General features: G+C 41.8%; 1 protein-coding gene and 3 long non-coding RNA genes across 6 annotated transcripts in view; 2 read left to right on the top strand and 2 right to left on the bottom strand.

Moving 5' to 3' along the window:
- Nucleotides 1-17,985: 17,985 nt before the first annotated feature.
- On the top strand, nucleotides 17,986-52,513 carry LOC145431020 (uncharacterized). Its single transcript, XR_013911396.1, has 4 exons — nucleotides 17,986-19,532; nucleotides 26,211-26,303; nucleotides 49,671-51,799; nucleotides 51,885-52,513. It is a non-coding gene; the product is annotated as an uncharacterized LOC145431020 (long non-coding RNA).
- Nucleotides 32,598-34,880, bottom strand: LOC113032575 (uncharacterized). Its single transcript, XR_013911178.1, has 3 exons — nucleotides 34,776-34,880; nucleotides 33,552-33,893; nucleotides 32,598-32,669 (listed from the first exon to the last, which is right to left on the bottom strand). It is a non-coding gene; the product is annotated as an uncharacterized LOC113032575 (long non-coding RNA).
- Nucleotides 52,514-54,877: 2,364 nt separating the features above from the next.
- On the bottom strand, nucleotides 54,878-62,536 carry LOC113028705 (uncharacterized). Of its 2 annotated transcripts, XM_080306292.1 has the most exons (3): nucleotides 62,074-62,536; nucleotides 57,050-58,991; nucleotides 54,878-56,686 (listed from the first exon to the last, which is right to left on the bottom strand). In XM_080306292.1, the coding sequence occupies exon 2, from the start codon at nucleotides 58,863-58,865 to the stop codon at nucleotides 57,051-57,053; it is 1,815 nt and encodes a 604-aa protein (XP_080162418.1). In that variant the 5' UTR covers nucleotides 58,866-58,991; nucleotides 62,074-62,536; the 3' UTR covers nucleotides 54,878-56,686; nucleotide 57,050. The 2 variants fall into 2 exon arrangements, with proteins under 2 accessions (XP_080162418.1, XP_080162419.1); XM_080306293.1 differs by lacking the exon at nucleotides 62,074-62,536 and having other exon boundaries at nucleotides 57,050-59,918.
- Nucleotides 62,537-66,182: 3,646 nt separating this feature from the next.
- The window catches only part of LOC145431016 (uncharacterized), a 17,856-nt gene continuing 11,949 nt past the window's right edge, over nucleotides 66,183-72,089 (top strand). For both annotated transcript variants that reach the window (XR_013911391.1, XR_013911390.1), the window contains exons 1-2: nucleotides 66,183-66,300; nucleotides 67,162-67,342. This is a non-coding gene — a long non-coding RNA (uncharacterized LOC145431016). The remainder of the gene's footprint in view (nucleotides 66,301-67,161; nucleotides 67,343-72,089) is intronic.

Here is a 72,089-nt window from a genome sequence, read left to right as displayed (position 1 = left end):
AAGTCATCCATGTCATATATCTCTAAAAATTCACATTTTAATGATAAACTGTTAACACTGGAAGATTCCCCCATCTCTTCTGAACAAAACAGTGTAAGAATGACCGCTCTAGCCCCTACGGTTAGGAAATTATGGTCATTTGTTTGAGGGGAGTCCTCACTATGAGAAATAGGCTGCAATAATCCTGTGCCTCTCTGTGCTGCTGCGTGTGTAAAAAGATGCACCTGTTTTGGCGGGAAAACGTAAACAGCCACTCTGATTGGTGGATTTAAATTTGGCAGCTCTCTCCCTCTGTGTGTGTGTGTGTGTGTGTGTGTGTGTGTGTGTGTGTGTGTGTGTGTGTGTGTGTGTGTGTTTAGTGGGAGAGAGAGGACCCTGCCCTTATTTGGCAGCATGTCATTGTAGGATTTAAATTGAATATAGTTAGACTGGTTGACTGGATTAGAGCCTGTGTTTGTGTGTCCCTCTGTGCATTTGTGTTTCAATATTATTTCTGGTACTTTTCGGTACTTGTGCTAAATACAGTATTTCTGCTAAATTATAGTATTTCTGCTTTTTATAGGATTTGTGCCTAACATAGTATTTCTGCTAAATTATAGTATTTCTGCTTTTTATAGGATTTGTGCTTAACATAGTATTTCTGCTAAATTATAGTATTTCTGCTTTTTATACTATTTGTTCTAAATTATAGTATTTCTGCTTTTTATAGTACTTTTGCTCAAACATAGTATTTCTACTAAATGTAGTGTTTATGCTTAATCATCCTATTTCTGCTTTTTATAGGATTTGTGCTTAATATAGTATTTCTGCTAAATTATAGTATTTCTGCTTTTTATAGTATTTGTGCTAAAACATAGTATTTCTACTAAATGTAGTATTTATGCTTAATCATAGTATTTCTATATATTTCTGCCAGGTCCCCAGGCAGCCAATCCTCTGTGAGGACTGAGAAATTCAAATTTTCAAATCAGGGCCTGCACGGCTTCCCAGCCAATCATATATGTGTCCTGAGGCATTCAAATTTGCATATTGGGGCCTTCATGGCTTCTAAGCCAGCCAATCATATCTGAGGGCTGAGGAATTCAAATCCACAAATCAGGGCCTGCACGGCTTCCCAGCCAGCCAATCATGTATGTGGGCTCCAGGTATTCAAATTTGCATATTGGGGAATTCGTGGCTTCTAAGTCAACAAGTCATCCATGTCATATATCTCTAAAAATTCATATTTTAATATTAAATTGTCAACACTTGAAGATTCCCCCATCTCTTCTGAACAAAACGGTGTAAGAATGACCGTTCTAGCCCCTACGGTTAGGAAATTACGGTCATTTGTTTGAGGGGAGTCGTCACTATGAGAAATAGACTGCAATAATCCTGTGCCTCTCTGTGCTGCTGTGTGTGTAAACAGATGCACCTGTTTTGGTGGGGAAAAGTGCACAGCCTCTCTGATTGGTGGATTCAAATTCACCAGCTCCCAGGCTGACCTAGAAACTTACTTCTCTCTCCCTGTGTGTGTGTGTGTGTGTGTGTGTGTGTGTGTGTGTGTGTGTGTGTGACAGAGAGAGAGAGAGAGAGAGAGAGAAAGGCTTTTAATGGGATGATCTCATTCTAAGATTTAAATTCAATATATTTAGACTGGTTGACTGAATTGGATCTTGTGTGTGGGTCTCTCTGTGCATGTGTGTTTCCTCATGTGTACATATTTGTGATTGTGTGGCTGTAATAAATTTTTTTGCAGATTTTTGTCATTTAACAAGTATATTTGAGGGACCCTCAGCATGTTCAGCATTTTTTCAGCTGTCCATTTTGCTTTTCCAATTTTTCTGTTTAACTTATTACTATTGTGCTAAATCATACTATTTCTGCTATTTTATAAGATTTGTGCTTAATATACTATTTCTGCTTTTATAGGATTTGTGCTTAATATAGTATTTCTGCTAAATGTAGTATTTATGCTTAATCATACTATTTCTGCTTTTCATAGTATTTGTGCTTAATATAGTATTTCTGCTAAATTTAGTATTTCTGATTAATTATAGTTTTTCTACTAAATCATAGTACAGTATTTCTGCTTTTTATGGGATTTGTGCTAAAACAAAGTATTTCTACTAAATGTAGTATTTGTGCTTAATCATACCATTTCTGCTTTTTATAGGATTTGTGCTTAATATAGTATTTCTGCTAAATTATAGTATTTCTGCCAAATTATAATATTTGTGCTAAAACATAGTCTCAATTTAAAATTACAATATTCATAGTTCATCACAGTGTCTCTGGTAAATCACAATATTTCTGCTCTGTTGTACTATTTTTCTAAATCATAGTGTTTCTGTAATGTTTAAGTATTTTTGGCTAAATATATTCTTTCTGTTATCTTATACTATTTCTCCTAAATTCTTGTATTTTTGAGAAGTTATCATGTTTCTGGTAAGTTACAATATTTCTGCTAAATTCTGCTATGCTATTGTATTTCTGCCAAGTATTATGTTTCCTCTAAGATATTGCAGTTCTGCTAAGTTATTCCATTTTAGCAAACTTCTTTTGCTTCTGCAAAGTTTTTACAATTTCTGCAACTTTTCAGCTTTTTCAGCTACTTTTTGCATACAGCTTCAGCTTTAAGCATCCACACTGCATTTTCGCAGGAAATGCAAATTTTTCTAGTTATTATTCTAGTTGCTTCCGTACACTTTTTGGCACTTAACTACTTCCACAATTTTCAGCCGATTTTCACCGTTCAAATTTTAAACTATTCTGCTATTTCTGCTAATGTGCGCTATGACTTTTGCTATTTTTAACTATTATACTTTTTAAAATATTAAGCTTTTTTCCTTTAATTTGTCCCATTGAAATGAATGGGAAACTTCAGCAATTCTGCTAAAATTTGCTTGTTTTTGAAACTTAACTACTTCCTCATATTTTCACCTAGAACAACCATTCAAACTTTAAAATGTTCACAAATTATTGGGCTATTCAGGTATGATTCAGCTTTTTCAAATCTTTTACTGTTTTGCTTTTATGCCTCTTAAAGTTTTGAGTTGCAAAATTGTGATTTTTCACAAAATACATGTGTTGTTATGGTTGCTATGCTCTTGGCTTCCAGTGTGCCACTGAAGGCTTTGCAATTTTCACTTCATGTCCGAACAACTTCCTGCTACTTGCTCAATTTTCACTCAACTTCCACAAATTATACATCAAAACGTAGGTATTTTTGCTGGCTTTCAGAAAATGTCACCATCATTGTTGTGGGATTTATAGAATTTTTGCAAATCTCCTCAGACTAACACAAGGTCAGAAAACTCTCCATATAAAGTGAATGGAGAGCTTGTTCAAAATCACCGCTGGATTTCTGTAATGAGAGGCATATTCGAATCGTCATATCTCCTTAACGAAGCAAAGTTAAGACATGAGGCTTGTCCCCGAATATCTTCAGACACCCCTGACGCTCACAATTCAAGAATTTCTTTCTCACCTATTACCGTTCTGAAATGAGTTGGACTTGTTTGAGGGTAGGAAATTCGTCCTTCGCTCAGATTTCTTCAGATTTCAAACTGTGGAAATGAACCACTTTTTTCTCTCGTCATAACTTTTTGTTGGATTTCCACAGAGACCTGAAAATTTCCATGATTGTTCACCAAAGCCTGCTGTCTCTTACGGTGAAAGAATGATATCGATACTCCAAATAGATTTCGAGTTAGAAAGCGTTGTTTGAGGGCAAGTCAAGGCAGTTTTTGCTTCGCTCTACTCAGTTATGGTGCATTACAAGTCAAATATCTTTAATAATTCATATTTTAATGATAAATTGTAAACACTGGAAGATTCCCCCATCTCTTCTGAACAAAACGGTGTAAGAATGACCGCTCTAGCCCCTACGGTTTGGAAATTATGGTCATTTGTTTGAGGGGAGTCCTCACTATGAGAAATAGGCTGCAATAATCCTGTGCCTCTCTGTGCTGCGTGTGTAAAAAGAGGCACATGTTTTGGCGGGAAAAAGTACACAGGCTCTCTGATTGGTGGATTCAAATTCAGCAGCTCCCAGGCTGACCTAGAAACTTACTTCTCTCTCCCTGTGCATTTTTTTGCTGATTTTTTCATTTAACAAGTATATTTGAGGGACCCTCAGCATGTTCAGCATTTTTTCAGCTGTCCATTTTGCTTTTCCAATTTTTCTGTTTAACTTATTACTATTGTGCTAAATAATACTATTTCTGCTATTTTATAAGATTTGTGCCTAATATAGTATTTCTGCTAAATTACAATATTTCTGCTTTTTATACTATTTGTGCTAAAACATAGTATTTCTACTAAATGTAGTATTTATGCTTAATCATACTATTTCTGCTTTTTATGGGATTTGTGCCTAATATAGTATTTCTGCTTTTTATAGGATTTTTGCTCAAACATAGCATTTCTGCTAAATGTAGTGTTTATGCTTAATCATCCTATTTCTGCTTTTTATAGGATTTATGCCTAATATAGTATTTCTGCTTTTTATAGGATTTGTGCCTAACATAGTATTTCTGCTAAATTATAGTATTTCTGCTTTTTATAGGATTTGTGCCTAACATAGTATTTCTGCTAAATTATAGTATTTCTGCTTTTTATACTATTTGTTCTAAATTATAGTATTTCTGCTTTTTATAGGATTTGTGCTTAATATAGTATTTCTGCTAAATTATAGTTTTTCTTCTTTTTATAGTATTTGTGCTAAAACATAGTATTTCTACTAAATGTAGTATTTATGCTTAATAATAGTATTTCTATATATTTCTGCCAGGTCCCCAGGCAGCCAATCCTCTGTGAGGACTGAGACATTCAAATTTTCAAATCAGGGCCTGCACAGTTTCCCAGCCAATCAAATAAGTGTCCTGAGGCATTCAAATTTGCATATTGGGGCCTTCGTGGCTTCTAAGCCAGCCAATCATATCTGAGGGCTGAGGAATTCAAATCCACAAATCAGGGCCTGCACGGCTTCCCAGCCAGCCAATCACATATGTGGTCTCAGGCATTCAAATTTGCATATTGGGGAATTCGTGGCTTCTAAGTCAACAAGTCATCCATGTCATATATCTCTAAAAATTCATATTTTAATATTAAATTGTCAACACTTGAAGATTCCCCCATCTCTTCTGAAGAAAACGGTGTAAGAATGACCGTTCTAGCCCCTACGGTTAGGAAATTACGGTTATTTGTTTGAGGGGAGTCGTCACTATGAGAAATAGACTGCAAAAATCCTGTGTCTCTCTGTGCTGCTGCGTGTGTAAACAGATGCACCTGGTTTGGTGGGGAAAAGTGCACAGCCTCTCTGATTGGTGGATTCAAATTCACCAGCTCCCAGGCTGACCTAGAAACTTACTTCTCTCTCCCTGTGTGTGTGTGTGTGTGTGTGTGTGTGTGTGTGTGTGTGTGTGTGTGTGTGTGTGTGTGTGTGACAGAGAGAGAGAGAGAGAGAGAGAAAGCCTTTTAATGGGATGATCCCATTGTAAGATTCAAATTCAATATATTTAGACTGGTTGACTGAATTGGATCTTGTGTGTGTGTCTCTCTGTGCATGTGTGTTTCCTCATGTGTACATATTTGTAATTGTGTGGCAGTCATAAATTGTTTTGCTGATTTTTGTCATTTAACAAGTATATTTGAGGGAACCTCAGCATGTTCAGCATTTTTTCAGCTGTCCATTTTGCTTTTCCAATTTTTCTGTTTAACTTATTACTATTGTGCTAAATCACACTATTTCTGCTATTTTATAAGATTTGTGCTTAATATACTATTTCTGCTTTTATAGGATTTGTGCTTAATATAGTATTTCTGCTTTTTATAAGATTTGTGCTTAATATACTATTTCTGCTAAATGTAGTATTTATGCTTAATCATACTATTTCTGCTTTTCATAGGATTTGTGCTTAATATAGTATTTCTGCTAAATTTAGTATTTCTGATTAATTATAGTCTTACTACTAAATCATAGTACAGTATTTCTGCTTTTTATGGGATTTGTGCTAAAACAAAGTATTTCTACTAAATGTAGTATTTATGCTTAATCATACCATTTCTGCTTTTTATAGGATTTGTGCTTAATATAGTATTTCTGCTAAATTATAGTATTTCTGCCAAATTATAATATTTGTGCTAAAACATAGTCTTAATTTAAAATTACAATATTCATAGTTCATCACAGTGTCTCTGGTAAATCACAATATTTCTGCTCTGTTGTACTATTTTTCTAAATCATAGTGTTTCTGTAATGTTTAAGTATTTTTGGCTAAATATATTCTTTCTGTTATCTTATACTATTTCTCCTAAATTCTTGTATTTTTGAGAAGTTATCATGTTTCTGGTAAGTTACAATATTTCTGCTAAATTCTGCTATGCTATTGTATTTCTGCCAAGTATTATGTTTCCTCTAAGATATTGCAGTTCTGCTAAGTTATTCCATTTTAGCAAAGTTCTTTTGCTTCTGCAAAGTTTTTACAATTTCTGCAACTTTTCAGCTTTTTCAGCTAGTTTTTGCATACAGCTTCAGCTTTAAGCATCCACACTGCATTTTCGCAGGAAATGCAAATTTTTCTAGTTCTAGTTGCTTCCGTACACTTTTTGGCACTTAACTACTTCCACAATTTTCAGCCGATTTTCACCGTTCAAATTTTAAACTATTCTGCTTCTTCTGCTAATGTGCGCTATGACTTTTGGTATTTTTAACTATTATACTTTTTAAAATATTAAGCTTTTTTCCTTTAATTTGTCCCATTGAAATGAATGGGAAACTTCAGCAATTCTGCTAAAATTTGCTTGTTTTTGAAACTTAACTACTTCCTCATATTTTCACCTAGAACAACCATTCAAATTTTAAAATGTTCACAAATTATTGGGCTATTCAGGTATGATTCAGCTTTTTCAAATCTTCTACTGTTTTACTTTTATGCCTCTTAAAGTTTTGAGTTGCAAAATTGTGATTTTTCACAAAATACATGCGTTGTTATGGTTGCTATGCTCTTGGCTTCCAGTGTGCCACTGAAGGTTTTGCAATTTTCACTTCATGTCCGAACAACTTCCTGCTACTTGCTCAATTTTCACTCAACTTCCACAAATTATACATCAAAACGTAGGTATTTTTGCTGGCTTTCAGAAAATGTCACCATCATTGTTGTGGGATTTATAGAATTTTTGCAAATCTCCTCAGACTAACACAAGGTCAGAAAACTCTCCATATAAAGTGAATGGAGAGCTTGTTCAAAATCACCGCTGGATTTCTGTAATGAGAGGCATATTCGAATCGTCATATCTCCTTAACGAAGCAAAGTTAAGACATGAGGCTTGTCCCCGAATATCTTCAGACACCCCTGACGCTCACAATTCAAGAATTTCTTTCTCACCTATTACCGTTCTGAAATGAGTTGGACTTGTTTGAGGGTAGGAAATTCGTCCTTCGCTCAGATTTCTTCAGATTTCAAACTGTGGAAATGAACCACTTTTTTCTCTCGTCATAACTTTTTGTTGGATTTCCACAGAGACCTGAAAATTTCCATGATTGTTCACCAAAGCCTGCTGTCTCTTACGGTGAAAGAATGATATCGATACTCCAAATAGATTTCAAGTCACAAAGCGTTGTTTGAGGGCAAGTCAAGGCAGTTTTTGCTTCGCTCTACTCAGTTATGGTGCATTAGAAGTCAAATATCTTTAATAATTCATATTTTAATGATAAATTGTAAACACTGGAAGATTCCCCCATCTCTTCTGAACAAAACGGTGTAAGAATGACCGCTCTAGCCCCTACGGTTTGGAAATTATGGTCATTTGTTTGAGGGGAGTCCTCACTATGAGAAATAGGCTGCAATAATCCTGTGCCTCTCTGTGCTGCGTGTGTAAAAAGAGGCACATGTTTTGGCGGGAAAAAGTACACAGGCTCTCTGATTGGTGGATTCAAATTCAGCAGCTCCCAGGCTGACCTAGAAACTTACTTCTCTCTCCCTGTGCATTTTTTTGCTGATTTTTTCATTTAACAAGTATATTTGAGGGACCCTCAGCATGTTCAGCATTTTTTCAGCTGTCCATTTTGCTTTTCCAATTTTTCTGTTTAAGTTATTACTATTGTGCTAAATCATACTATTTCTGCTATTTCATAAGATTTGTGCCTAATATAGTATTTCTGCTAAATTATAGTATTTCTGCTTTTTATAGTATTTGTGCTAAAACATAGTATTTCTACTAAATGTAGTATTTATGCTTAATCATACTATTTCTGCTTTTTATGGGATTTGTGCCTAATATAGTATTTATGCTTTTTATAGGATTTTTGCTCAAACATAATATTTCTACTAAATGTAGTGTTTATGCTTAATCATCCTATTTCTGCTTTTTATAGGATTTGTGCTTAATATAGTATTTCTGCTAAATTATAGTATTTCTGCTTTTTATAGTATTTGTGCTAAAACATAGTATTTCTACTAAATGTAGTATTTATGCTTAATAATAGTATTTCTATATATTTCTGCCAGGTCCCCAGGCAGCCAATCCTCTGTGAGGACTGAGACATTCAAATTTTCAAATCAGGGCCTGCACAGTTTCCCAGCCAATCAAATAAGTGTCCTGAGGCATTCAAATTTGCATATTGGGGCCTTCGTGGCTTCTAAGCCAGCCAATAATATCTGAGGGCTGAGGAATTCAAATCCACAAATCAGGGCCTGCACGGCTTCCCAGCCAGCCAATCACATATGTGGTCTCAGGCATTCAAATTTGCATATTGGGGAATTCGTGGCTTCTAAGTCAACAAGTCATCCATGTCATATATCTCTAAAAATTCATATTTTAATATTAAATTGTCAACACTTGAAGATTCCCCCATCTCTTCTGAACAAAACGGTGTAAGAATGACCGTTCTAGCCCCTACGGTTAGGAAATTACGGTCATTTGTTTGAGAGGAGTCGTCACTATGAGAAATAGACTGCAATAATCCTGTGTCTCTCTGTGCTGCTGCGTGTGTAAACAGATGCACCTGTTTTGGTGGGGAAAAGTGCACAGCCTCTCTGATTGGTGGATTCAAATTCACCAGCTCCCAGGCTGACCTAGAAACTTACTTCTCTCTCCCTGTGTGTGTGTGTATGTGTGTGTGTGTGTGTGTGTGTGTGTGTGTGTGTGTGTGTTTGTGTGTGTGTGTGACAGAGAGGGAGAGAGAGAGAGAGAAAGCCTTTTAATGGGATGATCCCATTGTAAGATTCAAATTCAATATATTTAGACTGGTTGACTGAATTGGATCTTGTGTGTGGGTCTCTCTGTGCATGTGTGTTTCCTCATGTGTACATATTTGTAATTGTGTGGCAGTCATAAATTTTTTTTGCTGATTTTTGTCATTTAACAAGTATATTTGAGGGACCCTCAGCATGTTCAGCATTTTTTCAGCTGTCCATTTTGCTTTTCCAATTTTTCTGTTTAAGTTATTACTATTGTGCTAAATCACACTATTTCTGCTATTTTATAAGATTTGTGCTTAATATACTATTTCTGCTTTTATAGGATTTGTGCTTAATATAGTATTTCTGCTTTTTATAAGATTTGTGCTTAATATAGTATTTCTGCTAAATGTAGTATTTATGCTTAATCATACTATTTCTGCTTTTCATAGGATTTGTGCTTAATATAGTATTTCTGCTAAATTTAGTATTTCTGATTAATTATAGTCTTTCTACTAAATCATAGTACAGTATTTCTGCTTTTTATGGGATTTGTGCTAAAACAAAGTATTTCTACTAAATGTAGTATTTATGCTTAATCATACCATTTCTGCTTTTTATAGGATTTGTGCTTAATATAGTATTTATGCTAAATTATAGTATTTCTGCTTTTTATAGTATTTGTGCTAAAACATAGTATTTCTACTAAATGTAGTATTTATGCTTAATCATAGTATTTCTATATATTTCTATATATTTCTGCCAGGTCCCCAGGCAGCCAATCCTCTGTGAGGACTGAGACATTCAAATTTTCAAATCAGGGCCTGCACGGTTTCCCAGCCAATCATATATGTGTCCTGAGGCATTCAAATTTGCATATTGGGGCCTTCATGGCTTCTAAGCCAGCCAATCATATCTGAGGGCTGAGGAATTCAAATCCACAAATCAGGGCCTGCACAGCTTCCCAGCCAGCCAATCATGTATGTGGGTTCCAGGTATTCAAATTTGCATATTGGGGAATTCGTGGCTTCTAAGTCAACAAGTCATCCATGTCATATATCTCTAAAAATTCATATTTTAATGATAAATTGTCAACACTTGAAGATTCCCCCATCTCTTCTGAACAAAACGGTGTAAGAATGACCGCTCTAGCCGCTATGGTTAGGAAATTATGGTCATTTGTTTGAGGGGAATCCTCACTATGTGAAATAAACTGAAAGAAGCAGGTCTATGTCTCTGTGCTGCGTGTGTAAAAAGATGCACCTGTTTTGGCGGGAAAACGTAAACAGCCTCTCTGATTGGTGGATTCAAATTCAGCAGTTCCCAGGCTGACCTAGAAACTTAGTCCTCTCTCCCTGTGTGTGTGTGTGTGTGTGTGTGTGTGTGTGTGTGTGTGTGTGTGTGTGTGTGTGTGTGTGTGTTTAGTGGGAGAGAGAGGACCCTGCCCTTATTTGGCAGCATGTCATTGTAGGATTTAAATTGAACATAGTTAGACTGGTTGACTGGATTAGAGCCTGTGTTTGTGTGTCCCTCTGTGCATTTGTGTTTCAATAAGTTATTACTATTCTGCTAAATCATAGTATTTCTGCTTTTCATAGGATTTATGCCTAATATAGTATTTCTGCTAAATTATAGTATTTCTGCTTTTTATAGGATTTGTGCCTAACATAGTATTTCTGCTAAATTATAGTATTTCTGCTTTTTATAGGATTTGTGCCTAACATAGTATTTCTGCTAAATTATAGTATTTCTGCTTTTTATACTATTTGTTCTAAATTATAGTATTTCTGCTTTTTATAGGATTTGTGCTTAATATAGTATTTCTGCTAAATTATAGTTTTTCTTCTTTTTATAGTATTTGTGCTAAAACATAGTATTTCTACTAAATGTAGTATTTATGCTTAATAATAGTATTTCTATATATTTCTGCCAGGTCCCCAGGCAGCCAATCCTCTGTGAGGACTGAGACATTCAAATTTTCAAATCAGGGCCTGCACAGTTTCCCAGCCAATCAAATAAGTGTCCTGAGGCATTCAAATTTGCATATTGGGGCCTTCGTGGCTTCTAAGCCAGCCAATCATATATGAGGGCTGAGGAATTCAAATCCACAAATCAGGGCCTGCACGGCTTCCCAGCCAGCCAATCACATATGTGGTCTCAGGCATTCAAATTTGCATATTGGGGAATTCGTGGCTTCTAAGTCAACAAGTCATCCATGTCATATATCTCTAAAAATTCATATTTTAATATTAAATTGTCAACACTTGAAGATTCCCCCACCTCTTCTGAACAAAACTGTGTAAGAATGACCGTTCTAGCCCCTACGGTTAGGAAATTACGGTCATTTGTTTGAGGGAGTCGTCACTATGAGAAATAGACTGCAAAAATCCTGTGTCTCTCTGTGCTGCTGCGTGTGTAAACAGATGCACCTGTTTTGGTGGGGAAAAGTGCACAGGCTCTCTGATTGGTGGATTCAAATTCAGCAGTTCCCAGGCTGACCTAGAAACTTAGTCCTCTCTCCCTGTGTGTGTGTGTGTGTGTGTGTGTGTGTGTGTGTGTGTCTGTGACAGAGAGAGAGAGAGAGAGAGAGAGAGAGAGAGAGAGAGAGGCTTTTAATGGGATGATCTCATTCTAAGATTTAAATTCAATATATTTAGACTGGTTGACTGAATTGGATCTTGTGTGTGGGTCTCTATGTGCATGTGTGTTTCCTCATGTGTACATATTTGTGATTGTGTGGCTGTAATAAATTTTTTTGCAGATTTTTGTCATTTAACAAGTATATTTGAGGGACCCTCAGCATGTTCAGCATTTTTTCAGCTGTCCATTTTGCTTTTCCAATTTTTCTGTTTAACTTATTACTATTGTGCTAAATCATAGCATTTCTGCTATTTTATAAGATTTGTGCTTAATATACTATTTCTGCTTTTCATAGTATTTGTGCTTAATATAGTATTTCTGCTAAATTTAGTATTTCTGATTAATTATAGTTTTTCTACTAAATCATAGTACAGTATTTCTGCTTTTTATGGGATTTGTGCTAAAACAAAGTATTTCTACTAAATGTAGTATTTGTGCTTAATCATGCCATTTCTGCTTTTTATAGGATTTGTGCTTAATATAGTATTTCTGCTAAATTATAGTATTTCTGCCAAATTATAATATTTGTGCTAAAACATAGTCTCAATTTAAAATTACAATATTCATAGTTCATCACAGTGTCTCTGGTAAATCACAATATTTCTGCTCTGTTGTACTATTTTTCTAAATCATAGTGTTTCTGTAATGTTTAAGTATTTTTGGCTAAATATATTCTTTCTGTTATCTTATACTATTTCTCCTAAATTCTTGTATTTTTGAGAAGTTATCATGTTTCTGGTAAGTTACAATATTTCTGCTAAATTCTGCTATGCTATTGTATTTCTGCCAAGTATTATGTTTCCTCTAAGATATTGCAGTTCTGCTAAGTTATTCCATTTTAGCAAACTTCTTTTGCTTCTGCAAAGTTTTTACAATTTCTGCAACTTTTCAGCTTTTTCAGCTACTTTTTGCATACAGCTTCAGCTTTAAGCATCCACACTGCATTTTCGCAGGAAATGCAAATTTTTCTAGTTATTATTATTATTATTATTCTTTTTCCGCCTGAAATTTTGGACCTTAACTCGCCCCACAGTTTTGAGACAAGGTTCACATATGATATATCATTGTGTGCGGCTGGAGCTGGAATGAGTTGCTATGACTTTTGGTGTTTATTACTTCTATAGTTTTTTAAATATGAATATTTTAATGCAAGTTTTTTCCCATTGAAATGAATGGAGAACAAGAGAACTTCATTTGTGGTGTGCTGGCTCACTCTAGTGGTATGTCGGGAGTAATGCGAGGCGGCCGCTGTGTCCCTGTGGACGCTTTTATTTTGTATAACTACCGGAAGTAGTTCCTGTGTACTGACGCTAGCTGGGTAGCTAGCGCCGCATCGCTTAAAAAGCAGCCGGGCTTGTCTTAAACTTAAGAGGCTGACACTCGCTAAACCACCCGATCGCTCGCCAAGCGACTGTTTCACACTGGACTTATTTTTCGTTTATATGGGCCGATGATGCTGGTCGATGAGGAAAAACTGAGTTGTTTGGTGGTGGCTAACGCGGAGCTAGCTAGCCACCGGTATGTGTCTCTTTCCCCTCATATGTGGGGAAAGAAACATGTGAGGCGGCCGCCGATCGACCGGTTTTCAGGTGAGAATGTAGGTGTGTAAACGTCAAATATCTGCTCGTTTTGTCAAAACATCCCATATTAGCAACAGATTTCTCACGATGTTGCTGCTAGCCGGCTAGCTAGTTTGGCCGGCCGGCTAGCTAGCTCGGCTAGCTAGCGCCGCTTCGCTCAAAAGCACCCAGGCTTGGCTTTCAGTGAGGCGTCTCTAACTCCTTTCACCCCCGATCGCTCTGCAAACAGTCTTTGTCTTAGCTGGACTTATTTTTCGTTTATATGGGCCGATGATGCTGGTCGATGTGGAAAAAATAACTGAGTTGTTCATATACCGGTGGCTAGCTAGCTCCGCGTTAGCCACCGGTATATGTCTCTTCCCCTCGTATGCGGGGAAAGAAACATGCGAGGCGGCCACCGATCGACCGGTGGTGGCTAACGCGGAGCTCAATCGTGGATAAGGGAAACCCAATGCAGGAGAAGCAGGCGGCTGGTGAACTGAATTTCAGGTAAGACGTTATTAACTGCACTCTATTTGGGTCAGATATAAACCGAGTTTAGGTGTAGTTTATTTTCGTTGTGCTGACAGTTACAATAACTGTACTGCGTGCTAGCTAGCACGACGGAGTTTCTAGACGGCTGTGCGTGCTAAGTTACTGATTTTGAACTTTATGACAGCCTCCCCTATTTTCAGGCGAGAATGTAGGGGTGTAAACTTCAAATATCTGCTCGTTTTATCAAGAAGTCCCATATTTTATCAAGAAGTCCCATATCTCTCACGATGTTACTGCTAGCGCCGCATGGCAGCTAGCTGGCTAGGGCGGCTTGGCTGACACCTAGGCCGGGCTGACTGATACCCAGGCCGGCTCACGCTCTCGTTTCGCCGCCGCATGGCGGCTAGCTGGCTAGCGCGGCTTGGCTGACACCCAGGTCGGGCTGGCTGACACCCAGGCTGGGCTGGCTGACACCCAGGCCCGCTCACGCTGTCGTGTCACCCCTAGTCTTTCGTGATGACTCTTGGTTGGCTGCTGGACTTATTTTTCATTTATATGGGCTGGTGATTCAGTATGAGTGTCTGGTGAACTGAATGTCAGGTAAGACGTTATGTATATGTAAGGTAGTGACTGGAATAAGTCACAAGGTGTCGCTGTTGAGCTGCATATATGTTGTAAATTTTAGCAATTTTGACCATTTGTCCTCTGCAGGACACCGTAGTTCAGATTTCTCGTTCGCGTGGGCGCCATCTTGGTTCAGTGTTTACTGTGATGTGCAAAGGTAAGCACTGTCAGTGGCGAACTGCATTGGTTTTGTTTAAAAATAAGTGTTCCACTGTGTAAAATAGCGGTTTGTCATTTAAGCCGAGCAAATATTTTGTTTGAGGGGTTCATGTATTGTCTGATGAGAGTATGAGACAAAGATATACTTTTTTTTTCTTACTCTCATATAAAATATTTAGCTTTTATTAAATAGTTATCTGAATCTTACAGCCAAAGTTTGTATAATAATACACAAGATTGGCTGTAGACCATTGTTAATCATTCAGAACACTGTGTAAAAATAACAAAAAACAAAAAGTGAATGAAAAGTGCATAAATATTTATTTTACGTGTTTGATGTGTGTGGCAGGGCGTGGTCTGCAGTGCCGCTGCAGGGGAGGTGGACCCACCTCAGCGGCATCTGCAATCACGCCTCTCAGGTGTAAAGTCTGTGCTCTCTCTGCTTTTTTTTTTTTTTTTTTTTTTTTGTGTATGTGTCGGGCTATGAGATGAAAAGCTACAGCCGGCTGTGTGGGTACAGCAACTATGTGTGAAAAGTGGTCCATAACGTAATGCTTCAAAGTGTGTTCATGCAAACATTGTCGGGTCTGCTTATGAACCTCTGCGCACAGCGTCTACAAATTGGGGCTGTACGAAGTCACCTCATCTTTACACAAAACTGTAAGCTGTCATCTGTGAGGCGCGAGCGGTGTTTGGTTTTACCATAGTTCATGGTGGAGAATGGCTGCTCCGGTGAGTTTTGCTCTCTGTAGCCGTTTGAATGGCAAACTATACTGATTAGCGGCGGCATAGGCACACTTAAAATTTCTTCAGAAATTTTCGCTTTCTAGTTATTATTATTCTTTTTCCGCCTGAAATTTTGGACCGTAACTCATCCCACAGTTTTGACACAAGCTTCATATATGTTATATCATTTTGTGCGGCTGGATCAGGAATGAGTTGCTATGCCTTTTGGTGTTTATTACTTCTATAGTTTTTTAAATATGAATATTTTAATGCAAGTTTTTGCCCATTGGAATGAATGGGAACGAACGAAAGTGAAACTTAACTTACTTTGTGGTGTGTTTGCTCACTCACTTAATTTGTGGTGTGTTGGCTCACTCTAGTGGTATGTCCCCGTATTTGGATTACCATAATGACGACAATATCAACGGCGCGCACAGCGTCGGTGCTTTCAGGAACCATTGGAATTCTTAAGGTTGCACGAAGCATTGAATAGTTACGGTAACGGCAAGGGTGTATGCTTGGTGGAAAACTGGATATCCCACAATTCAAAGCACGCCTCTACCAGTCAAACAATGGCGGCTGCCACTTGGTTTAATATATTCCTCTTATTTGTGTTTCTAGGTCACAAAGTAAACTTTTAAGATATTTTCAGGTGAGAATGTGGGTGTGTAAACGTCAAATATCTGCTCGTTTTGTCAAAACATCCCATATTGGCAACAGATTTTTCACGATGTTGCGCCGCTTCACTCAAAAGCACCCAGGCTTGGCTTTCAGTGAGGCGTCTCTAACTCCTTTCATCCCCGATAGCTCCGCAAACAGTCTTTGTCTTAGCTGGACTTATTTTTCGTTTATATGGGCCGATGATGCTGGTCGATGAGGAAAAACTAACTGAGTTGTTTGGTGGTGGCTAACGCGGAGCTAGCTAGCCACTGGTATGTGTCTCTTTCCCCTCATATGTGGGGAAAGAAACATGCGAGGCGACCGCCGATCGACCGGTTTTCAGGTGAGAATGTAGGTGTGTAAACGTCAAATATCTGCTCGTTTTGTCAAAACATCCCATATTAGCAACAGATTTCTCACGATGTTGCTGCTAGCCGGCTAGCTAGTTCGGCCGGCCAGCTAGCCGGCTAGCTAGCTCGGCTAGCTAGCGCCGCTTCGCTCAAAAGCACCCAGGCTTGGCTTTCAGTGAGGCGTCTCTAACTCCTTTCACCCCCGATCGCTCCGCAAACAGTCTTTGTATTAGCTGGACTTATTTTTCGTTTATATGGGCCGATGATGCTGGTCGATGTGGAAAAAATAACTGAGTTGTTCATATACCGGTGGCTAGCTAGCTCCGCGTTAGCCACCGGTATATGTCTCTTCCCCTCGTATGCGGGGAAAGAAACATGCGAGGCGGCCACCGATCGACCGGTGGTGGCTAACGCGGAGCTCAATCGTGGATAAGGGGAACCCAATGCAGGAGAAGCAGGCGGCTGGTGAACTGAATTTCAGGTAAGACGTTATTAACTGCACTCTATTTGGGTCAGATATAAACCGAGTTTAGGTGTAGTTTATTTTCGTTGTGCTGACAGTTACAATAACTGTACTGCGTGCTAGCTAGCACCACGGAGTTTCTATACAGCTGTGCGCGCTAAGTTACTGATGTTGAACTTTATGACAGCCTCCCCTATTTTCAGGCGATAATGTAGGGGTGTAAACTTCAAATATCTGCTCGTTTTATCAAGAAGTCCCATATTTTATCAAGAAGTCCCATATCTCTCACGATGTTACTGCTAGCGCCGCATGGCAGCTAGTCGGCTAGCTGGCTAGGGTGGCTTGGCTGACACCCAGGCCGGGCTGACTGATACCCAGGCCGGCTCACGCTCTCGTTTCACCGCCGCATGGCAGCTAGCCGGCTAGCTGGCTAGCGCGGCTTGGCTGCCACCCAGGTCGGGCTGGCTGACACCCAGGCTGGGCTGGCTGACACCCAGGCCCGCTCACGCTCTCGTGTCACCCCTAGTCTTTCGTGATGACTCTTGGTTGACTGCTGGACTTATTTTTCATTTATATGGGCTGGTGATTCGGTATGAGTGTCCGGTGAACTGAATGTCAGGTAAGACGTTATGTATATTTAAGGTAGTGACTGGAATAAGTCACAAGGTGTCGCTGTTGAGCTGCATATATGTTGTAAATTTTAGCAATTTTGACCATTTGTCCTCTGCAGGACACCGTAGTTCAGATTTCTCGTTCGCGTGGGCGCCATCTTGGTTCAGTGTTTACTGTGATGTGCAAAGGTAAGCACTGTCAGTGGCGAACTGCATTGGTTTTGTTTAAAAATAAGTGTTCCACTGTGTAAAATAGCGGTTTGTCATTTAAGCCGAGCATATATTTTGTTTATTGAGAGGTTCATCAGAATCAGAATCAGAATACTTTATTGATCCCTGGGGGAAATTATTTTTTGTTACAGTGCTCCATTTTAAACCAACATTAAGACAAGACAGACAATACGCTAACTAAGAATAGTACAATATATACATATATATACATACATACATACATAAGTCACTTATAAATAAATATTTGGAAAAGAAACATGTGTAGCTGTAGCAGCAAACAGTGTGTTAAGTGGATGCGTTGTACAGGCAGATGGCCACAGGCATGTATTGTCTGATGAGAGTATGAGACAAAGATATACTTTTCTTTCTTACTCTCATATAAAATATTTAGCTTTTATTAAATAGTTATCTGAATCTTACAACCAAAGTTTGTATAATAATACACAAGATTGGCTGTAGACCATTGTTAATCATTCAGAACACTGTGTAAAAATAACAAAAAACAAAAAGTGAATGAAAAGTGCATAAATATTTATTTTACGTGTTTGATGTGTGTGGCAGGGCGTGGTCTGCAGTGCCGCTGCAGGGGAGGTGGACCCACCTCAGCGATATCTGCAATCACGCCTCTCAGGTGTAAAGTCTGTGCTCTCTCTGCTTTTTTTTTTTTTTTTTTTGTATGTGTCGGGCTGTGAGATGAAAAGCTACAGCCGGCTGTGTGGGTACAGCAACTATGTGTGAAAAGTGGTCCATAACGTAATGCTTCAAAGTGTGTTCATGCAAACATTGTCGGGTCTGCTTATGAACCTCTGCGCACAGCGTCTACAAATTGGGGCTGTACGAAGTCACCTCATCTTTACACAAAACTGTAAGCTGTCATCTGTGAGGCGCGAGCGGTGTTTGGTTTTACCATAGTTCATGGTGGAGAATGGCTGCTCTGCTGAGTTTTGCTCTCTGTAGCCGTTTGAATGGCAAACTATACTGATTAGCGGCGGCATAGGCACACTTAAAATTTCTTCAGAAATTTTCGCTTTCTAGTTCTTATTATTATTTTCCTTTTTCCGCCTGAAATTTTACAGCGTAACTCATCCCACAGTTTTGACACAAGCTTCATATATGTTATATCATTTTGTGCGGCTGGATCAGGAATGGTGTGCTATGACTTTTGGTGTTTATTACTTCTATAGTTTTTTAAATATGAATATTTTAATGCAAGTTTTTTCCCATTGAAATGAATGGGACGGAAAGTGAAACTTATGCCAGCAGTAGTACGGCCTGTCTACCCTTATTTGGATTACCGTAATGACAACAATATCAACAGCGCACAACAGCGTCGCTGCTTTAAGGAGCCATTGGAATTTTTAAGGTTGCGCGAACCATTGAATAGTTACGGTAACCGCAAGGGTGTATGCTTGGTGGAAAACTCTATATCCCACAATTCCTAGCACGCCTCTATGGAGTCAAACAATGGCGGCCACTACTTCGATTTTATAGTGCTTTTATTCGTGTTTCTAGGTCACAAAATAAACTTTTAAGATATTTTCAGGCGAGAAAGTAGGTGTGTAAACTTCAAATATCTGCTCATTTTATCAAGAAGTCCCATATTAGTTCTCTCACGATGTTACTGCTAGCGCCGCATGGCAGCTAGCCAGCTAGCTGGATAGCGCGGCTTGCTAACGCGGAGCTACAACGGAGGGCAGCGGTGTATGACAGAAAGGAGATGGGGAAAAAGAGAGATGCGAGGCGGCCGCCAAGCGACTGGCCCTGGCTTACACCGAGAGCGGTTCTCTGTCTGGTTTCACCCCCCTCCCCCTCACGCCGCCGGTACGAGTGTCCAGTGAACTGAATGTCAGGTAAGACGTTATGTATATTTTCGTTGTGCTGACTTTTTACAATCAGTTACACTGGTCGTGTCCAAATTCATGGGCTGCATCCTCCTCAGAAGGTTGGGTAGGCTGGAAGTAAACGACTGGGGAAATTGGACGGTCTAGCCTTCAGATTAGCGTCGCCGCTGTCTCGGTGGAGTTTAATAAACTCAGCCGTCTGCTCCTTGCTATCTAAAATATAACAGGACACTGGCGTAAATTCTCGACTGTCTCATACTTATGTTTAATCAGGTTTCTGTTTGACGTTTAGTCAGCTGTGTAAAAACCAAGGAGGAGGGGGATTAATAAAGTTTTATTTTATCTAATCTAATCTAATAACTTTAATCTCAGCCAAACCGATTTACTCACGAACAAACAAAACACTGAAAAAAGCCCAACAATAACATTTGTAGGTTGACTAAGTGAATTATATATTACGTTTAACCCGAGTAGCGAAAGTCCGCGATGATCTGAAAATGATGTGCCGGGAGTTGTGCCGTTCTCGGCCGCATCAGTAACCCTCGAGCTCCCGGCTAGCTGTCGAGCTGGTGGGTAGCAGACGTCTCCGAAAACATCGAAGCACTTTGGCAAATATGCGATATCTTGATAAACCGAGCAGATATTTGATGTTTACACAGCTACTTTCTCGCATGAAAATATGTTAAAAGTTTATTTTGTGACCCAGAAAGATTAGTAAGAGTAATTTTAAAACTTAGTAGCGGCCGCCATTGCTGGAAACTGGAGTTTGGCTGGGCCGCGCCATGACGTAATCGGTCTACAAGTGCGGCCTCAGGAGGATGCAGCCCATGAATTTGGACACGACCAATAAGTCGTACAGCTGGGTGGGTGCTGATGGTGAACTTTATTGTATTCATAAGGTTAGTTATTGGGTTGCCAACCGCCCCGTGCAAACGAAATCATCCCGCATTCAGAGAAAATATTACGCGTTTCGTATTGAGCTGAAAAGGAACACAGTTTGTCCCGTACTTCAGGTAGAATGGAAGAAGACACAAAGCTGGATTTATTCTGTCGTTACTCAGGCTCCCCTGTCATTCTCTCGCCTGTTGCAACTTCAATCGTGAAACTGATCAATGATCGGCTTTTCTCTCTTGTTTGTTTATCGCGCTAAACAACAGCAGCAGTTTAAGCTTGATCAGCTGTTGTTAGAATTCATTTGATTTTAATTTCTAGTATCAGCTGATGTTTGATGGAGCCACAGCTGAAAAAAAAGGGCTGGTCCTAACCATGAGATGTCCTTACTGAGTCATCAGAGCTGAACTGGTGATGGAGAAACAGGTTTACCTTTTAGGTGACATGAATGAGTTGAAGGGAAGTTATGAACTGTTTCTGAGAGACAAATAACACCAAGCTCCTTTTTTATGTAGCTGACAGCTGGTAACTGTGCAGGGGCAGATCTAGCACAGCTTTTGCCAGGGGGCCAGGTAGAGCATTAACAGGGAGAGGGGGACACAAATATATACTTTTCTTTCTTACTCTCATATAAAATATTTAGCTTTTATTAAATAGTTATCTGAATCTTACAACCAAAGTTTGTATAATAATACACAAGATTGGCTGTAGACCATTGTTAATCATTCAGAACACTGTGTAAAAATAACAAAAAACAAAAAGTGAATGCAAAAGTGCATAAATATTTATTTTACGTGTTTGATGTGTGTGGCAGGGCGTGGTCTGCAGTGCCGCTGCAGGGGAGGTGGACCCACCTCAACGGCATCTGCAATCACGCCTCTCAGGTGTAAAGTCTGTGCTCTCTCGGCTGTTTCTTTTTTTTTTTTTTTTTGTATGTGTCGGGCTGTAAGATGAAAGCAAGTAGATTAGACAGCAACTATGTGTGAAAAGTGGTCCATAACGTAATGCTTCAAAGCGTGTTCATGCAAACATTGTCGGGTTTGCTTATGAACCTCTGCACACAGCGTCTACAAATCGGGGCTGTACGACGTCACTTCATCTTTACACAAAACTGTAAGCTGTCATCTGTGAGGCGCGAGCGGTGTTTGGTTTTACCATAGTTCATGGTGGAGAATGGCTGCTCTGCTGAGTTTTGCTCTCTGTAGCCGTTTGAATGGCAAACTACACTGATTAGCGGCGGCATAGGCACACTTAAAATTTCTTCAGAAATTTTCGCTTTCTAGTGAGATGTTCTTCTTCTTCCAGACGCACCAGCGCAGGGTCAGGACTTTGGTCTTCTCGGCGTTAACCTTGAGACCGTACAGTTTGGAGTGCCGGGCGATGTCATAGAGGATGTGAGTTGCCTCGGTGTCGTCTTCGGCAAAAATGGCGCTATCGTCAGCGAACATTAGATCGGTGATAAATTGATCGGTCGAGGCTTGGACTCTGCGGCGGCCCTCGAATGCTTTGCGCATTATCGCATCGATGACGATGTTGAACAACAGCGGTGACACCACATCGCCCTGCCGGACCCCTGTCATGATGGGGAATTCTTCGGACACTTCGTCATGAATACGTACCTGGCTGGTCGAGCCATCGTAGGCGGTTTGTAGTAGCTCGATGATCTTCACGGGTATGTGTTCGGCTGCCAAAGCCCTCCACAAGGCTGGCCGGTCGATGCAATCAAACGCAGACTTGAAATCAATGAAGATGATGACTGTTCGGCGTCCGCATCTGATCCGTTCCTCCATGAGTCGACGTAGGGTGAAGATCAGGTTGCTGCAGCCTCGTCCGGGTCAGAACCCGGCCTGTTCTTCCCGGCTGGTCATCTCACAGTGCTTTTGAAGGCGTGATTGAATTGTTTTCATAAGGACCTTGCCGACGATGGACAGTAAGCTGATGCCCCGGTAGTTTTTACATTCTCGGTTGTCGCATTTCTTTAGGATAGGAATGACAGCCGCCTTCTTCCAATTTGCTGGTATCACATTTGATGTCCAGATCAGTTTGAATAATGAGTGTAGACGTATGACGAAGACTTCTCCTCCAGCTTTGAGGGCTTCTGCTGCCACATGATCAGGGCCAGCGGCCTTGTTGTTCTTTAGCGAATGTATTGCGAGTTTGACTTCTTCTACCGTTGGTTCTGCATCAGACATCGGCACCGTAGGAGGGTCGATGATGGGCGGCGCTGCAGCCGGACCTTGGGGCGGATCGTGATTGTAGAGTTCATTGAAGTATTCTTTCCACCATTGCAGGCGCTCCGCAGTTGACTTTACAAACGAGCCATCCACCTTCCTGATGTTATCATTCATCATCTTGCACTTGCCACTGAGACTACGTATGGTCTGGTACAACACCCTGTAGTCTTGTCGTTCGGCTGTATTTTCAAGTTCCTCAGTGACTTTGTTCCAGTACGCCTCACGGTCTGCTTTCATCTGCAGCCGCACCTCACGGTTTAGCCGACGATACTTTTCAAAGTTGGTTAGCTTGGCCTTCTTGCGTTCAACGACCAAGTCGAGACACTCGTCCGAGATCCACGGTTGTGTGCGACGCTGGGCGGGTGGGCACAGCGGCTTGGCGCAGTCCAAGATGGCTTCCGATATTGTTTGCTCTTCTTTGTTGGCATCGTCGCTCAGGGGGAGTAGGGCGAAGCGGTTCGATAATGTGATCTGGAATTCTTGACGGCGGTCATTGTTGTTAAGGTGATGCTAGCCCAGCCTGGGCGGCTTGGGTGTCGGCCTCTTCGCTCGTTGGAGCTTCAGGCGCACTCTGGCATGGACAAGATAGTGATCAGAGCCGCAGTCGGGTCCGCGCATCGCCCGGACATCTTGCAAGGATGATCGGAACCGGGTGTTGATGAGCACATAGTCGAGTAGCGCTAAGTCGTTTCCTCTTGGGTTGCGCCATGTCAGACGGTGCTTGAGCGAGTGTTGGAATAGCGTGTTCCAGAGGACCAGTTTGTTGGTGGCGGCGAATGACAGCAATCGTAGCCCATTGTCGTTCATTTTTGCATGGCCGAACTTTCCCATCGTCGATTCCCAGCCAGTGCGGTCTTCTCCGACGTGGGCGTTCATGTCGCCGGCGATCATGATCATGCCGGTTTGAGGTAGGGAGTCCATGACGTCTTGCAGGCAATCATAGAAATCATCTTTTGTTGCGTCGGAGTTCATTTCGGTCGGTGCATAGACCGCGATGATATGTAGCTTGATTGTACCGTTGACAGTTAGAACAGCGATACGGTCAGATATAGGTTGGAAGGCCACGACGCTCGCAGAGAACCGATGGTGTACCATGAAGCCGACTCCGGCTTCTCTTTTGTCGCCGCCCGAGTAATACAACGTCATCTTTTTGTCCATGGCCGACACTTCGACGGAGACGGAGATAGGGCCGTTATCGAGATGTTGAGTTTTGAAAGTTCACGGGCGATGATCTCCTTCTGCCCAACATGGTGACCAGTTCTGACATTCCATGCTCCAATGTTGATCGGCGTCTTGGGCGTGAGACGATGGAATTGATGGCCCTGGGTCCCCAGCGCTGGCGCATCGGCTGCCCCGGATGCGGTAGCATTGGTTGATAAAGCTGATCGTTGAGATTCCATTGGTTTCGAGCCAAGTTTCCCCAATTAATCGGTTCTGGTCGCCTTGGCAGGGCGACCACCCTCCTCCTTTCACAGCCGGGCTTGGGACCGTCCATGGCGGAGTTAGTGTGAACCTTAAGGTGTGAAACAGCTGTGTACTGCCTTTTGTTCCTGGAGAAGGTATTTAACTGAGAGCCATGCTAGGCTCAGGGAGACTCTGCTGACCGTCTGTCCCGCGGTCATGCAGGGACTTCATCATGCTTGGTTGTCTGTTCTTTGTGTGTTTTGATTAAAGAATGTTAGCTACCGCTCACCACTCGTCTGCAGGCTTTATTTAAATGGAAAACTTCCACAACAGGCAAAAAAAAAAGCTTTTTGCTAAAAAAAAAGATTTAGAGCAGAAGTTTTTTGCACTGCATTTTAAAATGAAAACATATTGCATTTATTTAAAATTAAAGACACAGAGCAGAAAGTGTGTTACTGTTTTACATCCACAGACACACAAGAAAAGAAGCAGGCAACATGAGGTCAAGTAATGGCAATTTTATTTGTGTATTTCAGTACATGTATTTAGATTAGAGTTTTTAAAAAACAAACAAATGTCCCAAGAAGAAGGATGGGGTGAAAGAAAGGTGGAGAGAGGAGGAAGAAACTATTGATGTCCTCAAACTCGATGCTGCTGGGTCACTTCTTTCTCAGCAGTCTGCTCCAGAATTCCCTGCTGTCCTCTGCTTGCTTTTCTTTTTCTTTTGCCTTCAGTTCTTTTAAGGTTTTGTTGAGCTGCTCCACGGCATCTTTAAATTTTTCTTTCAACTGCTGTTTGGCCAGTTTCACTTTGTGTTTGAGGAACTCTTTAGCTTCCTTTTTGTGCTTGCGTATTTCTTTAAGTGCGTCTTTGCAGTCTTTCTTGGTCACCGCAGAGCCAGTCATGTCTTTCTTGAATGCCTTCACCTCAATTTTCTCTTCTGCAAGTTCTTCTTGCACTTTCATCAGTTCCTTCTTCATGTTTTGAGTGTAACACAACTTTTTTCTTGAGAACTGAGACCTGACAGTTTTTTTTTCTGATACCTGACAATTTTTTTCTTGAGACCTGACGATGTCCTAAAATGTACACCGTATGAATGAGGTCTTCTGCTGCTCTCCTCGGTGTCTGTTCACAGTTTATTGTGAACACGTTGAGAGAAGAGTGAGAGAGTGTTTGGAGAAAAACACCAACTAATCATTAGCTCAGCATGCTGGGAGAAGTTGGAGCAGAAAAGTCTTTTCACTGATAAAAGCTCATTGATCAATGACCATGAGTATCTTTCACGAACAGTTTGGGGAATGGCTGCAATCACAGCATTTGTCAAATAGCTGGTTGTTGATCAATGTTCATGAGAATTTGCATATAAATGATGAAGGAACTGACCTCCCAGCCCATTGTTCCTTCAGTGGTGCTAGTTTCAGTCATTATGTAAATGTAGTGTTTATAAGGTTGGAGTCAGCTGAGACTGAAGAAGTCACCTGGATGAGTGATGAACATTTCTCCCACTGAAAACGTCCAGATGAACAGAATCAAACTTTGGGGGATGGTGGAGTTTGGAGAGAGGCATCATGGGGGCTGGAGAGACTTGTGAAGTGGTGATCAGGTATGGGCCCCTGTTATTATGAATGGTGGGGGGCTGAAGGAGTTGAAAGTGTGGGGTGGGGGAGTAACAGGTCTGTCCCTGTTTGTGGAAACCACAGGAGGAGCTGTTCAGGCTGTTGCTGGGTGTGAATTGTTGATGGAGTCTTTAAACTTGTAGTTGCTGTTTTCCAGACTGAAGCAGAGTCGTTAGCTGAAAACTGGTTTTAGAGGTTCACTCAGGACACCTTCTCAGGCTCTTACAGCTTTACCTGTATCACAACAAAGTGTATAAACCCCAATCCACCTTTAACATGGTCCTTCTCCCAAACCTTCAAATAGGACATTCTGGCCCTGTCATAGTAAAGGGCTGCTTAGAATATTAGAGCCAATGTCACAAAGTTACTCCTGAAGTATAAGTGAGTGAGAGAGTTTCCTCACTTTGCAGCACAACACGTCTCACAAGATTTCTACAACCAATCAGAGTGAAATTTGTACTTTGTGTTGTCAGATGACCATATGAGACACTTTGACTCTTCGGTGCAGTGTGGAGGTAACAAAGATCTGTTTTGTGTCCCAGCTGATCAACAGGAGGAGAAGAGCAGAGGAACATTTTCAGCCATCTGGACTCAGCTGAGTCACTACAGAGGAAACAATGAGCTCAACACAGGAGGTGAGTGTTAGGTTTTGTATTGTTCATTGCCATTTATGCTTAGAAATATTTACTCATATATGCTTAGAAGTATATAATCATTTGTAGATTGAAAGAATGTCTCATCCTGTAACAAGTCTCTGTAGCATAAGATCACACACCTCCTAGGAGAGGTCGTATCTTCTCTTGCTGATATATGGTTTAGCAAACACACGTATATTTCTTTAAGTATAAGAGCCTTTTGTTCAGATGGAGCCCTAGACTCCTGGCACCAGCCTTTGGGGAGTCTTCACAGGGTCACATCTTGACCTCACACAAATCACACACACACACACACACACACACACACACACACACACACACACACACACACACACACACACACACACACACACACACACACACACACACACACACACACACACACGGGTCTATGTGGTATGGAGGGACTATCCTACGTCAATCCGCCCGGTGGTGGTTTAAGTGGACTACCCTTTTCAAAGGACTTAGAGCCAAGGGAGCGAGGTTAAAGTGTTCGAAAAAATCTGAAAAAAATTTGGGTCACTTCAGACCTCATACACTCCCTATAGAAGTCTAGATACACTGATATACATCAACCAGACTCTATTGTGTTTTCTGGAGACATTGTCCACTTGACAACAATGTGTTTTATGAGGTCCAAAAAAAGCAATATTGGGTCTTTAAAGGGACAATGATGTAATATTTAAATAGCTCATCATTACCATGAATACACATCTGACAGGACACAGGATTACTGGAACATCATTTTATTAGTGTTCTTGGATCTGAACATTAATTTTAACCATAAATAAAAAAAAGAAATCTATGGACAAAAATGCCCACGCTTCCCACAGAAATATAAAAATATAGAAAACAGAAAAATTAAAAACATTTAAAATGAATTTTAATAGTTTAAAGGTAAATATTAAGGGGAGAAAATATGCATTTATAATTTTTTATTTTAAATATAACCTGTCAAAAAAAAAACCTAAATAAATTAAATGTAAAAATTATGAAATACAAACTACTTCTGTAATTAACAAGAACTTTTTTTTTCTTTAAACAGAACATCAGTGTTAACAACAATTGGCAATCTGACCAAGATGTAAAACCACATCTGGCTAAACAGTTATTTTAGTTCATTTTTTTCCTGCCTTTTTGCAGTTAATCCTCTGTTTCTTAAGAAATCTCTTATGTTTTGAACTGTTCTTCCTGCCAACACCGGATCTTCTACCAATTTGCAATGACTGCATTCATTTTTGGTGGCTAGTTTCCCTTCGTTTATGTGGTCTTTAAAATGCCTCATCACTGCAGCAACCTCAGCCTTGGACCACATGTTTTTGGGAGCTCTTCGGGAATTGTGGGATTGAGCAGCATTTTTCTCTGGAAGATATATAAAGTAGTAGCAGTTAAAACAAACAAAAAACCAAACAAAAAAAACAAAAAACATTTGCTTGCTAAAAGAATGGATGCTACCCTGTACTAACTTCTGAAATGTGTTGCTACCATCAATATCAAAACGAGCAAAAATTCTCTTTGAAAATTGATCAAATTTCTAAAATGAGACATTTAGTGTTCCGCTGTGAATAAAAGACTGAATAAAAAGTTGAATAAAAGTCTCTTGATGCATGCTCAATCATCCAGGTAAGTAAATCCCAAAACGTTGATTCTGTTAATCTGGACGTAGCGTTTTCAGTGGGAGAAACATTTTGTCACTCATCCAAGTGACTTTTTGCCACCACTCTGCAGTTTGCCATATGTTGCAAAGTGATGAACAATAGACTTCAAGAACCTTAAATCATGGACATTTAACAGAATGGTCTGTGCTTTTAGGTTTTAATTCTGTTGATAAAGCATAATATTCAACTACTGCCCTAATATTTGCTCCTTTCAATACAAACCTTCTATTTTGATCTCATCCAGTGATTTCCCCTGGATCTGGGAAAGATGTCCTTTTTCCAGTGTTAAAAGCAGTTTGGAAATCTTGGCCAGCTGTGTTGTGGGAACTGGTAATCTGTAGAATTCGCAGTGAACGCGTATATTATGACCCAGGAAATCTGCAACCTGATCAAGTTCGTTGTTTTTCAAATTAAGGACTTGTGAGAGTGTGTCAACATGTTTTCTGAGCTGTGTCGATCTTAGATACTCAGGCTGCTTTGCTCCACACTGGTGTGCATGAACACGCAAGGAGTCCATTCCTCTGTAATGACTCATTGAACGGGGTCTTGCAAAGAGGTAGATATTAGTGGCACAAATACCACAGTCAGGCCTCCTACTAACCAGTAGTGACAGAGCATCCAGCATGCTTGGTGTTAGCAGAACTGGAACATTTCTGTCCCTTTTTCCCATTATTTCTATTCTACAGAAATAGTTACAGAGTCTCTGTTCCATTTCTGAGAGCCCCATGGCAACATCTGTGTGGAGTGCTGTTTTGTCTCTTTCAAGAAAACTTTTGAGGCGCATCTTTGAAACCTCTCCAGAACGTCTTCGGTTGAACACAATGATTTGTGAGAGTGTAACTTGTGCAAGTTGGGCATAATTCTAAGCTGTGGCTTCGTTCTCCAAGCTGCAAAAGGCACTTTCTGCAGATTTTTGAAGGTAGTGATGGAGAATCCGAACATCTTCTGTAAAGGGCAATGTTGATGGCTTGTTAAACTTTGCCTCACTCAATGTGTTCAAGGCACGGTGAGACACCATCTCGGACCATTTGGAGACATACAACTTCTTGAACGCATCAGTGGACTTGATTAGGGCTTCATCCTCTGTCATGAGGGCACGATTATGGATAATGTCAGACATTTTATGCAGTGTATGTCCCAGTTTCAGCGCAAGGCTTGGAGTTTTGTATGACAGTGTCTCTTCATCAAAACCTGAAACTTTCTTTACTGCTTGCACAACTCTCTGGAAATTAGCAGGCTTAATAGCTTCTTCCATGTTATGCACTGAGAATTCTGTGCGCAGACACAACAACAAACGTCCCGCTTCACGAAGCTTCTGTCGTATATAATCATACTTTGTAGGGTCTTGTCCATGTTTATTGTAGAGGGACTGGGCAAACTGAATAACAGTAAAGTCATTTCGCACAGCTGAGGCAATCTCATCTTGTTTCATAACAGCAAGAACCTTCCAGACTCCACTTGACACCTGCGGATAACACTGAGACTCCAGAGTTAAAGCCAGGCCGAGTACTTTGGTTCTTCCAGGTTCTTTATCCGTGTCATCTTTTGGTTTGTTCGGACATCTGCGGACATGTCTCCAAAGATCCTTGCGAACATACATCCCTTGACAATAAAAGCAATGAGCGAACTTTCCCTCTACTGCTTTAATCTTGGGTCTTCTCTTCACTTTCAGTGGTCCCACTCCACCATGCAAAACTGCAGCATTATGCTTAAAATTTCCCTTATTTCTCAATTTCTCTAACAGACTTTTACGCTCGTTTGAGTCTCTAGGCAGGGAAAATGCATGCACAACATCAGGAGCCGTTTTGTGTGTTTTCAGGTGGCGGGAAATTTTAGCTTGTGGTTTGCCACAAAAATAGCAGTAATCTTTTACTTAAAGTCATTTTTTCTGATTCAGTTTTGCAAAGCTCACTTTTATCTTGTGGCTTGTCCTTTGTCAAGTTGTGGATTAAATTCGTTGAATCTGATTGTTCATGCGCTCTGGAGATGTCATTTTGGCATAGCAGACCTTTTGATGTGCTTGGCAATAATGAGATGTCGTCATCTGAATCTTCATCATATGACTCTGAATCTGGCACATATTCTTCTTCTGATATGCTGTGGTTGCCATCATCATCGCTTGATATTTGATCCAGAACTGAATGTGGCAATCCATCCTCCCCTGAATATTCAGAAATTTCTTCTTTCTGGAATGTAAGAACAAAAGTTATTTTAATTGATCAATACTTTAGACAGGTAAAAAAATAAACTGAAAAACAAAGTCAAGCCAAATATGAATGGGATACACACCTGTGTTGACTGGTGGCAATTCTGATTTGCCAATTTTGCAAGGCAAGATTTGTGCCAGACCCCTAAACAAACTGAAACACATTTTGATAGACTTAATTTAGCTTTGCAGTTCTATTTAAGTGAAGTAGTTTTTTGTCAAAGCATTGCAGTTATGTCAGATGCTGAAAAAAAAAACCCAAACTGTTCACACTTAAGGATATTTTAATGACTACACATACACTGCTAATCCCCCCCCCCCCAAAAAAAAGGACATCCCAGATGTGAATGAAGGAATTATTCTTATTAAATACTTTGTTCTTTAGGTAGTTGAATGGCATGAAAGTGTGTAGTTGAATGTGTGTGGCCTCCAGATGCCTGTATGACTTCCCTACAATGCCTGGGCATGCTCGGGATGAGGTGGCGGATGGTCTCCTGAAGGATCTCCTCCAAGACCTGGACTAAAGCATCTGCCAACCCCTGGACAGTTTGTGGTGGATGGAGTGAGACATGATGTCCCAGATGTGCTCAATTGGATTCAGGTCTGGGGAACAGGCGGGCCAGTCCATAGCATCAATGCCTTTGTCATGGAGGAACTGCTGACATACTCCAGCCACATGAGGTCCAGTGTCGTCTCGCATTAGGTGGACCCCAGGGCCAAACGCACCAGCATGTGGTCTCACAAAGGGTCCGAGGACCTCATCTTGTTACCCAATGACAGTCAGGCTCTCTGGCAGGTACAGAAATGCCACCCCTCACCATTACTGACCCACTGCCAATATGATCATGCTGGAGGATGTTGCAGGCAGCAGAACGTTCCCCACGACGACATCTCCAGACTGTCACGTGCTCAGTTTGAACCTCCTTTCAGCTGTGAGGAGCATAGGGTGCCCGTGCCGAAGTTGCCAAACTTTGTGTTTTCTGGCAAATGCCAAGCATCCTGCATGGTGTTAGGCTGCAAGCTCAATCCCCACCTGTGGACGCTGGACCCTCAAGCCACCCTCATGAAGTCAGTTTCTGACCATTTGTGGCCTGTTTGAGGTCATTTTGCAGGGCTCCTCTTGTTCCTCCTTGCACAAAGGTGGAGGTAGCGGTCCTGCTGCTGGGTTGTTGCCCTCTTATGGCCTACTCCACATCCAGGTAGCACCTCCATGCTCTGGACACTACACTAACAGACACAGCAAACCTTCTTGCCACAGCTCACATTGATGTGCTACGCTAGATGAGCTGCACTACCTGAGCCACTTGTGTGGGTTGTAGACCGTCTCATGCTACCACTAAAATGAAATCACCGCCAGCATTCAAAAGTGACCATAACATCAGCCAGAAAGCATAGGTGCTGAGAAGTGGTCTGTGGTCACCACCTGCAGAACCAGTCCTTTATTATGGTGAATTGACTATAATTTCCACTTGTTGTCTACTCTATTTGCAAAACAGCATGTGAAACTGGTTGTCAGTGTTACTTCCTAAGTGAACAGTTTGATTTCAAAGGAGTGTGACTGACTTGGAGTAACATCGCATTGTTTAAGTGTTCCCTTTATTATTTTGAGCAGTTTATGTTATGGAATGGGGAATTGAGGACAATCCCAAGTATACCATTTTTACAAGGTCCTGCACCAATGAGGTAATACTACATTTCTTTAATTAGACGTGACCACCCATTAATTAAAAAGGGAGCAGTGTTCATTTCAGCTAGTCTTAACTTGTTGAACTCTATTAATGCTTTTTACTATACACTGTACCTATTCACTAAATGTCTCACCTTTGCACTTATAGCCAAGCCACTTGAGGGAGGAAACCGGTCCCACACACTGAATGCACTTGTCCAAAGATGATATTGTTGTGCACACCAGACGATGATTGTGAAACTGTTAGCAAAATATTGCAACATTTATTTGTTTTGGACAGTTGGAAAGGTGAGGTGTTTTCAATTCAGTTGCAGATATCAACTAATAAACTTCGTCCATGTAAATCACATCACACCCAGGTGACAGCCAAACACACACACACACAGCATCCATAAAGAATGATGATAGATTAAATTATTAGTTCATTAAGTGGTACACTGGATTATATTTACCCTTTCAGGCTCTGGATGTTTCAGGTCCAGATCATTGTTTGGAAAGCTGTTTGGTTGCGGCTTTAGGCAGCTCACAGTCTTCTGAATCTGGCTGGTCTCAGTCTTCGTGTGTAACAGATAGAGAATGAAGACAAAAGAACAGTAATCTGACAGTTACTAAAAATGCATCACTCAAGAGGATGAATAGACCATTTCACTATCAGCAAATAGCGTAAGGTACACATCGTGCATGAGAAACATTCATTAAAATCTGTCCTAGGTCAATGTTACCTCTTCAAAATCTTGCACTGAAGAAGAATGCATGGCTTCTGAGCCTTGCTGAGGCATTTCTTCATCAAGATCCTGCAACAAAGAAAAGATGGCACAAAGATTAGACCAAGTGCTCTTCTTGCAACTGTACTGGGCAGGCCTGTGCTTCTGTTTTTAATTTGCATGTGTGTGTGTGTGTGTGTGTGGGGGGGGGGCTTTCCACTCAAGAAATGTTTTCTTCTGAAAAAAAATACTGGCTACAATAATTAACAACTGATTCCTTTGCAATCATCCATCCTCTTCCACTTATCCTTATCAGGATTGTGGGGTAGCAGTTTTGGGGCCTATACCAGCTACCATAGGGCAGTACAACCTGGACAGATCACCAGTCTAACATGGAAGGACAAGCATTTGCATTCACACCAAAGGGCAGTTTTGAATCACCAGTTAACCTAACCCAATAAGCTACATCTTTGGACTGTGGGAAGAAGCCAGAGTACACAGCCAGAGAGAGCCCATGCACTAAAGCAGTAAAAAGTGCCTAAAAGAAGTTAAGAAGTTGTATAGTACTATCCATCTTAATGTTCAAGCCTGAGTTTCAAAAAATTTCAACATAGAAACAAAGCACATGCAGTCAGTTCTGCATGCTGTAGGTCAAACTGTCAAGACATACGAGAAGACCCCTCCTAAAACCAGAGTGATGTCACCATGAAGCAAACTTTGACGGAGTCCCCCAATAACAGTGTGGTCCTCCTAAGTCACATTTGGGTGGTTAACACACACACACACACACACTCAGATGTTATCCAGACTTGCACTTTGAAACAATGAAAAGGACCTACAAGCCACAGTCCATGTAAATCACATCACACCCAGGTGACTGCCAAACACACACACACACACACACAGCATCCATAAGGAATGATGATAGATTAAATTATTAGTTCATTAAGTGGTACACTGGATTATATTTACCCTTTCAGGCTCTGGATGTTTCAGGTCCAGATCATTGTTTGGAAAGCTGTTTGGTTGCGGCTTTAGGCAGCTCACAGTCTTCTGAATCTGGCTGGTCTCAGTCTTCGTGTGTAACAGATAGAGAATGAAGACAAAAGAACAGTAATCTGACAGTTACTAAAAATGCATCACTCAAGAGGATGAATAAACCATTTCACTATCGGCAAATAGCGTAAGGTACACATCGTGCATGAGAAACATTCATTAAAATCTGTCCTAGGTCAATGTTACCTCTTCAAAATCTTGCACTGAAGAAGAATGCATGGCTTCTGAGCCTTGCTGAGGCATTTCTTCATCAAGATCCTGCAACAAAGAAAAGATGGCACAAAGATTAGACCAAGTGCTCTTCTTGCAACTGTACTGGGCAGGCCTGTGCTTCTGTTTTTAATTTGCATGTGTGTGTGTGTGTGTGTGGGGGGGGGGGGGGGCTTTCCACTCAAGAAATGTTTTCTTCTGAAAAAAATACTGGCTACAATAATTAACAACTGATTCCTTTGCAATCATCCATCCTCTTCCACTTATCCTTATCAGGATTGTGGGGTAGCAGTTTTGGGGCCTATACCAGCTACCATAGGGCAGTACAACCTGGACAGATCACCAGTCTAACATGGAAGGACAAGCATTTGCATTCACACCAAAGGGCAGTTTTGAATCACCAGTTAACCTAACCCCATAAGCTACATCTTTGGACTGTGGGAAGAAGCCAGAGTACACAGCCAGAGAGAGCCCATGCACTAAAGCAGTAAAAAGTGCCTAAAACAAGTTAAGAAGTTGTATAGTACTATCTATCTTAATGTTCAAGCCTGAGTTTCAAAAAATTTCAACATAGAAACAAAGCACATGCAGTCAGTTCTGCATGCTGTAGGTCAAACTGTCAAGACATACGAGAAGACCCCTCCTAAAACCAGAGTGATGTCACCATGAAGCAAACTTTGACGGAGTCCCCCAATAACAGTGTGGTCCTCCTAAGTCACATTTGGGTGGTTAACACACACACACACACACACACACACTCAGATGTTATCCAGACTTGCACTTTGAAACAATGAAAAGGACCTACAAGCCACGGTCCATGTAAATCACATCACACCCAGGTGACAGCCAAACACACACACACAGCATCCATAAAGAATGATGATAGATTAAATTATTAGTTCATTAAGTGGTACACTGGATTATATTTACCCTTTCAGGCTCTGGATGTTTCAGGTCCAGATCATTGTTTGGAAAGCTGTTTGGTTGCGGCTTTAGGCAGCTCACAGTCTTCTGAATCTGGCTGGTCTCAGTCTTCGTGTGTAACAGATAGAGAATGAAGACAAAAGAACAGTAATCTGACAGTTACTAAAAATGCATCACTCAAGAGGATGAATAGACCATTTCACTATCGGCAAATAGCGTAAGGTACACATCGTGCATGAGAAACATTCATTAAAATCTGTCCTAGGTCAATGTTACCTCTTCAAAATCTTGCACTGAAGAAGAATGCATGGCTTCTGAGCCTTGCTGAGGCATTTCTTCATCAAGATCCTGCAACAAAGAAAAGATGGCACAAAGATTAGACCAAGTGCTCTTCTTGCAACTGTACTGGGCAGGCCTGTGCTTCTGTTTTTAATTTGCATGTGTGTGTGTGTGTGTGTGTGTGGGGGGGGTGGGGGGGTGGGGGGGGGGGCTTTCCACTCAAGAAATGTTTTCTTCTGAAAAAAATACTGGCTACAATAATTAACAACTGATTCCTTTGCAATCATCCATCCTCTTCCACTTATCCTTATCAGGATTGTGGGGTAGCAGTTTTGGGGCCTATACCAGCTACCATAGGGCAGTACAACCTGGACAGATCACCAGTCTAACATGGAAGGACAAGCATTTGCATTCACACCAAAGGGCAGTTTTGAATCACCAGTTAACCTAACCCCATAAGCTACATCTTTGGACTGTGGGAAGAAGCCAGAGTACACAGCCAGAGAGAGCCCATGCACTAAAGCAGTAAAAAGTGCCTAAAACAAGTTAAGAAGTTGTATAGTACTATCTATCTTAATGTTCAAGCCTGAGTTTCAAAAAATTTCAACATAGAAACAAAGCACATGCAGTCAGTTCTGCATGCTGTAGGTCAAACTGTCAAGACATACGAGAAGACCCCTCCTAAAACCAGAGTGATGTCACCATGAAGCAAACTTTGACGGAGTCCCCCAATAACAGTGTGGTCCTCCTAAGTCACATTTGGGTGGTTAACACACACACACACACACACACTCAGATGTTATCCAGACTTGCACTTTGAAACAATGAAAAGGACCTACAAGCCACGGTCCATGTAAATCACATCACACCCAGGTGACAGCCAAACACACACACACACAGCATCCATAAAGAATGATGATAGATTAAATTATTAGTTCATTAAGTGGTACACTGGATTATATTTACCCTTTCAGGCTCTGGATGTTTCAGGTCCAGATCATTGTTTGGAAAGCTGTTTGGTTGCGGCTTTAGGCAGCTCACAGTCTTCTGAATCTGGCTGGTCTCCGTCTTCGTGTGTAACAGATAGAAAATGAATATACAGTGCATTTTTGAAGAGGATTTTGAAACATTAAATAAACTGTATGAGAAAGATAAGTTTCAAGCTATTGTCTTTAAAATATTCACTGTCATGTATAGAGAATTTAAGGCCCTATGATTAAGAGACAAATAGTCAGTGTGATTTCTTTATTTTTTAAGCCATTGCTAAAGGAGTAAAACAATCACCTGTAGCAGCAACGAACTGTCACTAGGGCCCATTTATCTTCGAGGGACAAAATTTAAAATGAATCTAACTAAAGAGGCTACACAGCAAAATCTCCAGTGTTAAATTAACACTAGAGAGTGTCTATATGGGTCCACACAACACTGTTGAGTGTTGAATTAACACTTTTGACAGTGTTATATGTTTAAAAGTAACCTAGTCAGTTTTGAAGATTTACAAAGACTAACACTGAGCAGTGCTGATTTTCTAACACTGGAATATTTCTAACATTTTGAGTTATTTTCCAGTGTTAGAAAATCAGCACTGCTCAGTGTTAGCCATTGTTAATCTTCAAAACTGACTAGGTTACTTTTAAACATATAACACTGTCAAAAGTGTTAATTTAACACTCAACAGTGTTGTATTTAACACTCAGAGGTGTGGACCCTTATAGACACTCTCCAGTGTTAATTTAACACTGGAGATTTTGCTGTGTAGAATCACATTAAACATCAATCACTGTTAAAATTTAGAAACCAAAAGCCATTTTTTATTTCTGCATACCTGCTGATATTTTTTTAGTGCTTTTAGAGGGCTTTGATGTGGCAGCCATCACAATTGCCTGTTTTCCATTAGTACCTACCCCTGTTTTTCCAGTAGGTTATAGTACCATGTAGTTTTTCAGTAACTACTGCACCAAGGTTCCAAGTGATCCAAAGTGATCAGAAAATTTGACATAGACTGAATGCCACCAGGTGGCTGGTCAATGGTGTCACTCGATAAGTTATGAGTGCGCCTCCTTCGTGAAAATCCAAGCCATCATTTTTGAAACTCTGAAATGTTTGAAATAGCGACCAAAATTAACAGCGTGATCCCTGAATTGAACACTAAAGTATAGACTGAGCAGCAGGCATTTTGTCACCTTGACGTCCATGCTTGCTGTGGCATTTATATCACTGGATGCTCGGCTGCATTGCTATAGTTACCCCAGGCACAGTAGGTGATACTCAATTTCAGTGAAAAACTAGATGCCGTAAGTCACGTTAAGCCAATTTGAGTAGGTACAAATGTAAAAATGGCTTAGGGTATGCAATTTATCAGTTCCAAAAAGTACAATTGTAGAAATACCTTGCATCTCCAGAGCCAATCCGAGTCACCATAATTGTAGTCTATTTCTTCACCTGGACTTATGTCTCTGCTTGCAAATAAGCATAGATGGGGCTTTCCATTGATATTTAATATTTTCATCTTAGCACTTGGACTGATGTGGTTGTCGTTGACAAGTCTGCCTAATGACCCATCTTCTTGAGATGCATCCACACTGTGGGGTTAGGCAAAAAAGTATTAGCTTAACTAGTTAGGAAGCTTTTTTTCATAAATCAAAAGCAATGTGTAATTTAATCTTAATCAAACTACACTGATATAATACGCACCACCAGAGTTTTCCATCTAACTTGAATTCAAACATGAACACCTTCAGGCTGTCATGATAAACTCTGTGTCTCCGCTCACATTCTTCTTTTGTTATGAGTTTACCTCTGTATTCCAAAAGGAAGTCTCCTTTTTGGAATGGAACAGTCGTGAAAATGCCCCGACCTGAATTGCATAGGCATACCAAGTGAGTGACAAAAGACAAAGTGACAAACTCCAAATCTAATCCAAACTAAAGACCAACTTACCTTTGAAGGCATTTATGTAGTGGATATCAAGTCCCAGTTTGTCCCTTCCAGCAGAAACATGACAGACTGCATCCTCCCGTGGAGGAATGCGTCTCCTTCGCATGTTCTCCTGTACGTTTTGATTGGCTTTATTACCAAAGCATATACAGTATTACGATTATCGTCATCATTGTCATCATCATCAGTAGCAGCAGAACTAGCAGTAGTGTAGTTTACAGCATAAACACAGCTGACTTATTCATAGTCCTAATTTATGCCTTCTTTTAAAATGTTAAAGGCCTAGTACTCAAAATGACGACATGTGACATTTCTGTAATGGCGACTGCAGAGAGTGATACAAGTACTGAGAAAGCTTGGGCATCAAAACTGTAAGAAGTTTTTTCTTCAGGCATATAAATAAATACACGACTAAATACACTTATACCCCTTGCTTTTATTTTAGGGCTGTCAGCAGAATGGACAGACATTGGACAAATTGCCCAAAATTAGCTAACAGCAACATCAGGGATTTTGACTCAGACTGCGCTGGTTTAATTGTTAATCGCGTTAGTCGCGATGTCGGCATTAACACGTTTAAGCCACAATAATGCTTTAACACCGAGTAAATCCTAACACGGGTTAGCCCGCTTTATCGCGTTGACGTGGTGTTACGTCCCCACTTAAAAGTCTAGGCGATGAGGGTGGGGGACAGTAACAGTTAGATCCAGGTGGAATGAAAAGAACGCCAGGCAGAGGTATTTAACATAAAATAGATCTTTATTGTAGGCAAACACCTCAATAATCATACAAATGGCAACAACAAAAGGAGACAGCACCGCTGCTTTAATGAGAAATCAGGGAGGTCAACCCAAAGTGGTAATGACCACTTCAACAAAGAAAGCAACAATAAGGCTTCAACAGAAAGAGACAGCAACGCTGCTAGCAAACAATATCCAGGCAGGCCACACAAACTAATGAAGGCCGCCGTCACTCATGGGCAATCACTGCTCAGTTAAACACTACTCACAAAGAGCCACACACCAGAAGGCTGGTCACATGCAGCAGGCTGTTCCACACCTAGGCTAGTAGCACACTCTGACCAGCCCAGAGGAAATCCACCAGAAACCTCTCCCTCCTCCTCCACACTGCTCTACTCCAGCTTATATCACCCCTGAGGGTAATTGGTTGTAACGAGAGCAGATGAGCAGCAGGTGTGACCTAAAGGAGAAGGCAGGGGCAGAGAGAGACAAGGGGAGGGGCCAGAACGAAGGAGGAGGAGGAGAGGGAGAAGACAACACCACGCCCACACACTCCCACAGCCTCCCAGGATGTAACATTCCCCCCACCCTATATCCACACTATACAAAACACAGAAGAAACTCATCACTATGCACTGCGTGAGAGTGCATCAGCCACCAGATTGGGGCGTAAGTAAACATGGAGAGCTCCAAGGGCTGTGACTCTGTCTCACCAAACCATTCTCTGCTAGATAACTGACCTCCTTCCTCATCACCTCGCGCTTTCCCATAGGGCAGCGGTACGCGTGCCGTTTGATTGGGGTTGCGTCCCCAACATCGATATCATGTTCACAAACATTAGTACGCGAGGGCACATCACCAAAGAGAAAGGGGTAGGAGTGCAGTAGATTAAGCACATCTTCGCATTGTGAAGGGGACAGATGAGACAAGTGGGCCGTTACTTCGGCTAAGTAAGCTGAATTCGCCAACCGTCTACACTGTTGTCCCTCAGAAAGTATATGCAGACCGTCGTCAGCACTGGCCTCTACACTCAGCACGGTGGCAGAGACAGAGCTGGAGGTTGCCACACTGGCAACAGTCTCATGGGTTTCCCTATCATGGTAGGGTTTTAACATGTTGATGTGGCACAGGCGTGTTTTCCTCCTGCGCTCTGGGGTACTGAGAACATAATCCGTCTCAGACACTTTCCTCACTATGACGTACGGTCCCGCAAAACGGGCCGTAAGAGCAGAACCAGGCACCGGTAGCAACACTAAAACCTTGTCCCCAGCCTGAAAATGCCTTTTCACAGGCTTTCTGTCATGCCACGTCTTCATGCATGCCTGGGCAGTACACAGGGCCTCTTTCGCTAATGAGGTAGCACGTTGCCAACAATCCTTACATGTCTTCACAAAATCTGCCACGTTAGTTTTTGGAACACCCCCACTAAGGAACCTCTCTTTCAACATCTTTAGCGGGCCCCGCACCTCGCGGCCAAACACAAGTGTAGCTGGGCTGAACCCTAAGGACTCCTGCTTAACATTGCGTATTGCGAACAGTACAAAGGGGACACCCTCATCCCAGCTTCTGCCCGTGTCATGGCAGTACTTTTTTAGCATGGCCTTAAGTGTTTGGTGCCAACGCTCAAGTGCACCCTGCGACTCTGGGTGATAAGCACTAGACACAGAATGAGAGACGCCCAGGGAAGCTAAAGTCTATTTAAATGCTCGAGATAAGAAATTAGTTCCCTGGTCTGTTTGCACTGTTTTTGGAAGAACAAAGGTGGTGAAAAACTTGATTAGCGCCTTAGTGATGTTTGCAGTGGTGACCCTCCGCAGAGGAATTGCTTCAGGGAACCGCGTGGACAAACACATTATGGTCAACAAAAACTGATTGCCTGCTCGTGTTCTTGGCAACGGACCAACACAATCGACCAAAACATGCTCGAATGGCTCACCAACAGCAGGTATTGGACATAGTGGGGCGGGGGGCACAGTTTGATTTGGTTTGCCCACCAGTTGACACGTATGACAAGTATTACAATACTTCGCAACATCTGCCTTCATCGCCGGCCAGAAGAAGTGCTGCAGAATGCGGTCATATGTTTTAGTTATCCACAAATGTCCTGACCATGAATGGTCATGGGCTAATTGTAGCACGTGCTGACGCAAACTAGCCAGGACCACTATCTGTTGGACTACACTCCAGTCCTCCCCTGGCTTTGAAGTCCACCTGCGCATTAGCAATCCATCACATACAACAAATGTCTGCTTCCTGTCTCCTGTCAGATGATCACTCTCATCACGGCAGCAAAACATTTGGTTAACGATGGGTCTGCTTTCTGAGCGATAATAATGGCCTCCCGTGTGAGGAGAGGGGGGGCTGCGGGTTCAGGAGCAGGCTCAGCCACTTCTTGAGCGAGTTCCTTGGCATCAGGACCCACCTCCCCCTCCTCAGAGGGCATCACATCCATCCCCAGCATAGAGCCGACCACTGACCCTGGCAAGTCAACCACTTCTCCCTGCCGATGGGCCTGTGACCGGGTAAGAACACCTACGGGAAATACATCCGGGTGCTGCCGGTTTAAAACATCTGGCAAGGGGCTTGGGTCAGGGGTCTTTGTGACCACTGGGGCAGGATAAACCTTCCCACCTGCAATGTCATTGCCCATTATGAAGTCCACACCATCAATCGGGAAACAAGGACACACAGCTACAGGAAAAATGCCACTTACTAGGTCACTCTGCACCCAAATTTGATGGAGGGGGGCTGGCACATAAGTCATTCCAATGCCCCTAACAATAACATCAGTGCCGCTGGCGGTCTTTTCATCAAAGGCAAGTGCACTAGCCAGTATGAGGTACTGTGAACCACCTGTGTCGCGTAGAATGGTCACAGTACGCCCATCTCCAGGCTTACCAGAGAGTGACACCGCTCCTTTGAAAATGAAAGGTTTAAAACATTCGTCAGGCGTTTCAGTGCTAAGTGGTCTGCTACCAGGAGAAGCGTTTTTAATCAGCCCTATCCCTTTTGGTTTATGTGGTGTTGAAACTGGCTGTCTCCGCCTGTAGGCCTCGCAGTCGGCTATTAAATGGCCGGATTTAAAACAGTAGAAACATTTCCGGTCTGACCTGGGACGAGGCACAGGCACCTCTCTCCTTGTGTCTTGCTCACCACTAGCACCGCTAGCGTTTGCTAGTATGTCGCGTCGCTCATGCTTAACAACACTCAATGGTCAATGGTAACTTTGTTGTCCCTGATGGGAAATTGATTCGCAGTATGTCAAAACAAACAACAAACATACAACCAACACATCACGTACACTCATTAAAAAAATACTATAATATAATATAAGCCTGATAAAACAACCTAGATATTCCATCGAAAAAAGGGCAATGTGCAATGGCAACAACACTTACAATTTAGTGTTGTTAATTAAGATAATAGCACTAGGTACAAACGACAATTTGTGTCGCTTTGTCTTCACTGCAGTCATTTTATAACGACGACCTGATGGAAGCAGTTGAAAATCGTTAAAGAGAGGATGATCTGAACACAACAGGAGAGAGGTGGCCTTCCTCAGCACCTGCCTGTTATAAAAGTCCACAAGCTGGACCTGAGACCTCCCTGAAATCTTGCCCGCCACTTTAACCAGATTGTTAAGTCTGGTCTTATTATCCATGGACATACTACCGTACCAAGCAATGATACAGAAAGTTAAAACAGATTCAATAAAACTTTTATAAAAGAGAGTCATCATTTCAGATGAAACATTAAAACCTCTCAACCTCCTTAAAAAGTACAGTCTTTGTTGGGCCTTTTTCACTGTAGCAGCAAGATGTGACTCAAAGGACAGGGTCTTATCAAGAACAACCCCCAAGTACTTGTAACTATCCACCATTTCAATGGCTGCACCATTTACCACTGTAAGCGCAGGATGAGGGGATGACTTCCTGAAATCTATAACCATGTCCTTGGTTTTCAAGGTGTTAATCATTAAGAAGGACTGATCACACCATGAAACAAACTCCTCCACAACAGGCCCATGGGAATCCTCTTCACCATGAAGGAGGCTTACAATGACTGTGTCATTTGCGTATTTGATGAAATGCCTATTGGCCTGTGTGCTGCGACAGTCATTAGTGTACAAAATATACAAAAGAGGAGAGAGACAACAACCTTGTGGTGAGCCAGTGGAAGAGTTCAGCTGTTTGGAAAAACAGCCGTTTATTCTCACACACTGTGATCTATCAGTTAAGAAGTCTAAGATCCAACCAACGAGATTAAAATTAAGTTTAAATTGGTTAAGAAGCTTATCAACTAAAAGATGTGGCTGGATAGTATTAAAAGCAGAAGAAAAATCAATAAATAAAAGCCGAGCATGAGCTTTGGCGCCATCAAGATGGCGATAAAGGAAGTTCAACAGAGTGACCACTGCATCATCAACACCTCTACAAGGCCTGTATGCAAATTGTAGTGGATCTATCAGCTTCTCTACTTGCTGCAGGATCTCCTTCCTGACAAGTTTTTCGAAGGACTTCATCACTAAAGATGTAAGAGCAACAGGCCTAAAATCATTTAATGATGTAGGTTTTGTGGTCTTAGCAACTGGAGAAATAATTGATTTTTTCCATACCTCTGGAACCTTCTGTTGCTGAAGAGATAAAAGAAAGATGTGATAAAAAAAAAAAACCACATAATTGCTCAGCGCATGTTCTAAGCACCTGGCCACATATATTATCAGGACCTGGACTTTTATTAGTCTTACTCATTTTAAAAAGATTTCCCACCCTTCTTTCATCAAAGAACAAAACTGGGGGGCCTCTGGTGCTCTCTATTAAGGAATCAAGTGTATTCCTTGGAATATAGTTATCATTAAATCTCGAATAAAATCTGTTCAGCTCATTGGCTAACTGAAAATCTGAACTAAAACCAGGGAGACTTATCTTATTACAGTCACTGAGACAGTGACCAGTCATGTGTTTCATGCCAGCCCAAGCCACCCTTAAGTTATTGCTACCCATCTCCGCCTCTACCTTATCCTTGTATTTTATTTTAGCTTTTTTAATTTCTGATCTAATCTCCTTCCTAATTTCTCTGACTTTCAAGGTATTCCCTTCAGTAAAAGCTTTATTCCTTTCGTAAATCAGCCTCGTAAGAACTTTAGAGGACCATGGTTTGTTATTAGGGAAAGAATTCACAACCTTTGAGGGAATAATCATGTCTCTACAAAAGGATATATATCCGCAGACAACGTCAGTGAGTTCATTAATGTCTCTACATGATTCGGTAAACACCGACCAGTCTGTACAGTCAAAGCAGCCCTGCAGGGCTAAAGAGGCATCGTCACTCCAAACCTTTATGCGGTGTTTCCTCACTTTCTCTCTTCTCAGTACAGTCTTATAGACTGGCAGAAGATGCACCGTGTTGTGATCCGAGGATCCGAGGCCGGGGCCAGCCACAGTTGTATACGCACCTTTTATGGAGCCATAACATAAATCCAGAGTCTTATTGAAGCGAGTGGGACAGTGCACATACTGATAAAAACTGCTCAGTGTTTTCTTCAAGTCGCAGCGATTAAAGTCCCCAAGAACAATATTAGGGGCTTCAGGAGAGAGAGATTGTAGAGAGTGGATCGCATTGGAGATGGTGTCAGTCGCATTCTTAGGATTCGCTTTGGGGTGGATGTACAGTAAACGACGGTGACGTTGATCTGTGGGAATTCCCTCGGCAGATAAAATGGCCTCAAAGACACAGAGAGGAGCTCAATGTCAGGCAGACACACTTGTCTACGAACGGTCACATTTTTACACCATTTCTGATATACAAACACACCCCTCCTCCTTGCGATTTCTGGGTAGCTCCGGGGTCTCGATCCAAACGTATGGGAACCCCGAAGCCATTTAATTTGGTTTTATGGACGAGTGCAAACTCGTCAGCCAGGGTCGCGGTCTGCTGCAACGTAGAGACCTTCTGCTCGTTCAGGTATACCGCCATCCGCTCAGTGACGCAATTTTTGAACTCCTCAATGAGAATTAATTCCCGTACCGAAGCTAGGTCTGCAGCTTTACAGGCCATACACCACCAATCAAAGAGGACACTCTTTTCTCTTGCGAAATCCAGGAAGGATTGACCCTGCACCTTTTTCAGCCCCCGAAATCGCTGCCTGTAAGCCTCGGGGACTAGCTCATAGGCCAACAGGATTGCACTTTTCAGTTTGTCGTAGTCCAAGCTGCATTCAGCGGACAACGAGGAACAAACTTCCTGTGCCTTGCCCACCAGCTTGCACTGTAGCAGGATGGCCCACGCATCCCGCGGCCAACGCAAGGCTGTTGCTATCTGCTCAAACGATTCAAAATAAATCTCCACCTCAGTGTCACGAAATGCAGGGACCAGACGACTATTCCGTCCTACATCAAACTGTACGTCTGTCTGTGACAGCGAAGCCACCACAGGAGGGGAGGAGGCCTGCTGGAGTTCTAGCTGTCGCAGCTTGACCTTCGTCTCTGCCTCCACCTTCATCAGCTCAACCTCCCTAGCCCTAGCCAGTTCCGCGTCCAAACGCCTAAGCTCTAGCTCCCTTTTCAGCTGGAACTCTCTCTCACGCTGCTCCTTCTCCAGCTGGAGACGAGCCAGACGGATTTTGAGCCTAGCATCCTGCTTAGAACCCTCAGATGACTGGATGGAGAGTGGATCAAAACGGAGCAGCGTCACTAGCCCCCCCTCGGGCAACCCCTGGTCCATAGGTGTAGACACTGATGGTTCTACAACCTGGCCTGGAACGTGAGGCGCCACACTTGGTCCAGCCGGACCGGGTGTGCTCAGGGGTTCCTGCAGTACAACCACCCTCTCCTCCAACAACCCGGACACCAGAGCGGCTTTCAGCTCGGCTTTGCGTAGACCAGTGGAGACACTGATCCCGTAATATGTAGCCAGCTCATGCAGATCCCTCTTCCTACAAACATCCAGCAGGGCAAGCGACGGCTCTGCCGTAAACCCAGCAATATCAAAAGTGGCCATGAAAACTCAAAACGGCCTGCAAAACACAAGCAAATCACTAAAGTGCTACACACAACGCCTTCACTATAGAACTACACACACAGGCGAAAGAGAAATGTGTTGTGTCAAGTCAACCATTAAAGAAAAATCCTACTCACACTCCCCCCAGTCCTGCCTCCTCAGACTCTAGCCTGTCCTAGCTTCTGGAGCGTACCAGGCTCGAGGCCACTTTAAAGGCAAATCATCAAGCGCCACAGGCACCGACAAGCCTACCCCCAACAGAGAATTAATCCCCACCCGGGTTTGCTCCGAAAATAAAAAAGGCAAAACAAAAAACGAGTGTCCGAAGGAAGAGCAAATGCTCAGCTAGACACTCCCCTGTGCTAGCCGGGGAGAGCAGCAGCTAGCCAAATGACCTTCACACAGCACACAAACACCTGTTCACACTTGCAATCAACCCAATTTCTTTCATTCCGTTCCGGGACGAGCCCCCACTTTGTTACGTCCCCACTTAAAAGTCTAGGCGATGAGGGTGGGGGACAGTAACAGTTAGATCCAGGTGGAATGAAAAGAACGCTAGGCAGAGGTATTTAACATAAAATAGATCTTTATTGTAGGCAAACACCTCAATAATCATACAAATGGCAACAACAAAAGGAGACAGCACCGCTGCTTTGATGAGAAATCAGGGAGGTCAACCCAAAGTGGTAATGACCACTTCAACAAAGAAAGCAACAATAAGGCTTCAACAGAAAGAGACAGCAACGCTGCTAGCAAACAATATCCAGGCAGGCCACACAAACTAATGAAGGCTGCCGTCACTCATGGGCAATCACTGCTCAGTTAAACACTACTCACAAAGAGCCACACACCAGAAGGCTAGCCACACACCAGAAGGCTGGTCACACCCAGAAGGCTGGTCACACCCAGAAGGCTGGTCACACCCAGAAGGCTGGTCACACGCAGCAGGCTGGTCACACGCAGCAGGCTGGTCACACGCAGCAGGCTGGTCACACGCAGCAGGCTGGTCACATGCAGCAGGCTGTTCCACACCTAGGCTAGTAGCACACTCTGACCAGCCCAGAGGAAATCCACCAGAAACCTCTCCCTCCTCCTCCACACTGCTCTACTCCAGCTTATATCACCCCTGAGGGTAATTGGTTGTAACGAGAGCAGATGAGCAGCAGGTGTGACCTAAAGGAGAAGGCAGGGGCAGAGAGAGACAAGGGGAGGGGCCAGAACGAAGGAGGAGGAGGAGAGGGAGAAGACAACACCACGCCCACACACACACACACACACACACACACACACACACACACACACACACACCACACACACACACACACACACACACACACACACACAGTATTCTTTGTTCACATGTATACCTATGTAAGATGTTATATGTTAATGACCCTATGCATATTCATGTAACCACAATAAAAGGAGTGCTATGGGGGACCTGGCTGAGAGTCTGACGGAGGTCAAGTGGTGGAACGACACTTGGCTCCAGGCAGGACTCCCTCATGCATGAGTAACATGAAGAACTTTGCCTACTCGTGTCTTGCTTTGCTGTGTAATTATATTGTCCTCAACGTTCCAGCGGATGGGTTCAAGCTATAAACCTATCAGTGAGGAAAATATCACAGTTTCACCAAATAATCAGTCACGTCTACAACTCTCATACTCCCAACCTGTTATATGACTGTGTTGTATTTTATTGTATGCTATGTTTTTATTTTATATCTATTATGTTTACAAACATCAAGAAGTCACAAGCAAAGGGAGACCACACCATAGCACATGTTTACATAAGATAAGATAAGATAACCTTTATTAGTCCCACACGTGGGAAATTTGTTTTGTCGCAGCAGGAAGTGGACAGTGCAAAAGTTATGAAGCAAAAATTAGAATACAATAAGAATAAATACAGTACACAACTGTACAGAATAGAATAGAATAAAATACTATATACAGTAGAATAAAATAGAATAAAATATAAAATAAGATAAAAATAGAATACAAATGCTGTATACAAGTGAGTAAAAATACAACGATGCCAGAAAGGATTATTGCACATTAGTGGATGTGTGTGTTTGATCAGTTAAAGTCTTTGTTGTGGAGTCTGACAGCAGTGGGGAAGAAAGACCTGCGAAAGCTCTCCGTCCCACACCGTGGGTGCCGCAGTCTCCCACTGAAGGAGCTGCTCAGTGCTGTCACAGTCTCCTGCATGGGGTGGGAGATGTTGTCCAACAGGGATGACAGCTTAGCCACTCACTCACCACTGTCACTCACCACCTCCACTGGGTCTAGGGGGCATCCTAGAACAGAGCTGGCCCTTCAGATCAGCCTGTTCAGTCTCTTCCTGTCCCCAGCAGAGATGCTGCCGCCCCAGCAGACCACACCATAAAAGATAGCAGAGGCCACCACAGAGTCATAGAAGGTCTTCAGGAGTGGGCCCTCCACTCCAAATGACCTGAGTCTCCACAGCAGGTACAGCCTGCTCTGCCCTTTCCTGTAGAGGGCGTCTGAGTTATGAGTCCAGTCCAGTCTGTTGTTCAGATGAACACCAAGGTACCTGTAGCTGTCCACAGCCTCAATGTCCATACCTTGGATGTTCAGTGGTTGCCGTGGAGAATGCTTGTGCCTGCGGAAGTCTACCACCATAAGGATATTCATCAAAATTATTTATTCATCAAATTTCAAAACTTTTTTAATCACACAAAAAATACATGTGCAAAGCACCACAACAGCAGCCCGATATCAGACAGAACTGTCACATGATATTAAACATAATGAAGCGCTTCATTATAGTTTTCCATTCAAGCTGCGCTTCATATTTTGACCAGCAGATGTCACCAAAGAAGACTGTGTTGAAAAATAATGACAGTTTGTTCCACGACTGCATTTCACTGGGGGAGGGTTTTGATTATTGATTAAAATCGATTCTAGGTTGGATAACGTGATATTGATCCATTAAAATCCTGAAACGATTTTTAAATATGAATAAATTTTGCCTGAAACGCCAGAATCTCAGGTTAAACTTCAGAAAATTTCAACAACCACCAAACAGCTAAAACAGTAAATGAGAGCAGTTACACGGATTCTGCACAAAGACGTAAACAAAGATGCCGGGGCTGAAAGCCGGCAGCTCACTGATTCTGATGCGTCGGCGGGTCCGCCTCTTATGTTTACATCTTTTTTGGCGCTAGATTCTGAAGGTGCAGGTTTTGTCACTCTCCAAACATAATTGACTGAACCAGCAGCAGGTTGAACGTCTGGTGTCCTGGTGCAGCCGCAACAACCTGGTGCTAAACAATGACAGTGGAAATTATTGTGGACTTCAGGAAGCACACAGCCCCCACATCATCCTGACTGACACCCTCATCACCACTGTGGACTCATTCCACTTCCTGGATACCACCATCAACCCGGATCTGAAGTGGGAGCCCACCATCACCTCTGTCATTAAGAAAGCCCAGCAGAGGATGTACTTCCTGAGGCAGCTGAAGAAATTCAACCTGCCAACACGGACGATGATGCAATTCTACACTGCAATCATCGAGTCCATCCTCACCTCCTCCATCACCGTGTGGTACGCTGGAGTCGCCACCTCTTACAAACAGAGACTGCAGTGTTTTGTGCACTCTGCTGAGAAGGTGATTGGCTGCAGACTCCCATCTCTGCAGGACCTGTACACCTCCAGGCACTGGGGCATGCAGCTCGGATCTCAGCTGACCTTTCTCACCCTGGACACAGTCTGTTTGACCTGCTCCCCTCAGGCAGGAGGCTCCGGTCCATTCGCACCAGAACCTCTTGCCATAAGAACAGTTTCTTCCCCTCTGCTGTTGGACACATGAACAATAACCGTATGACTGTTCCCACCACTAACACATGACCCTACGCTGTGTATTTCAATCTGCTTATCACTTTTTTAAATGTTTATTTTTATTTATTTATTTTACAGGCTGCATCACGCCTGTTCAAGAGTTGCCCACAGATGGCAGGAATAAAATCTCCGCAAAAATTTTCTGGCACAACTTCACCTGTTTCCAAGGTGCATGGAGAGGATGAACGAATTCACAAAGCAGGAACTCCAGCAACACTTGAGGGAAGATGAACAACTTGAATAATTGACCAACGCGTTTCGGCTTGTGGCCTTCATCAGGGTCATAGTAAAACATTGTAAAAATTGCTTAAATACAAGACAGGAAACAGAAAAAAATTTCAAATTAACCAGTCAAAACTTCATAGATAGGTCAGCTGACATATAATAGGTAGGTATTGGTTAATTGGCTCACGCCCAAGTAAATACCGGACTAGATCATTACTGATGAGGAGGAGGGGGGTCACATAACCCCCATATGTCTGAAAATAACACATGCATGAAATGCATAAGGAGGATGCTATAAATATACACATGGGTTTAAAAAAAAGGGGGGGGGGTCTTTAATGGTAAAAGCACGTTTGAATTAGAAAACAAGACTACAGGAAGGAATAAAATCTCCAACTACATACTAAATGAAAAAATGTTTGGCTGCCCAGACAAAACCCTCTTGGGGTCCAGATTTGGACCAGAGTCAGGGGATTGGGGATCCCTGTTGTAGGGTCTACCTTACCATGTAAAGTACTTGAAGGAGACTGTTGTTATGATTGAAATAAAACCCAACTGAAAAACTAAACACACTAACACTTTGTCACAAATTCAGCAGAGAGAAGTCCCTCGCTGTGCACACAGAGCCGAGAAAAGAGACGCTCATGTCTGTTCATTTCTGCTCTGTTTGATGAAAACTGTGTTACTGAGGAACAATGAGAGGACTCGCCTCTGAACACTCAGCGTGAGGAGTTGACACTGCAATAACAATCACACATCAACATACAGAAGATTGTTTCAGTGTTAGGTTTAGTGAAATTTGAGGTTAATGGTGTGCCTCAGACTTTGTAATTCCTGTGTGTATGACTTATTTAAACATTCTCCTAAATGCAAAACAACGTATACCTTTTAAGACTAAATAAATCTGAAAGCTTTTCCATCCTAAAAGAGTACAGCAATGTGTAGTTTATGATGTTCTAAAGGTTTCAGCAGCTTTTTGAATTTGTCACATGTGTGGAAAGGTATGAGTGAGTCTTTGTGTCGTACTGTGAGTGATGCTCGTCAGCACACAAACCCAGAGTTTCTCTACAGGAACACAGAGAGAGTTATTCCCTGTACTGTAAGGACACATTCAGCATTGTGCAGTAAATCCAGGGCCCTGTTTCAGGAAGCCGGTTTAGTGGAAAAACTGAGTAAGTATACCCTGAGTTAACGAAAACTCTGGGTTTTCGGTTTCACAAAGCGAGTTCAGCTGCAGCCTGAGTGAGTCACTATGACGACACACTCCGTGAAGCTAACCTGCCCCCTAGCAGGTTTACTACAACTAACCCTGACTGTCTCCGCCTCTTTGTCGGAAACCTGACAGTAGGAAGTGTCGGACATGGCGTGCCACTTCCTTGAAGAGCCAGTAGATCGTGAAGCCCAAATTCTCCGCAGAGCTCTCCGCCGGGAGAGAGTGATCAGAGCGCGTTTGGACATTTTATCATTTCCTGATGATTTCCTGTGCGAACGTTACCGTTTCTCAGCACAATCTATAATTTATTTGGATAACATCCTCAGGCCATATATTACGCATGTGACACATCGCGGACATGCTCTCAGTTCATTGCATATTATTTGTATTGCACTTCGGTTTCTTGCAAACGGGAGCTTTCTGTATAATATTGGTGACGCTGAGCACGTTTCCAAGGCTACCGTCTGTCGGGCAGTCAGGAATGTTACAGTTGCACTGAAACGTCTCCTGTACTCGTCTGTGGTGTTCCCCGGTCACAGACCCACAAGATTTATCAAAGAGGGATGCCACAAAATTGCAGGTATCAGGATGAACGAAACTTAATTCATGATGTGGTGATACTTGGACTACTACTTAAATTGCACATTTATTTTCAGGGTTCCCAGGCGTGATTGGCTGTATAGATGGCACTCACATTCCAATCATTGCTCCTTCAGTAAATGAAGGAGACTATGTGAACAGGAAGTCTTTCCACAGCATTAATGTACAGGTACATAGTTCCCTGTAGCATTTCAAACTAACAAATTATTTCATTATAGTAATGGATGCTAATTTGTGTTCTCTGCACTGTGAAGATCATATATGATGCTGCCAACATTATCACAAATGTGGAAGCCAAGTGGCCAGGCTCTGTCCATGACTCACAAATATTCCGTGAATGTACACTGAGCACAAAATTTGGACATGGTGAGTTGAGAATACTTTAAAATATATAAAGACCAATTGCTTCAGGGACATTTGAACTGAAGTGTACCCTTCTGTCTTAGGAGAGTTCACTGGCTACTTGCTTGGTGATAGGGGGTATCCATGTTTACCCTATTTGCTTACCCCTTACCCTGACCCTGAACCGGGCCCACAGCAGCGATATAATCTGGCTAATTGCAGGACAAGAGCCAGAATTGAAATGACTATCGGAATGCTTAAGGCCCGGTTCCAGTGCCTGCAAAGACTCAGGGTCACCCCAGAAAGGGCATGTGACATTATTGTGGCATGTGTGATTCTTCACAACATTGCCACAATTAGAGGAGAACACTGTTCTTCTGAACCAAACATCAGCAGTGATCCAAACCATGAACATCCTGACCCTCGCACGGACATACAAGATGGAAGCGCAGTCAGAGACACCATATGTCACAATCATTTCTTTTGACCCATCACCTCAACATGTTGAAAGAAGAATAAACAGATTTTTTGTTCAACTGGCTTTATTGGTCGCCTGTGTTTCCTGTACACAAAGTATTAAAAGATGTAAACCTCATAAAGTGTCTCTGTTGCTTCCTCCTCTGTAACAGCTGTCAATGTTTCTTCATTATTTTCCTGTAGTAAAGAAATAAACAACATTGCTGTTCTACTGTAAACTCATATAATCTGTGGAGTATTACTCACAACTGCATGTTGGTCTGGCTCAACAGGAGGCTGCACCAGATGCAGTACACCATCACCATCAACTGATAGAATATGAGGTTTATACAGGTCACTTATAACTTACAAGGGACCAAATGGCAATTAACAAACATACCAATCACCTTACACTTCATTGTCATTATGCTCTCAAAGACAACCAAGACTGAGGGAAGGCAAAATCAGTAGGAAAATAACTTCACTACAAAATAATTCATTATGGTAAAGAGTTTATCAAATGAATGAGTAGCACTGCAAAGGTGACTGTGAAGAAAGGATGTATGCACATCATGTATTATTTTGAAGTTACCCCCTATGTAGGCACTTGTGTCTTGCGGGGTTATTGACTCAGAGAATGTCCCCGCAGAGATGCCTTCGGCCACAGGGCGCCCACTGTTTTGGCTGAGGGCCAACTGCTCAGCCTCTGTGAGTGGTGGTGGTGGAGGACCCCCACCTGTTTTTCGGGCCTCCGCTTTTTTTCTGTTGGCTATAACGGGCCACATTTGAGCATACAGAGTAAGCAAATATGTACTTGTAATGTGCTCAGATAATTTCAATAAGTGCTTACAGAAAGAAAATTAATGTAGCCTCTAACTGCAATTGATTTACATAGGACAAACAGACCAAGCACTATGGCTCATAATACAATTACACCTTACCTGTTTGGACTATATTTTTATATTTCATTTTTACTTGCTGCCAGGAACGTTTGGGGCCTGTTGGGTTGCACCTGCGCTCACATCACATCACAAAATAAAATGTATAAAATAACAAATAAAATAACATATGATAAAATAAATGGGTGGAAATCCCTAGATCAATGTTTAAATTAACACTCACGCATTGACTCTGTCGGCTTTGTTTTGCCATGCATGCTTTTGCAGCTGTGGCTGTGTTACTTTTTTCCGCGGAATTTGCATGTTATCGGCATATGCTGCGATCAGAATTTCGGCCTCAAGCGCTGTGAAATACATTGACCGCGCCTTCTTTCCCTCCGTCTCCATGGTGACTCGCTTAATCTGTGCTCCGCTTATCAGGGCTTTATGTATCCTCGTCCGCGCGCTTCACTTGGGGTTAAAGCAACTCCGCGTTGACTGAACTAATTGTTATCAGCCTTTCTGAAACGGAATATTCCGAGTTGGACAGTTCGGGGTTACTCAACCGTGAGTGTCGTTTTTCACTCTGAGTTTTCCAAACCGGCTTCCTGAAACAGGGCCCAGATCACCGAGTTAAATGATTACATGGATGTGAGTGTGATCGTCAGAGCAGCACTGATCAGTGTCAGGTTATAATGACCAAGGTGTACACAAACACTAAGTTTGATATTAAAATGTGTGAAGTGTAAATTCAGCCAAAGCCTTTAACTGGGCTGTGAAAAAATACAAAATAACAGTATTTAATGCTGAGGTGGTGTCAGCTGTATAATATAATTCTGCATCCATCCTAGTAAGAAGGAAAGGAACCACTGTATGTGTTTGTTCTTCACATGCCATTAACTGAGAATGAAGTCATTTGGATGAGTTTTTCTTGTATTTTGTTCATCTCACATCTCTTATTCGCTTCCATATGAGGGGTTAGTGATGCCCAAATTTGTCGATGGGGTGAAGCAGGGCAGGCAATGAACGGCTGGCATCTGACAATGTTAGTACCACATGATCTGCATATAAAGTTATGATGGGTTTCACAGTTACTAATTGCAACGGCTAGTGGCTCCATAGCTAAAGCAAAGTGCAGGGGGGACCGCAGACCCAAATGTAAATGGAGTCGTTTTCCATATGAGTGTAGCAATAGCTCTGGCCTTGGATGTGAAAGGGGAAGTCTTGCAGACTTTATGAAAAATTCCACGACACCTTCATGATGGAAAATGGCTGAAAATAAAAATGGCTTTCATTTTAGCCAGCTTCCCATCTTACAAACAGTCTCCACTGAAATGCAGGAGCTTCTCTTTTATATCCCCCACACTCAACTCTCTGCATCAGGAAGCTCCTGGCACTGGTCACCCTGGGAGTTTCGTCCTTCTACGCCCCAACAATTAGCAGATAACATAGTGAAGCATCGCCAAGCAGTTTTCACAAGGTCATGCTGACACAAAATTTGACTCTGACTTTAAACACTGGTCACTTCAGGTGTTGCTCTGATATACAGGAAATGACATCACGGCTCAAACTCTTTGTCAGTAAACCATTTCTTTATTTAACATGTAAAATTTTGGTTTAACTGTTGCAGGATTTCATTACACAAACAAGCTGAAAAAAAAAAAACTGCAGAACACATGGATCAATGCATTCAATAAAAATATAACAGGAAACAGATTTCTTAATCAAACTGCTGGAACAAAGCTAACCACTCAACACAAACACTACAGTAGAACAGTTTAGAAAGCTTAAAATGTAACGAGAGGCACATTTTCATAGGTGCCTAATCAGATCTTTACAGAAGACTCCACCTGAACTCTGTGGAGCCTGATCTCAAAGATTTAAGTCTGACCCTGAAACCAGAAGAGGATCTTTCTGTCTCTGCAAGGCAAGGCAAGGCAAGGCAAATTTATTTGTATAGCACAATTCAACAACAAGGTGATTCAAAGTGCTTTACAGAGACATTAGAAACAAAAACAAATAAAAAGCATGATTTAAAATGGATTAAAACAAGCAAACAAACAAACTAAGTAAACACACACATTTCACACCTGTTCGCGCGATCTGAACCCTTATCGTAAGGGGAGCTACCAGTCCTTCTGTGGACGAGCTACTTTCTATTTTAAATTCCCTGAATTTAAAATACTCTGTAGACCCAGTCTAGACCCAGTTGGGGAGCTACCCAGAGCTCTAAACCCACTTAACAAACAAACAAAACAAACAAAACAGTATATAAAATCAAAACAGATAAAATCAGAAATAGATAAGATCAGTAGTTAGTGTAAGTTTTGAAATTTAAGCTTAAAAGTGTGGATTTGGTGCTTTATTCAAATGCAGCTGAGAACAGGTGAGTCTTCAACCTGGATTTAAATAAACTGAGTGTTTCAGCTGATCTGAGGCTTTCTGGGAGTTTGTTCCAGATATAAGGAGCATAAAAGCTGAATGCAGCTTCTCCGTGTCTGGTTCTGACTCTGGGAACTGATAAAAGACCGGATCCAGATGACCTGAGGGATCTGGAAGGTTCATACTGGGTCAGGAGGTCACTGACCCAGTATGCAGATTCACTGTGATCCAGAGATGGTAATGATTTCAGTCCTGCATCACGCTGATGTTTGCACAGAGGAGATAATTTAGTAAATGTTTTTGAACATTGGTAACAGTAAAACAGTTCCTTCATAATCATTATGCAAATTTTTACTCTGTGAATGGTACTCATGGCCATTGACCAGTGGTTGTTGATCAATGGTCATAAGAATTTGCATATTAATGATGAAGAAACTGACCTCACAGCCCATTGTTCACTCATTGGGCCGGTTTCATTCGTTATGCAAATGTACTGTTTACAAGATTAACTTAAAAGCGGGAATCAAGACGTAACAGTTTATTTGTAACATGGAATCGTTTGTGAGTGGAGTATGAACTGAGATTACTCAAACTCTTTCACAGATGAAGTTCTCTTTCATGTGTCTGCGTTCATGCTTAGTATGATCACATGATTGCGAAAAGGTTTTGTCACAGTGTCTGCACTTGTATGGTTTCTCTCAAGTGTGGACTCGTTTATGCTTTTCAAGCTGACGTGCACTGATGAAGGATGACCCACACTGATCGCAGACATGCTTTTTAACCCCACTGTGAATGAGTTCATATTGTTTGAAGTGTTTTGAAGTGGTGAAGCCTCTCCTGCATTGTTTACAGTAGTTCATTTCGTCTCCAGTGTGTCTACGTTGATGTATTTTCAGAGTCCTTCAATGACTTCATGTTTTTCCACAAAGGTCACAACAAAAGTCTTTCCCACAGCGATGACAGGGTTGAGAACTTGATCCATCTGTGTTGCTCTGCTTCTAAACAAAGACACAAAGACAGTGTAAGTCAGTCCGTCAACATTTTTATCCTGAACGTCGCCTGAAATAAAGAGCATCTCTGCCAAAGTCCAATTACATTTTACTGCTTACATTATCACACTCAGCTCAATTTAATGTGCTATAAAAACGATAAGAGTAAAAACATTAAATCAATACTAGTTTAATGCTACAATAACAGTAATACAATTCTCAAACACTATCCCTAAAAACCTGTGATCAGAGTCTGAATAATCATTCAGAGCTGCCTTTCCATGCAGTAGAATTGCTAACATGCTAACACAATTTGATGAGCAGAGTTGTTTCAAACAGTCGGGCTGACAAGATAAACATAAAAATACATACCTCACAGTAACTGCACTTGTAGAGTCTTTCTGGTGTGGATCTGTTGGTGTCGTCTCAGAGAATGTGGAGATTTAAAAGTCTTCTCACACAGGTCACATTTATAAGGGCTCTCCTCAGAGTGGGTAAACATGTGACATCGTAACTCTGTGTTTGTAGCAAAGTGTTTGCCACACTGATCACAACTGTACACATCATGTCTGGTGTGAATGCGTAGGTGTGTATTTCGCCTCCCTATCCGGCTGAAAGTTTTTCCACAAATGTCACAGCTGTATGCCTTAATTCCAGAGTGGGTAACTAGATGACTCCGTAAGCTGCTACTGTGAGTAAAAGCTCTGCCACACTGATCACAGCTGTACGCTTTAAGTCCACTGTGGATGAGTTGGTGTGTTTTTAAGTTTCCAGGTTGGGTAAAAGACTTTCCACACTCGTCACAGCTGAATGGTTTCTCTCCACTGTGGATCAGTTGGTGTGTTTTTAAGCTTCCAGACTTGGTAAAAGACTTTCCACACTCATCACAGCTGAACGGTCTCTCTCCAGTGTGGATGAGTTGGTGTGTTTTTAAGCTTCCAGACTGGGTAAAAGACTTTCCACACTCATCACAGCTGAACGGTCTCTCTCCAGTGTGGATCAGTTGGTGTGTTTTTAAGCTTCCAGATTGGGTAAAAGACTTTCCACACTCATCACAGCTGAATGGTCTCTCTCCAGTGTGGATCAGTTGGTGTGTTTTTAAGCTTTCAGATTTGGTAAAAGACTTTCCACACTCGTCACAGCTGAACGGTCTCTCTCCAGTGTGGATCAGTTGGTGTGTTTTTAAGTTTCCAGAGTGGGTAAAAGACTTTCCACACTCATCACAGCTGAATGGTCTCGCTCCAGTGTGGATCAGTTGGTGTTTTTTTAAGCTTCCAGATAAGGTGAAAGACTTTCCACACTCATCACAGCTGAACAGTCTCTCTCCACTGTGGATCTGTTGGTGTGCTTTCAGAGAATGTGGAGATTTAAAAGTCTTCTCACACAGGTCACATTTATAAGGTCTCTCCTCAGAGTGGGTAAACATGTGACATCGTAACTTTCTGTTTGTAGCAAACTGTTTGCCACACTGCTCACAGCTGTACACATCATGTCTGGTGTGAATGCGTAGGTGAATATTTCTGTATCCTACATGGCTGAAAGTTTTTCCACAAAAGTCACAGCTGTATGCCTTAATTCCAGAGTGGGTAACTAGATGACTCCGTAAGCTGCTACTGCGAGTAAAAGCTCTGCCACACTGATCACAGCTGTACGCTTTAAGTCCACTGTGAATGAGATGGTGACTTTTTAGGGCTTTCTTCCAGGAAAAAGACTTTCCACACAAGTCACAGCTGAACGGTCTCTCTCCAGTGTGGATGACCTGATGGATTTGTAGTGAATCCTTCTTAAGAAAATCCTTCCCACACTCTTCACAGCTGTACGCTTTAACGCCACCGTGGATCAGTTGGTGTGTTTTTAAGCTTCCAGACTGGGTAAAAGACTTTCCACACTCATCACAGCTGAATGGTCTCTCTCCAGTGTGGATCAGTTGGTGTTTTTTTAAGTTTCCAGAGTGGGTAAAAGACTTTCCACAGTCTCCACAGCTGAACGGTCTCTCTCCAGTGTGGATCAGTTGGTGTGTTTTTAAGCTTCCAGAGTGGGTAAAAGACTTTCCACAGTCTCCACAGCTGAACGGTCTCTCTCCAGTGTGGATCAGTTGGTGTCTTTTTAAGTGTCCAGATTGGGTAAAAGACTTTCCACACTCGTCACAGCTGAACGGTCTCTCTCCAGTGTGGATGACCTGATGCATTTTTAGGGAAGCTTTCACAGTAAAATCTTTCCCAAACTTGTCACAGTTGTATTTTTTTCTTCCACTTCTTTCTTCAACGAATTTGTCGGGCTCCTGAGAGCGCTGACTTCTCGATCCACGTTGGTCCTGCAGTGACAGAGATACAAACAGAGGCAGTGAGTTGTGGGAAATACATTATTCTAACCGGCCTTTTATTAGTGGTATTTTGTGACCTTTTATTAAATAAGTAGTTACACTTATTTTCATACACACATTGCAAATGTGCTCATGAGAGTTGGCATTCAGTCTTTTGAGGGTCAATGCAAACACACTTACAGACACAGATAAATATTAGAGTTGTTTCTAGGGCAAAGGTGAGAGACATTTGGCCTGCAAAGTGCCTGTACGCCTGCTCAGTGAGATTAGCACAGGATGTCACAGGAGAAAAAAAAGCAGGAAACACAGAAGCTGTGTCCCAAAACGTCGGCTGCATCCTTCGGAGGACCCCGGCCTTCGCGGTCTACGTGGGCCGGGTCCTTCAAAGACCGAGAAGGCCGGAAGTGCGAGGTTGCGAAATGGGATAGTCTAGCCTTCAAATTTGCGTCACCGCTGTCTTGGTGGAGTTTAATAAACTCGGCCGTCTGCTCCTTGCTATCTAAAATATAACAGGACACTGGCATAAATTCTCGACCGTCTCACACTTCTGTTTAATCAGTTTTCTGTTTAACGTTTATTCAGCTGTGTGAAAATCCCGGAGGAACCCACCCGATGGATTAATAAAGTTTTATTTACTCTAATAATCTAATAACTTTGATCTCAGCCAAACCGATTTACTCTGGAACAAATAAAACAATGAAAAAAGGCAAACAATTACATTTTTAAGTTGTCCAAGTGACTTATATATCATGTTTAACTTGAGTAGCGAAAAAGCGGGGGTCTGAAAACGATGAAGCCAGGAGTCCGCTGCTCTCGCCGGCTGAAGTGACCATTGAACCCCCGGCTTGCTATCGAGCTGGTGGGTAACAGACGTCTCCAAAAACGTTGGCACATTTTTGCAAATATGCGATGTCTTGATAAACCGAGCAGATATTTGTATTTTACACAGCTACAATCTCGCCTGAAAATATGTTAAAAGTTGAGTAATAAGAGTAATAAGACAAATTTTAAAACTTAGCAGCGGCCGCCATTGTTGGCAGCTGAAATTTGGCTGTCCCGCGCTATGAATTCTGGGATATGGTGGGCCACGAAGGACACACCCGACACATCCTTCAAATTCGGGGAAATGAAGGACGCATTTGTCGGCCGCATTTGAAGGAGTCGACGAATTGGGACAGCCTTCGTCGCCTGGCTGTGACGTAATCGGCCTTCAAATGCGGCCTCCGGAGGATGCAGCCGACGTTTTGTGACACATCTATAGTGTGAGACGGTGAGGAAGTGTTATACAAGTCAAGAGAGTTAAAAAAGGAAATGTGTCTAACTGTTTCTAACTGTAACTGACGCATATTATGTCTGCTTACGTATTGTGACGCTGGACTTTAATATACAAAAGTAGTGTGATGTGTGCTTCCTAGTTAAGACCTCTGTAAGTGAGTGACGCTGCAGACCTCTCCCGCGTACGTGTAATCAATAAATCATTGTTTGACTGGACTTCTCTGGAGTGTTGGTTGTTTTTTCTCGAACTCAAATAAAAGGATCGGGACAGTGTGAAATGCAGTCGTGAAACAAACTGAACCTTCAAACTCCCTCCATTAACACTAGTTGTAAACCCGAGGCTGGTAGTGATGTGAAGTTCATGAACAAGTTTGCTCTAAGAGTCCATTCTTTGTAGTGAACGAGACAAACTGGCTTCTGTCACGAGAAGATAAATAACCCCCCCTTACCCCACCCGTTTCAACATATCTACATGCATTTGTGTGTGTGTGTGTGTGTGTATATATATATATACAAACACACACACACACATATATACACACACATACATACATACATGTACACTTTTTTTTATGCGGGCACAGGAAGATGCGGTTGCTGAACTTGGACACAGCTAGGTACAGCAAGCTGCTTCTTCTTCTTCTGGGTTTTATGGCAGCTGGCATCCTTGTACATGCAGTGCTGCCATCTTCTGTTTCAGTCCGTTATTACAATCTTTAAACCTACTGCTTATTCCTGCGTCTTTTGGGATCTTAAATAGCTTCAAACGACGTATCGACTATTAAATTAGTCGTTGACGATTTTGATTGTTGACGTAATCGTGACTAGTTGACTAATCGTGGCAGCCCTAATATATATATATATCAATATTTTTCAATACACGTGTCCATATTTATGTCTCCAGATTGTTTGTATAGTGAGCCTTTAAGACTGTACTCTTGGAACAGTTTTTATTTTTGCTGCTTTTGTCTTACACTGTCAAATAAACACAGATTTGCAGCGTTTGTGTCATGGTCCTGGGTCGTTGACCCAGCGTTTTGTGTTTATTCTGATTTGTTTAGGGGTTAACCTGAAGTTTGGTGTATTGTCAGCCCTACCTGTGTCTGTCCTTGGTGCTCTGTTCATGTCCCCGTGTAGTGTTGTAAATCAGTCTGTGTTTCCTGTTTTACTTTGAAGGCTCGTGTTCTGGATTTCCTGTTCCATTCTGAAGGTCTGTATCTGTGTCATTGTGTTCAGCTTGTGTCCTCCAGTCATTATGTGTATTCAGATCAGCTGTTCTTCCCTCCTGTGTGCGATCACCCGATTACCGTGTGTGTGTATATATAGTGGGTGTCGGTCTGTGTTTGTTGTCGGCTCGTCTGCGTTCATCCATGTATCACTGCGTTATCTGCGTTCCTCCGTGTATCTCTGCATTCCTCTGTATCTCTGCATTCATCTGCGTTCTATGGTGTTTCGTTCCACCTCTGTGAATAAACGTCACTCATATCATCAGTTTGCTGCATCTTGGGTCCTCCTTTTCCTCCACACCACACGGCTCCCTCCGCCAGCCGTGACAGTTTGTATGTGTGTGCAAAAGCAAATGTGCCAGGCCTCAAAGACAATGGGTGCTTTGCACAACAAAAGCAGGATGTGAATCGAGCATATGACCTGTACAAATCTCAGCAGGGGTGATTAACACCTCGGGACTTTCACCAGAAAATAAAAAAGTCAGTAATTCTAGTAGGTGTTGGGTTCAGGGGATTTCTGCAAATTTGCGCAGGGTTAGTAAATCAAGTGTTGAAGTTAGCTCGGTGCTTACCTTTAGATGAGCCCACAAACCGAGAGAAACTCCGTGATGAAGCTGGAACTCTTTCCAAACACAGGAAACAGATCAGGGAGCAGAGACCCACGTGGTTCACGCTGATCTCAGCTACGATCCAGGAGACAAGGTTGGGCGGATCGATGCAGATATTTATCCAGATGTTGGTAGTGGTTGTTGATCGATACGTTAGTTTGTTTCTCTCCTGTAGATTTACTTCTTTAATCGCTGTGGATGAAAAAGCAGCTCTGTCTGTGTGAGCACCTCTTCTTATGCGGCAGACGCACTTTGCTCCGCCCCCTTCTTCCTGCCCTGCTGGGATTTGTTACTGTGCCGTCACGTGACTCAGATGCGCTCAGAAGACGCATTTGGACTGCAGAGAGTGAGAAAGAGGAGCAACATGTGGAGATATTTTATGACTGTAATTTAAAATGCTGGAGAACAGATGGAAGGCGTGTCAAGCCACAGGGGACCACAACAAGCTGTAGAGTTCAGCTTATTTTTTCACACCTCAGTTAAATGCTTTGACTGAAGTCTCACTGCACACACTCAAACTTAGTGTTTGTGTACACCTTGGTCATTATAACCTGACACTGATCAGTGCTGCTCTGACGATCACACTCACATCCATGTAATCATTTAACTGGGCTGATCTGGAGTTACTGCACAATGCTGAATGTGTCCTTACAGTACAGGGAATAACTCTCTCTGTGTTCCTGTAGAGAAAGAAAGAAAGACTCACTCATGCTTTTCCACACATGTGACAAATTCAAAAAGCTAAACTACACATTGTTGTCCTCTTTTAGGATGGAACAGCTTTCAGATTTATTTACTCTTAAAAGGATAAAATATGTTTTTAAGAATTTTGCATTCAAGACGAGAATGTTTAAATAAGTCATGTAAATGAGAATTTCAAAGTTGGTGGCTGCAGTATATACAAATTGGTGTATCTCAAAAATAAAACTATGAAGACACTCAAAATTAATTTGGAAACTGTTTTATGCAACTTTTTTACATTTCCAATTTTGAGGGATGAACCTCTGAAATTTCTTTAACTAGAAATTTGTGTAAAAATAAACATTTGGGATATAATGGTTGTATTGATGTATAGCAACTTGAAATACTCCCAGAAATGGCACTACAACATGTAAAAATATAACGATAAGCTCAGGCAGACTTGGTTCTGTGGTAGGTCTAAAGGGTTAAACTGCTTCCTCACATCTGCTTCATGAATATGAAGGGTTGTAGTGGGAGAAGGTGGTGTGAAATCCTCATAGCTGTGGAGTGAGGGGGGAGCTCCTGTGGGTGAAGTCTTTGATGGTGGTGATGGCTCTGTGCTGGTGGGAGTGGGGAGGTGGGGGGGATGATGGACCAAAGTGTCTCTATTGTTGGGGAAGGTGGAGGTGTCAAGGCTGCTTGACGTCTCATCAAACCAGCAGTAAAGGTCGTTGAGGGTGTTGGCCAGCAGCAGGTCGTCAGTGGAGTGGGGCTGTGTGCTTATATCCTTACTCTCATTTCCCTTAGCGTATCTGTAACATGCAACTTCTGTCGGTGCTGTGCTACTGGAAACTGAATTTCCCGGAGGAACCGAGCCGAGGGATTAATAAAGGTCCATCCATCCATCGGACATTTGCGCACATGCTTAAAAATTTCATTGACCCCATTTCCTCCAAAGTAAAATTCTAGCTGCACATGTCCATGAAAATTTCTCCCACTGAAATGAGAGCCAGCACTGTTTTGCAGTATGTTTTAAGTTACATTGTTTTGAGTTTGTCATAAATATTTATTGCACAGTTTAAAGCACTTCTGAGTTTTCCTGAATATTGAGTCTTTTTTGTGGTGAATTGTTTGTACCAACATAATTGATTCTGTTCATCTGGACGTGGCGTTTTCAGTGTTCCAAGTGACTTCTCAGTAAACAGTACATTTGCACACTGAAAACAACCCACTGAATGAACAATGGGCTGTAAGGTCAGTTTCTTCATCATTAATATGCAAATCATGACCATTGATCAAATTCAACGAGTACCCTTCACAGAGAGTTGGGGAATGGCTGCAATCCCAGCATTGTAAGATGGTGAAAGATGTACCCTTAGGGTTAGGGGCTCCAGATTGGATAGGTAGTGGACCCCCTGCCCTGCAATAATACATACAAAACCCAACAATCCCTTTGGTGACAATGGGAAGGAAAATCTCGCTTTTAACAGGAAGAAATCAGAAATCTCCGACAGAACCAGGTTCAGGTTCTTCTTTCACCCCACAGACGGTTGGGGTGAAAGAAGGAAAACAGGATAAAGATATGCTGTGGAAGACGGACGGAGATTAATAACAAGTATGATTGAATGCAGAGAGGTCTGTTAACACATAGTGAGTGAGAAAGCTGACTGAGGAAGAAATACTCAACACATCATGGGAATCCCCCAGCAGCCTACACCTATTGCAGCATAAATAAGGGAAAATTCAGGGTCACCTGGTCCAGCCCTAACTATATGTTTTAGTAAAAGGGAAAGTTTGAAGCCTAATCTTCAAAGTAGAGGTAGCGTAGAGTAGAGAGTATCTGCCTCACCAATCCCACTGGAAACTGGTTCCACAGAAGAGGGACCTGAAAACTCAAGGCTCTGCCTCCCATTCTACTTTTAAATACCCTAGGAACAACAACTAAGCCCTGTCAGTACTGCAGCATTTTGGATTAACTGCAGGCTTCTCGGGGAGCCAAGACCAAAACCCAAACCCAAAGTGGGTTTTGGTCAGTGGTTGTTGATCAATGGTCATGAGAATTTGCATAATTATGATTGTCTGCGAAGGTTCTCATTCATCCAGGTCATCGTAGTCAAAGGAGCTTGCAAAGAAAAGCGTCTGGACTTCTTCAGTTAAAGAAGTCCAGACGCTTTTCTTTGCAAGCTCCTTTGACCATAATTATGATTAAGGAACTGACCTTCCAGCCCATCGTTCCTTCAGTGGGCTGGTTTCAGTCATTATGCAAATGTCCTGTTTATAAGATTGAAACCTGCAGTCAGCTGAGACTGAAGAAGTCACCTGGATGAGTGACGACGTTCTCCCACAAAACGCTACGTCCAGATGAACACAATCAACTTTTGGAGATTTATTTTCCTGGATGATTGAGAATGCATCAAGACAATATATTGTGGTGGTTAATGTGCAGCTCTTGGTAATTTGGGAGAATCATGTTTTTAATCATGTTGTGGATTGAATGTTGGGTTTTATTTTATTTTGTCTACAGAAGTTTTTCTCACCTGTGATCGTTCAGATTGATTTGTTGGATTGACTTGAATCACGTGAAGGTTTAAAGCTGCTCCTCCCCCAAAAAGAATAAAGTATAATCATGAAGAATGTAATAATGTCTTCCTGTGTCAAACACAGCTGCAGTCAAAGCCAGGAAGGAAAGCTGGTTAAAACTGTTGAAAGGCCCATCGAGGGAATTCAGATGTTCTGTTCAGTTTTCTTTCTATAGTGAAAGTTCACAGCAACAGTCGTCTTAAACTGCTTCATGTTGTGATCCACTGTATGGTTTATGATGGAGACACTGAGTCTGGTTCAGCTGCTTTGTTGGATTCTGTATGTTAAAGAGTCTGTTTACATGGTGGAGGTGGTGGGGGCTGAAGGTGTTGAAGTGGGTGGGGTAGGGGAGATTATTTATCTCCTTGTGGCAGAAGCCAGTTTGTCTCGTTCGCTACAAAGAATCGGCTTGTAGAGCAAACTTGTTCATGAACTTCACATCACCAGCCTGGGGTTTACAACTAGTGTTAATTGAGGACGTTCGAAGGTTCAGTTTGTTCCACGACTGCATTTCACGACTGCCTGTTTGTATCTCTGTCACTGGAGGACCAACGTGGACCGAGAAGTCAGCGCTCAAAGCTTGGGAAAGTCAGTCTTTTACGCAGACTTCAAACTTAAAAACACACCAGTTAAAGCGTACATGTGATCAGTGTGGCAGAGATTTTACTCACAGTAAGAGCTTACAGAGTCATCTAGTTACCCACTCTAGAATTAAAGCATACAGCTGTGTGGAAAAACTTTAAGCCGGATAGAAAGCCAGTAGTAATATAGCTGTACTTTTTTTTATTGTTCTCATTTTTCAGAGGGAGACATGCAACATGGGACCTCTCAGACTCGCCAGACTCCCCACCACCATGGTTGCCAATCCAGACCCCACCACCTCCCCCCACCCCCTCCCCCCCACAGTTGTGCAGGATCCTACAGGATCAGGTCTGTGTGAGGAAACTATTATCGACATCAAGCTTGCAACCAACCACCTGGTGATGTTGGCGCTAAACGCCTTTCTACAGGAAACATGCTACGGATGTCAAACAGCTCATCCCAGTCAACTGCAACACAGCTGCTTGCTAAGCATGTCTGTTATACCCAGCGCATAAATGTCTGTATGTCAGTGCTGATCATTCAAACCCTGTTTAAAATGTGACACACATGTTGTCCGAAAACAATTCCTCTAAATTTGCAAAGTTAATGATTTAAAAACATATTTTCGAATTTTTAGTTGCATGTCAAACATATGATAGACTCTTGAGCATGTTTATATAGCTACATTCACAATGGTATAACCATGCTAAATAAAAGATGCCTGTCAGGGAGTTTTTATTGTTTTATTTGCTTATGCTTCAAAAGTTATGTTATACATATTTCACCAGACACAGTTTTCTGTTAAAACAGGAAGCTGACCCTGTGACACTGACAAGAGACCAGCACAGAAATACATATCCGCAGAAGTTGACTTGCATTATATTATTCTTAGAAATTGACCTGCAACACACATACTCTGTGACACACACACACACACAGCTTGCATGCAGACAGACATCAGGACCTGCGTGACAGGAAATGTGATTATATTTGCATATTGACGATGTAACCTATAAAAATAAACGAATACTGCAGTTCGGTGTGATTTGCTCTGAGCTTTTCACCCGTGCAGCACGTTAACCTACACAAGTGTCTAATTGTTGTTTATTCACCTGACTGTTTGTTAACTGTAAATCTCTGACATTTAATTGGTCCTTCGAAGCCGTTAATGGACTGGTATTAATGATAATATTATGCTCCATTTCACAGTGGTATCCTTCCTCAAGTCCCGACGCCGTGACAAGCCTGCGTCGAAGTCTCTGCAGAGCGCCCTCCAGGAAGGGTTGAAAGTCCAGGGACGCTAAAATTCGGGTCCTGGCCGACGTCATACACGCCCACGGCGCTGGGGCTTGAAAAGAGATGCCCGACAGACCGGCAACAGCGAAGCCAGGTGATTATTCCACATTTGACACACCTTGCATAAAATTATCGGTGTTTAGGGTGACACTGTTCCAAGATAACCCGTCCTACGGGGACTGGCAGTTTTAAGACTCGCTTGTAAGACGAAACTGGAAGTGTAATAGACACTCGTTTCGCAGTTAAAAAAAAAAGCTGGTAGTCTGAATGAGGGACTCGCCTGTAAGACGAAACTGGTAGTGTAATAGACACTCGTTTTGCAGTTAAAAAAGGCTGGAAGTCTAACTTTACTGGAAAGTAAATAAGTGTACGGAAAGTGTCAACTAACATAGGATAGAAATTGCGCGCATAAACTGTTTTCATTGTTTTGTTGGTGGAGTAAGTTGATTTAACAGCACATTAAGGTGTCTGAACTACTCCACTGAATTGTTTACCGTTGATAGCTCATGTACTGGCTGAATGAGGAAAAAGTTGTGCGTCATCACGTAAAATCGACAACCGCTTTCAAGAATAGCTTGAAAGTAGAAGCCTGTTGTTGATAACTTATCTCGTCCTTCGTGCCAGTGACAGCTTCACGGGTCTGACTGTATATTTAACTCAATAAAATACATTGTAATCAAACCTTCTACAAAACGAAACTAAATGGTTTGCAGTCCCTCTGCAGTAACTATTTTAAGAGGAACCTTACAAACAGAACTGAACAATGAAATATAGTTGGCATGACGATCATGCCCAGATTGTATAAAATAAATAAAAGGAAATCATTCACATGAAAACCTTTTCTATAAAAAAGAGAGATGCATAAGGTAGATTAAGGCTGTCTCATTGTTCAGCCAAGGAAAGTGTGTGGAAAGGTAAATGTCTCCAGCCTGGATGACGGGTGGGACTGCAGCCCACCCAGAGCCCTTGATGGATACAAAATAAAATATAAAAATAAAAATAATAATAAATTACTTGGTTCAACATGAAACAGAGAGAATGAATGTGACTGAAGATTGGATCTGAGATGAGGCAAACAGAAGACCAGTCTAAAAAGTAGGCACAAACCTGTTCAGAGAAAAAGCAAATTTGTACGGATTGGATGAATTCTAAATTATCTGTTTGCTGAGTAGGATGATCCTAACTATTAAATTGGCTCAGTAGTAGTATAGTGATTTACACTGATAAAATGTTGTAGTATACTGTTGTCATTATATAGAAAGAAAAAGATGATAATATTAATAAAAATATAATATTAATGACAAGAAGTATCCTAGTCAGTATGATGTGAGATGGATAATTGTTTTTTTTTTTTTTTTGTTTTTTTTTTTAAATGACATCAGAAACAGCAGTATGCGACATTACGTGATGGCAGAGCTTCAGTTCATCCTTTGTCATTTTTTTTTTTTTTTTTTTAATAAATAGGACAGGGGGAATGAATGAGAGAAAGAGGGGGAGAGAAAGAAAGAAAACCAAAGGGGAGAAGAGACGGTGAGAAGGGGGGGGAAGAGAGAGAAAAAAAAAAAGAACTCCTGGGTCACCTGTATGGAGAAAAAAAAAACCAAACAAAAAAAAACAAACAGAGGAGACAGCAAACAACAAAGAGCAACATAATAATAGAGAAAACAAAGCACCATCACAATAAACTAGCTAGTCATAGATATCAATATTTACTAAATAATAAACGATATTGTGCAGCACGCAAGATAGACAGCGCACAGTGTGCTTTGAGGCAGCAGCCAAGAAAGCTTTAGTCCGCGTCTGTGAATACCCATGTGTGCATACCTGTGTGGATCAGCATGCTTGCATTCCAAAGGTTTCTCCTTTGGAAAAGATGATCCTAAACTATTAAATTGGCTCAGTAGTAGTATAGTAATTTACACTGATAAAATGTTGTAATATACTGTTGTCATTATATAGAAAGAAAAAGATGATAATATTAATAAAAATATAATATTAATGACAAGAAGTATCCTAGTCAGTATGATGTGAGATGGATAATTGTTATGAAGTAGTCTGCATCAAGCTTAAGGTTTGCTCAAACTCAGTATAATGACATATGAGATGAAGAAAATAAAGGCAATATCTAAACCAATTAGGTGCATAGAGGCACTTAACCTGCTTGAAAATCTGTCATTTATCCTAGATAAATATTACTGAGATGTAGAGCACATTTATAATGATAATTAATAAGCCAAACCCTGTGGATAATAGCTAAAGCTACAAGATTGAGAAGCTGATTTAAATATGTGGACACTACTAAGCTAATGAGCGAGTTAAACATTTTTATTTATTTGTTTCCGAGCGGAAGCTGCATAGGGGACAGCACAGGGAGCTGTCTATCAATGAATAGAAAACACACATACACAAAGTGTTACATGTGAAATTATTTTTGGAAAGAATCAGAAGTGAGATGGTTTTGAATTAAAAAAATCAGTGAAAAGATGCATGAATTACACCTGATTATAACATGCAGAGGCAATGAAGAAAGCAGCTTACACTCACTGAACATTAACATGCATAGGAAAAGAAATGAAGACCTGCTTACACTTATACACATAACATAACATAACATGAGTTGGTATTTCTGACCAGAGAGAGGGAAACGGGTAGTTTAAGTACTCAGGATCATAATGAAAATGTCTTAGTTGTGTTTCTTCAGGAGCAAAACAGACCTGGATTAATTCTCCACGTGCAGCGGTCGGAAGAAACCCATAGGTTAGCAAATTTGGGAAAGAAAACTGACTGCTTAAGGGGTCTGAAACACTGCAAAAGCAACATATGCAAATTCACGTACATGATTTACAAATGCCCAGTTTTAGAGCTGTAAACTGTGAGCAATTCAAAGTTTAAATATATATATATAGAGAGATGAAATAAGAAAACTTTAACTTCAAAGTTGAAATATGTAAGATGAGTGAAATGTGTGAATTCTTTGAGAAACAAGAAATTATTTAAACATGCCTTAAGTGAAAATGTAATGTTGCATCTATAGAGAAGAAAAAGCGTGCAGTATTTTAACAATAGACCTTTTAATAAAAACAACTGAAGCAACATGTAATACTCTGATTTTCCCAGTTAAAAAAAAAAAAAGCAAACACTGGGAAATATCGGCTAGTACATGACCTTAGAGCAAAGAGGTCACGTACCTTGGCCACAGACTGACAGGACAAGGCAGACAGCTGTTAGACAGCAGAAAAGTAGCTGTACAATACGCTTCTAAGCCTGTCGCCAAACAACAAATGATGAGTTATTTAGGTCTTTGCAACTTTTGCAGACGTTGGATACCTGAATATGCACTGCCCAACCTTTGCAAAACTTGATCTGTGGCAAACACTTAGCTCTGAAAGATGAAATAGAATGGACACCAGAGGCAGACAAAGCATTTATTGACTTAAAACTTGCCCTGCAAACAAGCACAGTTTTAGCCTTGCCTGACTGTGACAAGCACTCTCCTTCCTGCGGAAGTAGATGGTGCCGAACACAGCTGTATGCTGAAGCTAACTGAAAAAAATGAAACCCCGACCAGACATTTTTAGTACACTGCAGCCTACTGTTTTAGAAGCGAAACCTTTAGCTTCCTCTTTTTCAGCACAGAGTGCAGAATTAGCGGCTATCATACGTGCATGCTGCGCAAAGGTCAAGATATATATATATTCACACTGACAGTCAATATGCGTTGCACACCAAAAAAGATAATTCAGAAATTACTGAAGGCAATAACTTCGCAGGCCAAGCCGCAAAGAAGGCCGCACAGCAACCAATATGAACTTTAATGTCTGAAACTTCACAGCTAATACCACTTGATGTACTTAGAGATGAATAGGAAGCCGCTCCTATAGCGGAGCGAAAGAAATGGCTAAAGTGTGGAGCACGGCTACAAAATTGCTACACAAGACAGCAGCATTAGTGACAAATAGCTTAAAGCATTTGTCAAGGGGTGGAATGATGAGTATCCTCCCCAAACACTTCTATACTCAAAATTTTGAAGCTTCAGCACAAGAGTTTATCAGAACATGCATGATTTGCCAGAAACATATTGCACAGGGAAACCTCAGGCCTAAAAGAGGCTTTTTCCCAACACCACCGCACCCATTTCACACAATCCACATGGATTTTATTGAACTGAACGAATGTCAAACATCAAAATACGCTCTAGTAATTGTGGATGTGTTCTCAAAATGGCCAGAAATCTATCCAGTAAAAAGAGCAGATGCAATCTCAGTAGCAAAATGTTTATGCAACCATTTTATTCCTACTCTGATAAAATCAGACAAAGGCCTGAGTGTTTGGGCCTGGTGAAGATGTGGATGCGACTAACCCAGGGTTCGCAAAAGCTCACACCCTTTGAAATTGTTCACGGGAGGCAATTTCCGCTTCCTCTCACTAGTGAGCCTATTAATAAGTCTATAAGAGAAACCACCCTAGCAGAGTGGATGACTAAATTATTTGAGAATAAAGAGATTGTCTTAAACAATAAACTGCCGAGTAATATCTCTCCAGTATCTTGCAGGTTGCAACCAGGTGATTGGATCCTGATTAAAGTGCTCCAGAGGAAAAATTGGAGTTCACCAAGGTGGGAAGGCCCAAAATAGCAGAAAGACCATCTTGGATCCACCAAAGCCACTGCAAAAAAGTGAGTGACAACACAAGCATAGACGCCGGTTCCCCCGACTCCTAGGTGTTCCCTGGTGGAGGAAAGGGCTGTTTGGGTATATCCCGCCCTTTTGTCTTCTCGCCAGTGGTCTACTCACCTGGAGCCCGGGTGTGCCTGGTCATCATGAAGAACCTTGTCCTCATAA

Source organism: Astatotilapia calliptera, chromosome 9 (assembly GCF_964374335.1).
Source record: "Astatotilapia calliptera chromosome 9, fAstCal68.1, whole genome shotgun sequence".
Lineage (NCBI taxonomy): Eukaryota > Metazoa > Chordata > Actinopteri > Cichliformes > Cichlidae > Astatotilapia > Astatotilapia calliptera.
This window is presented reverse-complemented; position numbering and strand designations above follow the sequence as displayed.

Coding starts and splice junctions, on each gene's coding strand:
- LOC113028705 (XM_080306292.1), bottom strand. CDS start 58,865: ATGCATCAGGTCATCCACACTGGAGAGAGACCGTTCAGCTGTGACGAG.